The sequence below is a fragment of the Myotis nattereri genome (assembly GCF_964212035.1).
Source record: "Myotis nattereri genome assembly, chromosome: 6".
Lineage (NCBI taxonomy): Eukaryota > Metazoa > Chordata > Mammalia > Chiroptera > Vespertilionidae > Myotis > Myotis nattereri.
In genome coordinates this window covers 15,021,514-15,092,858 of record NC_138081.1, presented here as the reverse complement: position 1 = coordinate 15,092,858, position 71,345 = coordinate 15,021,514, and the positions used below count along the sequence as shown (strand labels likewise).

Genomic DNA, 71,345 nt, shown 5'->3' with positions numbered 1-71,345 from the left:
TGGTCCTCAGTCCCGAGAAGTTGATGATTTCATCACTGACTGCTCCCATTCTGGTCAGGCTGGCTAGTGGTCACCGCTGGCTCTGCCTCTGCCTGAGCTGCTGTGGCTTCAAGCGCACTCTGCTTGCCAGGCTCATGTTTAGAATAATCTCTCCACCCTGCTTCCCCAACCAAAACCCACTCAAAATTCAGAAAACATACCCCCTTTCTTCCACGGATTCATCTCTAGGCTTTTACTTTAGGATCTTTTCTAACCTATTCCTAATTCATCAATCCCACGTTCAACTCTATTTTTGTTGCATAATTGTCTTGACTAAGCTAGCTGCCCCATCTAGACCTAGAAGTCTGTTAACTTCTCACTAGAGCAGTGATGGTGAACCTATGACACGCGTGTCAGAGGTGACATGCGAACTCATTTTTTTTTGGTTGATTTCTCTTTGTTAAATGGCATTTAAATATATAAAATAAATATCAAAAATATGTCTTTGTTTTACTATGGTTGCAAATATCAAAAAATTTCTATATGTGACACGGCACCAGAGGTAAGTTAGGGTTTTTCAAAATGCTGACACGCCGAGCTCAAAAGGTTCGCCATCACTGCACTAGAATGAGACAGGCTTTTAAAAATGTACTGAGATTGTAAAGTCACAGGATACACCTAAGCCACCTTTCTGTAAGAAAACAGTTTTGACACTTTGATAAATGGCAGCTACAGGAGAAAAATAAAAATGAGAATGATGCAATAAACTGCTGAAACAGAATGATATGGACCAAGTCTCATGGTCCAATTACAAGAGCCAGCAGCACAGTGCAGTGCGGCTCTGCATGCGTGTCTGTGGCACCGGAGTCACCTGGAGAGCTTTGTCCTAACACTGACCGCGGCCTATTCAGATGCAGGAGGTACTGGGGGGCGGGGGGGCCCAGAATTTCAAAATCGGAGGGAGTTGGGGGTATCAAGAAGTTGGAAAACGAAGAATCAGCTTAAAACTCAGGTTATTTAACCCATTGGACCCTTGGGAAAGAAACCAATGGCCCTAACAAATGAAGGGGTGATGTTGCAAATCTCTTTCAAAACATCTCCCCAGTGGCTTCTATTCTCCACCGCCCCCCCCCCCCCCCAGTGGATTCTATTGCTCCGATGTGGACACCATAGGTGCAGAGCCAACAACACTGGCTTTTTGAATCCAATGTCAATTCTCCCTGGTAAACAGGGAATAAAACCATTATTGCTGGGCTGACAGGATAAACAGGAATTAAATACAGCACCGAGCACAGCTCGGAAGGCGAGACGGTATGGTGAAGGACACACTGGTTGCCACTGTTACTTTCACCCACTGGAAATTACCTGTCTGCCTTCCATCCCTGTGGGCTCCTCAAGAGAGCAAAGCTCAACACCTTCCTCCTCCTCCCACTCACCCTTCCCGCGCAGCAAGGCTCCCAGTCCCACCCTCCCCCCTCAGCGCGGGCTCCTTCCAAGGCAGCGGTTCTCAACCTTCCTCATGCCCGGCCCTTTAACACGGCTCCTCATGTGGTGGTGACCCCCGACCATAACATTATTTTCGTTGCTACTTCATAACTGTAATGTTGCTACTGCTATGAATCGTCATGTAAAGATCTGATATGCAGGATGTATTTTCATTGTTACAAATTGAACATAATTAAAGCATAGTGATTAATCACAAAAACAATATGCAGTTATAGATGTGTTTTCCGATGGCCTTAGGCGACCCGGTCGACCCCCAAAGGGTCGCGACCCACCGGCTGAGAACCGAGTCAGGGCATATTTAATATTCTATGGATTTGAGAGGAAGGGAGCGGAGGGAGGTCTAGGCGCTTCATTCCGGGCGGATGGGAAGAGCCAACAGCAAAGCCAGCAGAAGTTTCCATCGCGGACCCGCTGCGGCCCAGTGCGATGGCGGATAACCGTCCCTCCAGGCGGTTCTAACACCAGCAGCCACACACACACCGAACGGAGTCGCCGGAACCCGCACTGGGCCGGCCGACACGGCCCCGGGCTGCGCGGTAACCGGGCCGCCCCGCTCGCAGCCTTCACCGGCCCCGGAGGAGGAGGCGGCGGCGGCTCAGCGCCGGAGCCGGGCCGGGGGAGGCCGGGCCGGGGAGAGACCGGGCCTAGCCGGTGCCGGCCGCGGGGAGCGGGCCCGGGAGGGACCCAGCGGCCGCCGGGCGTCACCCGCGGCGGTGCGAGGCGGGCGGCCTCGGGGCCTCGGGCCCGGGGAGAGACAGCCACGCAGGCCCGGCCCCACGGCAGCTCCCGGGCCCCGGAGCGCGGCTGCCCCGAGCCCGCGGCAACGGGCCGGCCAGGTGCCCACCGAGGCCGCCGCCCGCGCCGCCGGGGAAGATGGCGCCCGCGGAGCAACTGCGCCACCAGCCCTGGCGACCGGCCAGGCCCAGCGCCATCTTAGCACCTCCAACCGCCGCCGCCGACCCGCGCCAGACCCCGCGCTCGGGGCGCCTCGGGAGCCGGCCCGCCCCCTCTCGGCCCACGGGGGCCGCCGGGCTCCCCGCTCCGGCCGCCGCGGTCCCCGCAGGAGGCGCCCGGCCCGGCCGCGGGCTGGTGGCCGGCGCGGGGCTGGCGGCGCTCGGGGCGGCGGGGAAAGGCCGGGAAACGGGCCGGGGAGCCGGGCAGCCCGGCGGCCCGAGCTCTCCCGGCGCCGCCGGCCCTTCCCCGCGGCCGCCCGCCCGCCGGGCGGCGAGAGGAAGCCGGGGCGCCACGCGACCCTCCCCGCCGCCGCCCTCGCCCTCCCCCGGCCGCGGCGCGGGGTCCATTTTGCCGAGAAGAAAGAAAATGCGGTCCACACCCCGGAGCTTCCGAGGGAGACGGGCGCTGAGGGGGGAGCTGAGGGGAGGAGATTGGGGCTGATTTTCCTCCCCGCCGCCCGGCCCGGCCCCGCGCCGCCCGCCCGCCTTCCTGCCCGCGCCCGGCGGCCCGGGGGGCGGACGGCACTCGCACCACTAATGTCAAACCGGCTCCATCAGTGAGTCATTAGGCGCCCTCCCCCCCCGCCCGCCCGCCCGCCCGCGCCCCTGCCCGGCTCTCCTCTCCCCGCTCCACAAATTTGCATCCGCGGGAGGAAGAAAAAAAAAAAAAGGCGCGGGGCCCCCTCCGCCGGCGCCCCCGGCCCGGCCCGGCCCCGCGCCCCCGCCCGCGACACTGAACTTGGTCCACTCGGGCCGGGCCGGGCCGGGCGGCGGGGGCGCGGCGGCCCCACTCGGCGCCCCGTCCTCCGTGTCCATTCACCATCCACCCACCACCCCCATCACCCACCCACAAACCCACCCCCCACCCCCCCCAGAAAAAACACAGCCGTAGCCAATAGCTCTCTGGGCTGAAACCTAATATCCTGGTTTTGGCAACTCGGTGTTTAATTTGCTCCTCTTTCTTTTCCGCCGGCGGGAGGGAGACCTCCGGGCCCCCTCCCGCGCCGGTCCCCTCCCCGGAGGGAAGAGGCAGAGGAAGGAGGTGGTGTGGTTTTTTTTTCCTCTCTCTCTCTCTCTCCTCTCTCTCTCCTTGAAATTTTTATCACAAAATTATAATACACTCAAAGGGAAACTCACCGTCATGAAAAAGCAGTGCCTTGTCAACGGGGTTTCTGCGCCATCGCACCAGGGGCGGCGGCGGCGGCGGCGGCGGCGGGCGCGGGGCGCGGGGCGCGGGCGCGGGAGCTCCCGGCCGAGCGGCGCCGGCCACACGCGCTCCGCTCTCTCTCTCTCGCTCACCCCCGCGCCGGGCGGCGGGCGCCCGCTCCCCGCGCCCGCCCGGCCTTCATGCTCTGCGCCCGGGCACAGCGCTCGCCTGCTCGTCTGCCTCCAAACTTCGGTTCTCGCCTATAGCAAAAAAAAAAAAAAAAAAAAAAAAAAAAATTAGGGAAGATTAGGGTTCTTTTTTAATTAAGAAAAAAAAAATTTTTTTAAATCGAGCTCCAAAGATGTTAATTCCTGTTTCCTTTGGGATTTTTTTTTTTTTTTTTGGCTAACTTCAGAAATGTACTGGTTTACTTAAGAAACAGGTTTATTTGGCTCTTTAAAAAAAAAAATTTAAAATCTACACGATAACGTGCTAGTCTCTGCTGGCGCCCAGCACACACACACACACGTTAACTCGTTTTAGCTGGGGGTAGGGTGGGAGGGGGGTAAACACAAAAAAACAATATTTGTTTAGAACTCCAATTAGAACAAGCCCAATAAATACTTTTTTGCATATGCTTTTTTTAAAAAACACACAACTAAAACGTCACTCTTAACAGTTATTTGGCAAATAACCCATTTATCCTAACTTTTAAATGTACGAAGCTTTCCTTTGCAACATCCTCTTTCCATTCCGAAATGTTGTCAGACCTCCTCTGTGAGGCCTGTATGTCAACATTAACCAGGAAAAAACAAAACAAAACAACTTTAGTGGCCAAGATGAAGGTGTAGGACTAAGTCGCCCTCAAAACATCCCATTCCCTTCTCTTTATATGTAGATATCCTTTATCACCACATTTGTGGAACTTTCCTTAAGGAACCCCCCCAACCTTTAAAAAGCTACCCAACCTTTTGAGTGTAATTAACACCCATTTTAAATGGCGGATCTCATTGTTGAGAGTCTCCATAAACCACCTAGCACACTGAGAGGGTTTAAGTAAATGTTAACTGGGACAGTGTGGATTGGGGAGCAAGCCTTTGTGGCCTAGATTAACTGCATCTATTTTTGCTGCAAATTCCCACGAAAATACAATGGGGGTTTTGTTGTTGTCTTTTAGTTTAAATAAACATCAAGGATAAAGGATGAGTTGCATAAGCATGTGATTAAGATTTTTTTAAAAATATATTTTATTGATTTTTTACAGAGAGGAAGGGAGAGAGATAGAGAGTTAGAAACATCGATGAGAGAGAAACATCGATCAGCTGCAACCCAGGTACATGCCCTTGACCGGAATCGAACCCCGGACCCTTCAGTCCGCAGGCCCGCAGGCCGACGCTCTATCCACTAAGCCAAACCGGTTTCGGCAAGATTTTTAAAAATACATAAGCCCCAGAAATGTTTTAAAATTATTTTAAATTACTTTGGAATACCTACAGCCATGAGGTCCTGCGATAAACAGAATGTTCAAAGCCATATTCCCCAAATATTTAGTGAGTTCTAAATAAAATTATCCCTAGATTTAAATTATTTGCATGAAATTATTGTTTGGTTTCTGTATTCGCTTAGCATCAAAAAGGTAATGGTAGCGCACCTTGCTTGCTTACATAAGGGTACTGTAACTATACTATTTTGTACAAAATAAATGTCAAGGTTAGCATACAATGTTGTCATATTCAAGACAGAAAATCTTAACAGAAAAACAAACCATATCTTGTTCTAGTAACTGCCACTCTATCCTTTACAATGTATGTGCTATATTTAAACTTTCCTTAAAAATACATTCAGTGATTTTGTATCACATAGTATCACTGAGGTGTTTTCTCAGTGTTTCACAGCCAGCCAAGGCCTTCCTGGAACAGTAGTCTTTGCATAAATTATCATATTTCTCTACACTTGACAGTTGGACCAACCAGTTTTCTAATTGGCTTGGGAAATTTTTAAACATATTTTAAAGTGCCTTTGGATTGGTTGGAATTTAATTGTAATACCCATTTTGAAGGATTACATTTCAAAAGAGTCTATTATTCATTGCAATTAGGACCCACCAAGCAAGTTTTACAGCTGTTGCTCCATAGCTCCAATGAAATATTAATGGATTTCGGAAAGCTATTCTCCTAAGTCAGCCAAAACCCCAAAGAAACACAAATCTGACTTTGAAAGATCACCAAACAAAACTGAATTCATAGACCCATAGAGTACGGATAGTGCAGGCTTTTTGAAGAATGACATTTTCTGAGAGCCTACTGCCTCCTATATACTTATACACATTATTGACTGAATCTCCATGAAAGCCTGTACTAGTAGAATAAGGCTTAGTTATCCTGATTTTGCAGATGAGGCTCCTGATGATTTTAGTAATTTGCCTGGAGTCATCAGTCTAGTTAGGGCTGGTGGGGGAAACCCAGGTCAGGTTGATTCTAAAACTCACCCTTCTCTTCAGTCCCTGAAAAGGACTTGGAAACAAGCAGTCCTTGCTGTTTGACTATAAACAGGGCTCAGTGCTGTGGCCTAGGCAGAGGGACAGCCCTCCACTTGGTGAAGGCCGACTTTGAGAATGCCTGTTGTAATTTTAAATTGGGGGGGGGGGGGGTTGCAAAATACTGGGACAGCAGTGGGGAGAATTTCAGGTTCACCAGGCACCACCAAAATTGAAATCATTTAATATTAAAAAGAATAAACAACCTTTTCATTTTCCCCATGTGATTAAAAAACATTTTAAACAAGGAATATGCCTGTGTATGTAAAATATAAGTTATGGTTTATATAGACAGGATTTGGGTGTCTAAATGTAAGATTAGGAAACTTTTTAAGAGGAAAGTTCTTTTTTGTTGTTAATCCTCACCCAAGTTTATTTTTCAGTTGATTTTTAGAGAAAGTGAAAGGGAGGGAGAGAGACAGAGAGAAACATGTAAGAGAGACACATTGACTGGTTGTCTCCTGCACACGCCCCGGGACAAGGCCAGGGGATCAGGGATGGAGCCTGCAACCAAGGTACATGCCCTTGACTGGAATCGAACCCAGGACCTGTCAGTCCACGGGCCAGTGCTCCAACCACTGAGCCATACTGGGTAGGGCAAGAGGAACGTTCTTAAAATGGCTTACCTATATGCAAATAACTTTAATTGTACTGACTACAATTTAATTATGTACAATTAAATGGTCACTCCTATGGTTCCTACCTGCGTAGGCGACCTAGAAAGAAGGGCAACTGGACACAGAAAAAAAAAAAAAAGAGGATGTAATTATAGTTGAAATATTCTAGCAGGCGTCTGGGCCTCCACATAAGCAGGTCCAATGTCCACGTAACAATTAAAAGTGAAAATGCTTCTGTTTTTTATGTTCTCCCTCCAAATGTTTCCCTCGTTGGCTGGCTATTCTCAGAGGGGGATGCATGCAAATGCCAGAGCTGAGGTGGCCACACACAGGACCAGGTGTGCCCCGACCACAGAGATACCGAAATACACCAGGTGAGCTAACAAGCGCTCCATGCCGTGTTTGTGAAATAAAAATGTAAGAGTTCTCCATGGGCAGAAATAAGGTGCCTACCTTCACCTGAGCCTCAAGAGGAACTTACATGCTGGGCTTTAGTGCCCTGTCTCTGTGCTCGGACTGCCCTGGGTTCAAATTCCACCTTTGTCACTCACCAGGTATGTGGCTACAGGCGTCACTTCGCCCCTCAGCACTTCAACTTCCTCATCTATAAAAAGGGGATAATTATAGTGCCCATGTCTGCAAGTTATTTTAAGGATTTAGGAGCTAGTGCTTGTGAAATGTTTATCCCGGCGTCTCGGTTTAGTTGTGTGTCAGGCTGAATCATGTGAAATCTTCCCATGTAGATTCCCAGTGGCAATCTCATGTGATTCAACCTTATAGGTCTCTCTCATGTCCCCTCCAGAGTTCTTTGTAGGTAGTGAGCTCACAGCCAGTACTCGTATGATAGAAGAGAAACAGCCCTGTCCACAGGGTGTATAAGAATACAAGAAATGAATGTGTCTCTACCTAGAGACCTATAGAGAGGGGTGGGCAAAAGAAGATGTACAATTATGAGTATGCAAAATACAGAGTTTATTCTTGTATTATTTATTAATTATTGTGCTATTTTCCATACAAACAATTGTAAACCGACTTTTGCCCACCCTGTATTAAGGGAGTACAGTAAGTCTCCTTGAACCGCATAAAACCATTATCCAGTTGATCACAGGCAGCACAGCCTTATGGTTTAGAGTGGTCCCCATCCCCCATCAGTTAGAGCTTCATCATTGCCACTTTCTAGCTTTGTGATCTTGGCCTCCTTTTTTCACTTCATTTACCTCAGTTTCCTCATCTGTAACGTGAAAGTAACAATACCTGTATCTCAGGTGGCAGGGGGACAGTTAAATGACATTAGATATACAAAACCCTGGCTTTGGTGCCTGGCATGTAGTAAATTACTCACTAACAGTTGGCATTATTGTTGTGGTTAACACTGGTATTAAGAAGCAACGTGGAAATGTTTTCAAAGCAGTGGTAAACAGTTCACTTGCAGTGGTCACAAATGTTTCAATATTTCGCCCACGTTAGCATTTTATTTGATACATGAATAAATCATCTTTGTAGAGACCGAGGCTATTCTAGTCATGACACATTTCAAGCTGGTCATTTTCCTTGACAGATTTAAAAATAAAAATCTGAACTCCTACAAGCCTCTGGAACAAGGATAAGGAGTCTAAGCAGAACTGTTGTTTAAAAAAAGAGGCATTCAGCACTCCCACTGGCCTTGCCGGGTCACACATCCAGCCAGTTTCCCTAGAGTGAGGGGGAGGGCGGCCATCAGGTTAGGAGGCCCAGCTGAGCCGCTGGAAGGCAGCGCTGGAGGCGGTGCTCACCAGCTCCCAGGCCCTGCGGCGCTCTGCCCCGACTCCTAACTCTCCCGGACAGAGCCTTCCTTCCACCCCACCGGGCCCCCCGGAGGGGGGCTTGCAGAGGCAGCAGAAGAGGACTCAGAGGCTGCTGGCTGCTTCTGTACAGCACCCTCGGGATTTGGTGAGAAAGTCAGCCTCTAAGACAGGGTCTCCGTGCAAAGGGACTTGCTCCATAAATGTCAGTGTCCTTTCCAAAAACGACACTGCCGGGAGGTGAGGCATCTGAAAGGGAACCACCCCTGAAAGATGACGTGAATACAAGTTGGAGCAAAGAAACAAGTAGGTACCCAATAGGCATCAAGATACAGCTTCAACATGAAGGAAAAAATGGCACCCAGACAGTATAACCTCCACTAGCATTCTGATAACTAAAGAGACACCTCCTTATTTATCTGAGCACAGGAAAGTGAATCCGGCATTTTAAGAGTCCACACGAAATACTCACCAGAGCATACAATTCTCTCTCCTAAACCTTTTAATTACTTTTAGTTCCATTTCCCAGGTACTCTGGTGCTGTAAAGGTGGCACCCTCAGCAAAGGTACAAGTACTCTTGTACCCAAAAAGGTTGATGCCTCTCCCTCACTGTAAATCACACCGACCAGCCAGCAGTTGGGGTACTGATCAGTACCTTGTGAGTTAGATTGACATGTGTCGGGTCTGAGACCATCAGGGGGTTGTTTAGAGATGGGCAATCTGAGCAAAGAACATGCACATTCTTTTTGTTGTTGTTGTCTATCCTCAACTGAGGACATTTTCCCATTGATTTTAGAGAGAGTGGAAGGAAAGGGGAGAGATACACAGAGAGAAATATCCATGTGAGAGACACATTGATTGGTTGCCTCCCGCATGCACCCCGACAGGGGCCAGAAATTGAGCCTGCAACCCAGGTACATGCCCTTGACCAGGAATTGAACCTGAGACCCTTTGGTCCATGGGCTGATGCTCTATCCACTGAGCCAAATCAATTATGGTGGGCATGTACATTCTTGAGGTATAGTTCACATGGGGCATGGCAAAAACTTGATGAATTATTCCGGCCCACCATGGGCACAAACCAAAGTCAAGTAATCATCTCCCCTTCCCTCTAGTTTCTGTGTCCACAGACCAGTCCCCTAGATATATTAGGATTGTCCATGCTTCCTTCTCATCCTCTCATCTGCCTCAAACCATGCAATCCACTCAAGAAACTCCCTTAAATCCAATCCCCCTTTCCCACCAACCACCTTCACCTAAATCCAGGTCCTCATCGCTTGCTGGTCTCCCAATTTTATTTCCAGTCAACCAATTTTCTATCTAAATCACCTTTTTAAGACCTGTAGCTGGTGTGTCACACCTGTCAGCACCTCACAGCCTGAGGAAGCTTATTAGAAATACAGATTCCTGCCCGGGCCGGTGTGGTTCAGTGTGTTGGAGCATCATCCCTACACATACCCAGGTTTAGGGTTCGACCCCCAGTTGGGGCACGTTTGGGAGGCAATTGATTCACGTTTCACTCTCACGTCAATGTTTCTCTCTCCCTCTCCCTCTTTTTCTAAATCAATAATAATAATATTGCCCTAGCTGGTTTGGCTCAGGGGATAGAGCGTCAGACTGAAGGGTCCTGGGTTCAATTCCAGTCAAGGGCACATGCCCGCGTTGCCGGCTCGATCCCCAGTAGGGGGTGTGCAGGAGGTAGCAAACCAATGATTCTCTCTCATTATTGATGTTTCGATCTCTCCCTCTCCATTCCTCTCTGAAATCAATAAAAAATACTTTAAATAAATAATAAAAAGCATGTTCTCAGGTGAGGATTAAAATAATAATAATAATAATAATAGTCTATATATATAAAAGCCTAAGCGACCGTATGACCAGACGACCAGCAGGTAGCTATGATGCACACTGACCACTAGGGGGCAGACCTCAATGCACCCCCTAGTGGTCAGTATGCTCCCACAGCCAACCTCCCGTGGTCTCTCTCCCCTGGCCAGCCGGCCCCAATCGCCGGCCAGGCCGAGAGACCCCCCACCCATGCACGAATTGGTGCACTGGGTTTCTAGTAATAATAATAATAATAGAAATAGATTCCCAAGGCCAAAGCCATCACCAGGGAAATGGAATTTCTGGGGAGAGTTGTGGTACAGACATAGGTACTTTTAAGGTGCATTAATTAGCTCCACCTGCCTCCCCAGGGGTTCTCCGCTGCTCCTCCCGATATGGGCATGCCCTTTGCCCTCTGCCCAGAATGCCCTTCTTCCTCTGGGGCAACTCCACTATTCTCCAAGGCCCGGCACAAACGCCACCTCCTCTGGGAAGCCTTCTGTCATCCCCTACAGTCGTGGCTTTCAAACATCTTTCCTGAGACTCACTCCCAAGACACAGGTTTCACACTGCTATGCAATAAACACACCACTGAAACAATGGCTTAGGAAAACACTCCCTAAACGTGCTGCAGAGAATGCAACTTGATATATTCCATTCTATCCTATTTCACTTTAAAAACACCTTGTAAATGGATTTCATGATCCAATCCTGGGGGCGGCCCTCATTTAAAAACACTGCTCGGCCTGAGTCAATGACTCCCTCTCTGTGCACGTGACACATAACCTGTTACAGTATTTATCACACTCTACAGTAATTATCTGCTTACAGCCTGTCTTCGCTTCCCTCCCACCTCTCCCCCAAACACACACACACCACAACCAAGTCAGCAAATCCTGTGGCAGTCACACAGCCACCGACAAATGCAGAAATGAGAATATTGGTGAAGGAATCATTTGAGTGCTTTGGCTCGTGTGGTTTTTTTTTTTTTTCTTTTCCGGTTACGGTTCACAGCATAATCTATCAGCGACTCCCAAGAGGCTGGGCCTGGGAATCACACTGGCTTCAACCCTTAACGGCGATTTTAAAAAAAAAACAGCCATTGCATTTCAGTACAATTTAACCGATTCTTTTTTTGCCCTAAAAAAATAAAAACCACAGACAGGCAAAACCAACCAGAAAATATTTTGTCGGCTTGTTCGCTTGGCAAGGGAGTGCACATGTGGGCAAACAAATCTCTTACTTAGATACTTAGAAGCAAATATTCAAAAACCTCAAAACCCTCCTTCCTACCACTTCAGAAAGGAAACCCCCTCCCGCAGGGCGGCGCAGATACACAGGCCTCTGCGCCGCCTGCGCCCCGCTTCTCACCGGGTTGTCCCCATCAACACAAACAAATGAAAAAGTAGAAAAACCCAAGAGAAGCCCGAGCAGCTAGAATGAACCGCGGCCATGCACCGAGGCTGCAGGTTCCGGTGCGAAAGGTACCTGTGATGGATGCGCGGGCGAGACAGCGGCCCGCAGGGGAGGGAGCCTCTTTCTGCAGCACGTGGCTCCCTTGACAGGAAACCTGCCCGCGACACCCGGCCCCCGCCCCCCCAACTGTGCACACCGCTCATCTGCAGCTTCGTCATTTGTGTGATGCTAATGTGCTCCGAGTCCTCGGAAGCGGACTAAGAGGGACTCAATGAAAATATATTGTGGGAGGGGGGCTGGGGGGTGGAGGGGGGTAGGGGGGCGGGGAGGGGGGTGGTCAGGAGGAAGCAGGCATTTCTGGCCAAGGAGAGAGGGAAGAGGAAACACTGTACAGCTGGGTTTTAAAGGCTGAGTAAGAGTTTTCCAAATAATGTGGGGCAAGAGGGGAGAGAGCTCCAGGCAGAGGAACTTGAAGGGGGGCTGGAGGGGGAGAGGGGGTCACAGGAGAAGGAGAGGTCAGTCAATATACGTGAGGGGGAGCGGCAGATGGCTGGATGGTGAGGGGCTGGTAGCTCATGGCAGGGAGTCTGGGTGACCCTTTAAGCTGCTTTGCACGCTGCAGGGCACAAGGCAACAGGCTGTGAGATTCATGGGCCTGTGACCAGCTTTCATAAAAGCCGAAATAGCCTAGGATAGCCAAAACCGGTTTGGCTCAGTGGATAGAGCATCGGCCTGCGGACTGAAGGGTCCCAGGTTCGATTCCGGTCAAGGGCATGTACCTGGGTTGTGGGCACATCCCCAGTAGGAGATGTGCAGGAGGCAGCTGATCGATGTTTCTCTCTCATTGATGTTTCTAACTCTCTATCTCTCTCCCTTCCTCTCTGTAAAAAATCAATAAAATATATTAAAAAAAAAAAAAAAAGAAATAGCCTAGGATAGAAAATACCAGCTCCACGGCAGGCAGTGAGGGTGTGAGCTCTTTTGTGGAATTTGTTTCTGTTATAAATGTGTGTATGCATGCATGTCCTGGTTTGTGATATGAAATGTAGTTCTTACTGAGGAAGGTTAAAGAAGAGATGGCTGAGAACAGATGTGAATTTCAAGAGGATGAGTGTGGTGGCGGGGTGAGTGATGCGTGGACGGAGGTGAGGCTCAGGGACATAATGGGGGGGGGGTGTCTGTAAGGCTTCCCCACACTAGTTAGTGTGGGGGGCTCCATAGCAGAAACCCATGCCACCCAGCTCTCAGTGCCTGCGCCTGGCACGCAGAACTGTGAGCTAATCAGTGCTTGCTGTTTCCAGCTGCGGAGTTTTGGGGGACTTGGTTATACAGCAATAGACAACCAACACCCCGAGTTATTCACCAAGTCTGGAAGGGTTGAACAATAATGCTAACATTTTAGAGTGATCCATTGTTTACTACCATTTTTTTTTTTTCCCAAAGAATCTGCTCTATCATATCTTCCGCCTGACTTGATTAAGGAAAGGCCCCAACCCAACCTGGACCAATCAGATTCTCTCTTCTGGCATGGGTACTTGGGAAGCTGGGTCGGCTGTGGGGAGCAGACTAGAAGGCTGGGAAGACTAGGGGCCAGGCCGTCCTTCTGGAGCACTTACCATGGGACCCTGCGGCTGATGGGAACGGGGAGGCCAGTGTGTCAGGGAGAAGAGGCTCTCGCTGGGTGAGGGAGGGGAGGGAAGAGGAGAGGGCAAGGCACCTGGTGCTCTTCCTCTGGAGATGGCTAACATGGGGGCTATGGAGTGAGGCTGGACGATGGAATGGCATTGATCAGAGGTGGAAGAAGCAGGGCAGGATGCAGAGATGTGGGGGACGGAACCCTGGGGCTAGGAACTTTCAAAGCCCAGAAACGTTTTAGGGTTCTGTAACCCCGCCCCTGTGAGGGACCTGAATCCTACTCGGGGACCAGCAGGGACAGGGCCCTGAGCAGTTTATGCTGCTGTAAGAAGGCACATGCTTAGGCCTCTTAGGAAACAAATTAAACAGTAAAAGGCACCTGTTTCTTAGATCAAGACTATGTTTTTTCACATTTGTAATACCTTAACTAATAATTAAAAAAAAAAAAGACACTGTTTTTTCCTGAAAAAGTAAGTTTGCTTTTCAAGTTCTCTGGCCCCCAGAAACTCATCTGCTTCACCACTGGCTAACCCTCCCCCCGCAGTCCTCCCACACAAAGTGAGGAAAATCTGAGAAATTATTTCCAGATTAATGACGTTTTCACAAAGGCCAAATCTAACATTTCATAAAGTTGACATATTATGTATAGAAGCATTTAATTAAACATTCATCTTTATTCTGCAGCCTTCCTCCTGTGAATTTTTCAGGACCTGCCCATTTGCACATGCCCTGGACTACGGGGGGGCTACTGACAGGGTGTTTGGGGAGTTTGGGGCTTCTGATTACGAATTCGGGACATTCTAGGGTGTCCTGTCTCCATGGGCCCAAGCACATGGACCCATGGGCCAGAGGGTGGAGTTGCCTTCCACTCCAAACATTCAGACAGAGGAGGTTGGAGAGGCCTTAATTTCACCCATCATTTTGGAGAGGGGTAAACTGAGGCCCAGAGAGGCAAAGGGCATCCAGGAGGTCACCTTTGGAAGTACCCTATGAGTTAGAGGCAGGCACTGGCCAGAAAACAAGTCTTGCCTTTCTGGAGTGGGGTCTCGCTTGCAGCCTCTACCCGGGCTGGGGCCATTAAGCCAGTAGGGGTTGGGAGTGATGGCAGGAGGTCCAGGTCCAGGACTTGCCCCAGACAGTCACCCCCAACCCCAGCCCACCCACCCACCCTAGCCTCCCTGTCAGGGGACAGCTTGGTACCTGGTACTTTTCCACAACGACTCCCATCCCCCCTCTCCCGCCACGGGGTGATGGGGTGTGCCCGTAGCAGGCGCCTACAGTGGGACCCTCAACTGAGCATCTTGGTGCGCACCCCATCCCCCACCCTGGGAAAGACCCTCGGCCCGGGTGTGCCTGTCCTGCCCAAACAGTACCCGCTGGGGCACCGTGTGTCCTCCTGGTGGCCCCGGTGATGTGCCGAGCACCATGTGAGGCCTGGCTGCCTTTCCCGTGTTTGGGTTGGAAGGTTCCCCTTCCTTAGAACTCATTCCCCATTTGACTTGCTCCTCTCTGAGGAGTTCCCTTTCTTGCAACCAAAAGATCCTCGAATACACCCAGGTGCCGCCAGCGAGCTCCTCCCGCGCTGGCCAGGGCAGCGGTTCCTCCTACGGGCAGGCCAAGTATCTCTCCAGAGAAGAACAGCAACTGCCGGAGGCTGAGCTTTACTGTTACTGCTGTGCAAGAACTGCTACCGACTAGGAAAAGGTCTTCAGCCATCCCACTCCTGCCTTAACTCACTTCCCTCGAGTAATCCTTTGGTTAGCCATGCACCTCCATTTAAAAACTGACCTCTGTATTTATACCAGTTAATTGAAACACACACACACACACACACACACACACACACACACACACACACAAACTGTGTTCTGGCCAGCCGACCTCATCACCCCGTGGCTGGGTAGTTCATGGCCATTATAACTTCACACGCTGGCTTTCCAGTACTTATCATTCTCTAGTGACCTCCACTTCATTTCCACGGCGCTCGGTCGAGCCCTGTCATCTGTCCAGGGAACCCCTGCCACAGCCTCCGACAGCGAGGCCCAGCTCCAATCCACTCTCTCTAACTGCTCCCCCCAAAACACCAAGCCCGAGGGCGTGTGGCTCCTGCTCAGAACCCTCTGCTGGGTCCGGGCTTTGAGAATGACTGCAGGCTGCAGCCCGCCTCCACCCTCCCCTCCGCCCCTCCTGACTCCCCTGTGCTCCTGCCAGGAGGCGTTACTCCAAGCTCCTCGAATAGACTGGTGCCTTCCAGCTCTGCTCCTGTCCCTCACCGCCTGGCGTTCCTTTCCTCTGGGACTGCCCTCACCTTTCCTTCCTGTTTGCCCCTCTTCGCCCTGTCCTTTGTGCTTCCACAGAACTTCCTCCCTCCTTTAAAGCTCACACACTCTGCCGGCGGCTTGACCTACAGTCTCCATGTCTATCCTGGGACCATGAGCCTCAAGAAAACAGGACTGTGCTTTGTTCATTTAGATGCCTCCCCTCACCCCAGGGCTGACTACAGCATCCTCATCAATACATTAAACTAGCCCTAGCCGGTTTGGCTCAGTGGGCAGAGGTTGGCCTTCGGACCGAAGGGTCCTGGGTTAGATTCCGGTCAAGGGCATCCAGGGCACATACCGCATTGCAGGCTCCTCCCTGGCCCAGGCCCTGGTCGGGGCGTGTGCTGAAGGCAACCAATGGGTGTGTTTCTCTCACATCGATGTTTCGCTCTGTCTTTCCCTCTCTCTTCCACTCTCTCTAAAAATCAATGGACAATATCCTCAGGTGAGGATTAAAAATCAACATTAAACTAGCATTTCTTGAGGCTGACTGTACCAAGGCGCCTGGCTGCTGTTGGAGGTAGAAGGCACTCAACACATGGCCACTGAGTCTGTGACAGTCGGATGGCTGGCACAGACAAGTTTCCTGTGGACGGACTGGTTCAGGTGAGTGTCCCCCTGGCCTCCACATGTGCAGAGCCGAGACAGCAGACTTATACTCCTGATGACACACGGTACCGCAACGAGTCTCAGCCTAACTTGCTTTTTAAATGAAAGGAAGGCCCTGGCCAGGTAGGTGGCTCAGCTGGTTAGAGCAGTGGTCGGTAAACTGCGGCCCCTTGAGTGTGGCTCTTCCACAAAATACCACGTGCGGGCGCACACGTACAGTGCAATTGAAACTTCGTGGCCACACTGAAGGGGCCAAGGAGCCACATGTGGCTCGCAAGCCACGGTTTGCCGACCATGGGGTTAGAGCATCGTCCATACACCAAAAGGTTTGGGGTTCAATTCCCAGCCAGGGCACATGTCTAGGTTTCGGCGCATATGGAAGGCAACCGACTGATGTTCCTCTCTGACACTGATATTTCTCCTGGTATTTCTTCCCTTTCCCCCACTTTCTACAGCTGAAGTCATGACTCACAGGCACTTTACAGAACGCTACTTCAGGTAAACAACTCTGGGAGAACGGGGGTGGGCTGAGCCCCTCTCCTTCCCAGTTATCCAGCGACTTTACTGTAAGTCTTTCAAAGAGTCAGCATCTACCCGTGAAGGTGGAAGCAGAATCTGGTCCTGGTTTGTCCGCCGGCAATCCCTCTTCTGTCCCCAGTCTTCCCCTCCCTCCCAGACGCGTGGAAAGGCCTCAGCTCTGGGCGAACCCGAGAAACACAGCACAGCATCCTTGAGAGCGTAACTACCCAGATAATATCAGAATATAGAGTAATTCCTAAAGCTTTGATCAAGAAGTATGGGAGCCCGGCCAGTGGTTGAGCATCGGCCCAGGCACCAGGAGGTCACCGGCTGATTCCCTGATTCCTAGTCAGGGCACATGCCCCACTGTGGGCTCGATCCCCAGTAGAGGATGTGCAGGAGGCAGCCTGTAGAAGTTTCTATCCCTCTCCCTTCCTCTCTCTCTAAAATCAATAAAAGCATATTTTAAAAAAGAAATATTAGAATAAGCAAAAACACAAACAGAAACCCACACACAAAGGTTTTCTCCTCTTTTTAAACAAACATGAAGATTTCCATTTTCCGGAGGCCATGCAGGGTGGGGCAAAGGTAAGTTTACAGTTATGAGTGCCTCACCCAAAGGTATTTTCCCATTGTTTTTAGAGAGAGTGGAAGAGAGAGGGAAAGACACAGAGAAATATCGATGTGAAACACATCAGTTGGTTGCCTCCTGCATGAGCCCCCACCAGGGCCTGGGCAGGGGAGGAGCCTGCAATCAAGGTACCCGCCTTTGATTGTAATCAAACTCGGGACCCTTCGGTCTGCAGGCCGATGCTCTATCCACTGAGCCAAACTGTCTAGGGCTGTTCTTATATTATTATTTATTAAGCTGGGAGCCTGGTGCACGAATTCGTGCATGGGTGGGGTCCAGCTGGCCTGCCTCAATGGGGGTGTGTGTGTGAGGAGTTGATCGGGGGCGGGGCCAGCCGGGGGAGGGGTCGTGAGTGGTTTGCAGGCTGGCCCCGCCCCCTGGTTGAATTCCCAGTCAAGGGAACAATTTTCATATTAGCCTTTTATTATATAGGATATTGTATTATTTTCCATACCAACAACTGTAAACCTGATTTTGCCCACCCAGTATAATAAATGAATGCTGCCTCAAATCAATGCTCACCCCAGGTCCTAAAAAGGCAGCAAAGCTGACTACACAGGCCCCTGACAGCCACCCACAGAGAGCTCCAGGGATGGCCGACTTGAAGAACCCAGGACACCTGCAGCAGCTCTGGCTTCCTGGGGAACCATCACACCTTTGTTCAGGGCCTGTCCTTTCAGCATACCCTCACATCCCAGGTTGCACTCAAGCTTCACCCTTCACTTCGTGGTCGTTCTTCCGACGGAAACAAGCTTTTCATTACTGTAAGGAGTTATGCTCTTAAGACAAAGAAGAGAAAAACTGCATGCAACGCTGTGATGCAGAAGGAGGTGTGGCTCACTCATGAGCTAAACGACTACCTGTCCCCACCCATGGGCCTCGCCTCCTAGGAGGCACTTACATCTGTGCCTCAGCAAATTTCAAATTACTACGTCATGGACCACCGATTCCCCCGGAGAGGAGAGCTCACAGCTGTTAGGGACGCCGGTGCCTCATACTGCAGCCCCCAAACTCACCCACATTCCTAAACCAGATGTGCCATTGTCCCCGCATCCAAGCCGGCATCTTTTACTTTTCATAAGCAGCCTTTCGTTATTCTTACAAAAGGAGGAGGAAGTATCTGCAACACAAATAGGCTTGACATTTTGCAAGGATGGGCTCAGCATCCATATTTCCTTATTGCGATCATGGATGAAACAAAAGACATCCCTTTACCCACGTCACTGAACACGTCTGAGAGCCATAATATGCAAGGCCTCACTCCCAAACCATTTTCCCAAACTCTTTTGACCATCACCTACAAGAAGAAATACATTTTATCTCACAAGTCATGTTTGTGTACATATAAAATACGTACATCTAACATAAACCTATTTAGGCCACACAACGTACTCTGACACCTTCTATTCTATTTATTTTAGCATTTTTTCTTTGATCATTTTTAAAATGCAGACTGCCATCCAGCAAATGGATTCCATGACCTTACTGGGTTGGAGCCTGTGGTTTGAAAACCTGTGCTTTGTAGTATTTCACAGAAAAGTGGCGTCGCGTCGCGCATAATGAAATCCGACCCAAGGAAGAAACCCTAAAACTAGGCAGAAGAGTGGGAGAGGAAGAATGTATTCCTTCTTATTTAACTTTCAACTGCCAGGATGCATTTCTACAAAAGCTTTTAAGAGTGATCTCAAAACCTGGGCATCATTATTCCCCTTCGCCTGGAGAAGGACCCTGAGGCAGGAAAGACCCGCCCGCTCCCCCCCATCTGTATTAAAAACTCGCATCTGCTTGGGAATTTTAATTTGGCTGTGTCTTTTAAAGAATCTTAACACTGCTGCTGCTTCAATCGCCCTCCTGGCAAGGTTACCGCCGAGATTCAATGAGATAATATAAGGGAGGTGCCCGGTGGCTCCTGCTGTCATTAGGTTCTTGGATTATCTTTTCCTGGACCTGCCTGATCTCTGTATGACCTGCAGACTCACTCAATCACTACGGGGCAATAGAGAACAGAGGGTCCCCTCAAGGAATTCACGGACTAAATATCATTACAAACTAGGATTCTGGAATGCCTGGGCTGAGAATTTCATTTATTCCCCCAACAGGTAATTACTGTGAGCCTTCTACACTGGGCGTGATGTCATATGCTGGGATTATCTATAACAATAAAAGCGTAATATGCTAATTAGACCAGATGTCCTTCCGGACGACCTTCCGGATGAAGCTGGGTCTGCGAGGGAAGCCCGGGTCCCTGCTGGTGGCTGAAGGGAAGGAAGCCCAGGACCTGGGTGCTGGAGGGAAGCCCAGGTCCCGGGTGCCAGAGGGAAGCCGGTGCTGGCAGCTGGGGGAAAGAAGGCCTACTCTTGCATGAATTTCATGCATCGGGCCTCTCCTGGGGTATAAAAAATAGTAGATACAACCAGAGCCCTCATGGAGCCTACAGTCAAATAAGAGCTTACTCTTTGTGACAATGCTGCACATTCCATTAATATTACATGACATTTGACTGTTTTACACTCCCTTATCTGTAAAGTGAGGCAAGGTTAGGTCAGTGGTTCCCAAAATGGAAGATCCCACAGATAGAAAGGCTTCTATAAAGAAACTAGAGGCCCGGTGCACGGATTCATGCGTGGGTGGGGTCCCTCAGCCTGGCCTGCACCCTCTCGCAGTCTGGGACCCCTCGGGGGAATGTGGGACTGATGGCCTGGCCTGCGGGGATGGGGCTGAAACCCATGAGTCCGACATCCCACCAAGGATGCAGGAGGTGGCCAGGGAGGAGCCCCAACAGGGGCTGGGCGCAGCTCCACAGCTGCTCATCCTGGCCCCGCTGCACCTGCCGCAGCCACTCGGTAGCGCCGCCAGGAAGGCGGGAGAGGCTCCCGCTGCAGCTGCACTCGCAAGCTGTGAGCCCGGCTTCTGGCTGAGCGGCGCTCCCGCTGTGGGAGCGCACTGACCACCAGGGGGCAACTCCTGTGCTGAGCACCTGCTCCCTGGTGGTCAGTGCATGTCATAGCAACCGGTCGTTCCAGCCGGTCGTAATGGTCACTTAGGCCTTTATACATATAGATACTTTAAAAAGAGAAAAAGAAAAGAGAGAAGAGGGATATGATTCACACACAATACAGTTCTCTAAACTGAATGAATCATGTCATTGAAAAAAAATCCCTCCACATGCTTAGTTTTTCCTTTTAGCAGAAGCCCCTTTTGTGCTGGTATTAAAGGGTCCCTCAGGGCTTGCCCAGCTCAGTCTTCCCAGGGTTCTTTGTGGGTTTTTGTTTGTTTGTTTTTTTTTTTCAGTACAATTTACCTTTCAGTTCTGCCCAATTACCCGCCAGAACTGCAGAAAGGCCAGAGCCCAGTTTCCAGAAGAATCATCGAAGGGCCCTTTCTGGGAAGGTCAGAATGACACTGCGAATCCTGGCTCCACCACTCACTCCGAGGGCTGGGAAGTGCAAAGGGATGCAGGCCCAGCGACTGGAAGGCAGGAGGAGACCTGGCGGTTGTTGAGGGTCTACTACAGGTCTGGCCCAGTACCTGGCACTGTCCACACATTATTTACCATCACAACTGTCCCAGGAGAAATACATATTACTTTATCCCCATTTCACTGTTGGTGGAAACTGAGCTCAGAAAGGTTAGGTATCACGTGCAATGCCACACGCTAGTCATCAGCATTTAAACTCAGATCTGTCCACTTATTACCACCAACACACCTCACCGGCAGGAAGAGACACAGAGAAAGAACAGGTGCAGAACAGCTGTAAGAGATTTATGTGCCTTTGACAGGAAAAGAATTTGAAACTACATTCAAAAGACAATTTAGATAGCTGGCTAGCTCTCACTCTTTTGCAGAGTCAACAGCGTAGGCACCTCTTTAACTTGGCTCTTTCCTGGTCGCTCTGCCGCGGTTACTCCCCTTTCCCCCAGACTCCTCTCTCCGGTTACTCCCCACCCCCCCAACTCCTCTCTCCTACGCTAGAAATGAGAGCAAGCTCCCAATTCACTTCTAATCACAGTCCTAGGAGAGGTCTTACTTCTGGCCCAAGTCTTCATCCACTAGCACAGCTATTTAATGAGCATTTATTATGCACCCCCTGTGGGCCAGGCCCTGTGCCAAGCATCCAGCTGGAGCTGCAGAGAGATGATCTGGAAATGGATACTGTCTTCACAAGCTGATAAACACTCACCCAGAGCTAGTGGAGGGAAGAATCCAGGTAGGCTTCCCAGAAGAGGAGATGCATAAAACAGGTTTTGTAGGAGGCAAGTGATGAGGACGAGATAAAGCACAGGCAAGAGAAAAAGGAGCAAGCAGTAGGTCCCAAACGGTCCCACAGCCGCTCTGCTCCTCCTGGCTCACTGTCTCAGGCATCAAGATCAGCTCCTCAAACCAGGACCTCCTGCATCCCTTCCTTCCCATGAATCACCGAGTGCTGTCTAGCCTCCTAAATCTCCCAGTCATCTCCTCCTTTATCCTCACTCCCATCCCCGAGCCCAACACCACCACTTCTCCTTGGCTCCTGCAACAGCTCCAAACTGGCATCCGTTTACTTTTGCTGCATTTGAGTCCATTCCACACAGCACATCCAGGCTGATCCTTTGGAAAGGGGGGAAGGGGGGAAGGATAACTGATTCTGTCATTATCCTGTTCAATCCTTCAGTAGTTCCCAGTGCCTTCAAGATTAGGCCAAAACCTCCGAAAGGGATTTATGAAACTCTTTGCGGTCTGGCCTCTGCCCACCTCTCTAACCTCATCTCTGAGCGCCACTCCCGGCCTCAATGTGCTTCAGTTCCTCTAACACGGTGGCTCAGCCCCTGGGTGCCCATTAGAACCACTTGGGAGCTTCAGCAAATACGAATGCTAAGGCCCCACTGGGAGAGATCCTGACTGAATTACCCAGGAAAGCCTGGGAAAGCACAGTCCCCCTCCCCCCGCACCCCGCCCCATATGAATGTGCAGTGAGGTTGAGGACATTGCTCGAGTTTCGCATGTATTTTTCTCATGTCCAGGTTTGCTGCATATGCTCTGTCTGTCACTTGCTGGCCATGAAGCCAGAGACTTTTTGTCTGTCTTGTTCACTGCTATAGTTCCAGTACCTAGAACAGTGCCTGGAACATAGTTGGTGTTTCATAAATATTTGTAGAAAGAAATGAATGAATGCCTAGCTGGTTTGCCTCAGTGGCTAGAGCATCAGCCCTCGGACTGAAGGGTCCCAGGTTCGATTCTGGTCAAGGGCACGTACCTCAATTGCAGGTCGATCCCTGGCCCTGGTCGGGATGCATGCGGGAGGCAACCAACCGATATGTCTCTCTCACATTAATGTTTCTCTCTCTGTCTCAATGTCCCTTTCACCCTCTCTAAAAATCAATGGAAAAATATCCTCAGGTGAGGATTAACAACAACAACAAAAATAAATGAATGAATGAGACTCTGCTTTCTCCCGTCATCGGGTTAGATCGCAGTTGCTCTTTATCCATCTTAGATTTCCTAAGACACCCGGCCACCAGCCAGCCCAGATGCCCCTGGCCTGGGTTGGGTAATCTTTTATGATCTTAGCACCTAGATCCCTCCCAATATAGCACCTATCACACCCCCTGTAACTGTGTCCCTCACTTAGCTGTGAGCTCTGCGGGAGCCCTGTGTGTTCATCAGTGTCCCTCCACCACCCGGCAAAGGCCGAGCATATGGTCGGCGCTGATTAAATAAGCGCATCATGAACAAATAGGAGTGAATGAGCCCGGTGTGCGGTGAGAGGGCAGAGCATGGACGGCTGGAGTAACAGTGAGGGCGGGAGAGGAGGCTGGAGAGGCACGCAGGTTGCCAAGGGCCTGGCATCCACACTGAGGAGTCTGAACAGTGTTAGACAACAGGGAGCCAGCACCAGTGTTAAGTGACACGATCAGCTCGAATTTTAAGGCAACAAGTTGCTGAAGCGTGCAGGCCTGGGGGACTCAGAGAAACACAAGGGTCATGAGTGTGTGGAGAAGATGAGGAGGGGCCGAGGCCTGAAGAGAGGGACTAGACCTGAGAGTCAGAGAGAGAACACTTCCTGCAGACCCCGTGGACCAGTGAGGGAGCACGAGGTGCTGGGATGACTGGTTTCCTGCTTGGGAGACTATGCGTGTGGTACTGGGAGCAGGATCAGATGTGGTATCATGGGCAGGTGGAGTTAAAAGCTTGGGCTCAGCACCCGACCGGAGTGGTTGAGCGTTGACCTATGAACCATGAGGTCACAGTTCAATTCCTGGTCAGGGCACATGCCCGGGTTGCAGGCATGCAGGAGGCAGCCGACCAATGATTCTCTCTCATCACTGATGTATGTTTCTTTCTCTCTCTCTCTCTCTCTCTCACCTCTCTCTCTCTTGTTTCCTCTCTGAAATCAATAAAAATAAGCCCTAGCCAGTTTGGCTCAGTGATATCAATAAAGATATAAATAAATAAATAAAATGAAAGCTTGGACTCAGCAACAAGACTGCCTCGATTCAAATCTTAGCTCCACCACTTACTAGCTCTCAGTCCTAAGGGAGTCACCTTCACCTCTTCAGTTCACCTGTCCAATAGGGATAGTGGTACCTGCATCGCAGAGATGTTGTGAAGACTGAATGAGGTAAAACTTGTAAATGCTCAGCCATTGCCTGGCACGTAGCAGACGGCATAAGAGTTAGCAAAACTCTGCATTCACAGCATGGTGCATTAGCTGCAGATGGCTGCCAGGGCTCTTTCCATCCCTTTAAGCGCCTGCTGAAGAGGTGGGGTCTGCTTCTTGAATCTGGGCTGGCTTTGGGATTTGCTTTGACCAAATGCATGCACCGCACGGTGACATTGCCCTGTGGAGCCAGCCCTCCCGTGGAGAAGCCTGAGCTTGGCTCCTGAATGTTGAGACCAAGGGCGCGAGAGGCCACACGGGGAGTGAGGGGCACCCGCTGACAGCCAGCACCAAGGCCCCAGACAGGTGAGTGAGGCCACAGCCTCACTGAGCCACAGAATTGTGAAAAATCATAAACTGTTGCTGTTTTAAGCTGGTAAGTTTGGGTTGGTTTTCTATTTTTATTTTCATTTTTTGTTGTTGTTGTTAATCCTCACCCGAGGATATTTTTCCATTGATTTTCAGGGAGAGTGGAAGAGAGCGGGAAAGACAGACAGAGAAACATCAGTGTGAGAGAAACACATCGATTGGCTGCCTCCTGCACGCGCCCTGACCAGGGCCCAGGCCAGGAAGGAGTTTGCAACCTAGGTACGTGCCCTTGACCGGAATCGAACTCAAGACTCTTTGGTCTGCAGGCTAACGCTCTATCCGCTGAGCCAAACCGGCTAGAGCTGGGTTGGTTTGCTACACAGCAGTAAACTTGTGTACAGAAGAAAAAGGACATCACTGGGGCAGTAAGGGCTTCGTTTTAGGCCATCTCAGCTAGGAGGCATTGTGGACAGGAGATCACTACATGGATAGTACGTAGTCATGTGCAAATATCAAGATCACTACATGGAAATGTCTAGGAAGGTGTTGGAAGTTCAAGTTTGGGCTCAGGAGACAGGTGGAGGGAGGAGACAGAGATTCAGGAGTCAGTCAGCATCGGACAAGACTTGGTGCCCCGGGAGAAGGTAAGCTTTTCAAAGGAGGTGACAGGACCAAGAAAAGAGGTACCAGGATAGAATTCTGGCCTCATGGATATTTAAGGGGTGGATGGAGAGACGTCTGTAACGGAGACAAGAGGGAATGATCAAGAATGGACAGAGAATAAGACAGAACAGGGAGCTGTGCGTTGAGAAGGGAGAAGAGCTTACAGCTACAAAGAGCAACGGGTTTGAAAGCTAGGAGGGAATGGCGATGACAGAGCAATCTGTTTCAAATAAAGTGGCAGACGTGGAAGTCAGATGATAAGGGGCTATGGAGGGAATACAACTGAGAAACTGGACACAGCAAATGTAGATTCATTTTTAAAAAGTCTGTTGTGGCCCTAGCTGGTTTGGCTCAGTGGATAGAGCGTCAGCCTGTGGACTGAAGGGTCCTGGGTTCGATTCCGGTCAAGGCATATGCCGGAGTTGTGGGCTTGATCCCCAGTAGGTGGTGTGCAGGAGGCAGCCAATCAGAGATTCTCTCTCATTATTGATGTTTCTATCTCTCTCTCTCCTTCTCCCTTCTTCTCTGAAATTAACTTAAAAAATATTTTTAAAAGTCTGTTGTTAAAATGGAACTCGTAGAAACAGAGAGCAGGTTAGTGGTTGCTGGGGGTTGGGGGATGTGGGAAATGGTAAAGGTAGTCAAAGAGTATAAACTTCCATCATAAGATGAGTAAGTTTTGGGATGTAATATACAGCATGATGACTATCCTATATAACAAAAGGCTAATATGCAAATTGACCGAATGGTGGAACAACTGGTCGCGATGACATGCACTGACCACCAGGGGGCAGACGCTCAATGCAGGAGCTGCCCCCTATTGGTCAGTGTGCTCCCACAAGGGGAGCACCATTCAGCCACAAGTCAGGCTCACAGCTGGCGAGCCCAGCGGCCCCGCCTCCAAGGGGAGCAGGCCTAAGCTTCAGTTGAACATCCCCCAAGGGCTCCCAGACTGCGAGAGGGCGCAGGCCAGGCTGAGGGACCCCCCACTCCCAAGTGCATGAATCTCGTGCACCAGGCCTCTAGTAGTGACACTTGAAAGTTGCTAAGAAGGTATATCTTAAAGGTCTCACCACATAAACAAAAAAAGTTACCTATGTGAGGTGATGAATATGTTAACTTTATCATGGTAATAATTTCACAATATATACATATATAAGATCATTTTGTACATTTTTTAAATTTAGTTTTTATTGATTTTAGAGAGAGGAAGAGAGAAAGAGAGAGAGAGAAATATTGATGTGTGAGAGAGAAACATTGATTGGCTGCCTCTTGTACACACCCTGACCAGAGATCGAACCTGCAACCTGGGTATGTGCCCTGATGGGGAATCAAACCCGCCACCTTCTGGTGTACAAGACGACACTCCGACCAACTGAGCCACAGTGTCAGGACTCATCATATTGTACATCTTAAACTCACACAATGTCATATGTCAATTATATCTCAATAAAGCTGGGAGTAAACAAACCGAATTACCTTCCCTCCAATATTAAAAAAATAGAATAAAACTAAAAGCCTGTTGTTAATTGAAGTAAGAAACTTAGAGCATTCACTTGGGTTGAGGGACCTTTCTTACTGAGAGGAGATGCCAAAGAAGACAGATTAAAGATCCCCCAAAAAAGAGAGGATGAGTGGCGGCTGGAGGGCCCAGGAAATGGGAGGGAAGGGACATGGAACTCGGTGGAAAGCTCTTCTTTGGGTGAGAAGAGAAAGAGAGAAAGGCAGAACTTCACAGACAAGTTGTAAGTGAGGTGGGAGGCAAGGTGAGGTTCACGTCTAGTGGCCTTTCTCCTCTGTGAAGAGCAGGCAAGGCCACCTGGCGACAGGCAGTGCGGGTCTTGGGGAGAGGGAGGTAAGTTTCTGAGGAGTTTTGCAGGGAATGCCTGAGGGGCTGCAGGAGTCAAGACTCCAGACTCTTAGGAGGACTTCCTGCCCCTGAGGGCCAGGAGCTCAATACGGCTTCCTCCTCGGCCTGCGCCTGCTCCATCCCCTCCCTGCGCTGTCCCCCCCCCCCCCACCCCCGCCCAGACTGCCCCTGGCAGGTTCTCCAAGCATTTGCTGAACAGCCACACCACTGAGCCCCATTTCTCGGCGCAACATACTCCCGCTCTCCCCGCCGGCTTTCAAACCTTCCCACACTTCTGACACCCCCAGTGCCTTCCCCCCACACCCGGTAGGGGACCTCACTGCCCACTTCATAAGGAACAAGGAAATCATAAACTCATCGGTCAAGTATCAAACACGCAAATGCACATGCAGCTGCACCCTCGCCTGCGGATACAGCGTTTTTAAACGGCAGCTTAATGTAGGGGGTCTCGATCAGCACTTTTTCTTTTTTTAATCCTCACGTGAGGATATTTTTCCATTGATTTTTAGGGAGAGTAGAAGACAGAGGGAAAGACAGAGAGAAACATTGATGTGAGAGAAACACTTCGGTTGGTTGCCTCCTGCACAAGCCCTGACCAGGACCCAGGCCTGGGAGGAGCCTGCAGCTGAGGTACGTGCCCTTGACCGGAATCAAACCCGGGACCCATTGGTCCAACGCTCTGTCCGCTGAGCAAACCGGATAGGACTTGACCAGGATTTTTAAAGCAATAAGTAAAACAGAAAATCGTCTCTTGCACAGAGTAATTTACTGTTTCTTAAAGCTTCTGTTTCAATTATGAGGCACCTGTTACTATGGGTTGAGGTAAAAACGTTTGTGCATGTTGGAAAACTTTCATAATAAAAAGTTAAAGCAACAACACTGCAAGAGAGAGGCGGTCCCTCCTCCTGCCTCAGCTAATGCTTGTTTTAGGTCCCCCCCCTACCCTTTTCAGGACCCTTATATTCTGGACTTTAAGCCGTCTCTTTCTGTAAAAATCAAAAACACCTCAGTGGCCTCCTCCTACCCCCAGGTTCCTCTCCCTTCCCCTTCTCAGTCAAATTTCTCCAAAGAGTTATTTATCTGCTTGCCATCGGCCCCCTTACCCCACTGCCACCCCTCCTGTCACCCCTGCAGTCTGTCTCCTGCCCACTGCACCCCCCTGACACAGCTCTCCCTAAAGTCCCAGTGACCCCAGGAGCCCATACATCTAGAAGACACTCTTCAGTGCTCACTCACTTCTTGTTAATTCCTTCTCATCCTTCCAGCTCCTGGGGAAGCCGGCACTGACCTCCCTACAAGGTCAAACCACCCACCAGCGGTGCTCTCTGTTCCTCTTTCCTTTGTAACCGTTGTCAGTTGTCACTGTTAAAATGTCACATGTCTGCCCTAACGGGTTTGGCTCAGTGGATAGAGCGTCGGCCTGCGGACTGAGGGGTCCCAGGTTCAATTCTGGTCAAGGGCATGTGTACCTTGGTTGCGGGCACATCCCCAGTAGGAGGTGTGCAGGAGGCAGCTGATCGATGTTTCTCTCTCATCGATGTTTCTAACTCTCTATTCCTCTCTCCTCCTCTCTGTAAAAAATCAATAAAATATATTAAGAAAAAAAATACGTTTAAAAAAAAAAGTTACGTTTGTGCCATGATTTGCCTAGATTAGGCGTCCTCAAAGACAGTGATTAAGTCTGTCTCTATTCACCATGGCAGCCGGAGGGCCTCCCTGGCCCAGCACAGGACACAGTAGGTGCTAAATAAACTGATGTTAGATAAATATTCGGTGCCAGTCTGTGCTAGGCCTTAGGTGTCTGACGATGAAAAAAGTTCCCAAAAGTGAAGGTGGCGGGGAGGAGGAGAGCCAGGGAAAGGCAGGAGGAAGGGCTGCTCCGGTCCTGCTTCCCAGACCAATTTGGAGATTTTCACAAAGAGCACATACCCCCACAGCTGTCACCTTTCACGTTCCTCGTGTCAGAAAAGCCAGCGACCAAGGTAGGAATATTTGCCTACCATTTGGTAGTGGCATATAGAGCTCTTTAGTGAATGCTTTATATCACTATGGGTGACACCTCTTTCTGGCATCAAGCTACTAGAATTGAGGTCTGGATCTGTTTCATTGTGCCTATGTGTGGCTGGCATCTTCCACAGCACCGGTCCCTGGCGAACTCCACAGAACAGCAAAAGACCTTATTCTTTGCTGTATTGCCATAGCCAAAGGCCGTTTTATTGCGCTTAAATGCTTTCACTACTTGGTTGCTGACTTCCTGTGGTATATCAGTACATAAACACTCACTTTTGACATTACAAGATCAAATACATATGACAAATATTTAATATCTAACAAACATAGTATGGAGATGCAGCCAGCAAAATACAGACTATCAGAAACTCTACTGAACAAGTGACCAGGTTTTTTCCAACAAAACAATTGGGGGAGAGAGAGAGAGAGAGGCGGGGGGTGGGGGGGGGGGGCGTGGAGAGGATTTTTAAAAAAAGTGATTTAAGGGTCATATTAACTAGACAATTGAATGGGATTGTTTGGATCTTTATTCAAATAAAATAACTTGAAAAGGAAATTACAGGATAATCAGAGAAATGTGAATATAGACCGGAACTCTGATGATAATAAGGATATATCACCACTTCTTCTGGAGTGTGGTGATAGTTGATAATATTGTGGTTAGGTTTTAAAAGGGTAGTCCTAATCTCTTTGAGATACATATTGAAACACTGATAGATTGTAAAACATAAAGTAATATAATGTATGGGATTTGCTATAAAATAATCAGAGTGAAGTGGGGTGGGGAAGAGGCCAGGGTTTTAGAAGGAAGGAAATTGTCAGTTGTTAATGGTTGAAAGCTAATGTAACGAACAGAACCCCAAAGTACCTCCCTTTTAAAGTAGCTTTTAAAGTCTGTAATAACTTAGAAGTTTTACACTTTTTAACATGTCGAAAGAGAGCAGTACTTTGATTCACAAGCCTCTTAAGGTATCTTTGAACAAAGGGCTCAGAGCTCCTGGCTGCTTGCCTTTGTCACGGTTCTGTTGTAGGGCTCCCCCTCTTTACCTCCGTCACCACGGGAGCTGGTCTGTTTCAAGGCTGCACCCTGAACTGCCTGCCCTCCAGTTCCGTCTGGCAGCGCCAGAGGTTTGCAGCCTTCCTGCTGCTTTCGAGCTCAGGCATGTAGCTGTCCACCCGTGTCTTCACCAGCAGTTTGCTGGGGGCTGGAAAACACGGCCACGCCAATGCTTCCAGGCCACAGCACGCACCCTGCCCGTTCCCACTCGGCTTTCCATCCGTCTCTGACACACCGGGTCACCGGGTCACCTGCCTGTTGTTGCCCTTGACTGCTTCTTTCTCAGAAAAGTTTGAACTAGCCAACTTAAAAATATTCAGAAACGTCTAAGGTCTACTGGACGCTGTGCCAAAATCGGAAGTCGGGTAGAAATGAAATTCCTGCAAGAGTTTAATGGCATTCAACTGCCTGCTGACACAGACAGCACGAAGCACCGCTCACAGACTCACTGTGGCTAACACGGAAAAGCTGCCTGGCCCGGCCGCTGTCACTCCCAAGTCCAATAAGCCTTGCTTGGCTACAAACTTTCTTAATTCATGCGAGACAGATGCAGTTGCTGAGAAACTGGAGACCGATCAGGGCTTCCCTCCCCCCAGTCCTCAGCAAAACAGATCTTCCCTAAACCTTCCTTGGTTAGATCACAACTAAAATAAAGCAGCTATTGCATTCCTCCGTGTGACTCAGACAAGATAAGCAGCTAGATTCCATTCACCAGCCTCAAAAACACACCGCACGAAACACCGAAAGCCTCGTCTATCTTGTCCATGAACAAAGCGAATGAAAACAAAGAGCAGTGTATACGAGCGTAAGCACAGGAATTTTCCAGCATTCTCATCTCCATCGGTGCACGGACACACAGACGCCCCCCCGACCCCCCACTCCCACCCCCCTCCGCCCCTACCCCCCTGCGCGGAATTGGCCAACGGGTCACCTGCACTGACATGCAGTAGAGAAATACAGAAATGTATGTGTTTTGTCTTTGGGTTTTTTGTCTGTTTTGTTTTAAATGGGAAGGAAAGGAGGAAAGTGGGGCGTTAAAAATTGGAGATGTCTTAATTCTCCCCTCTCCCCCCATCTTTCTCTGCATGACAATGCAGGCACATCGGTGAGATGTCCAGTGACAGTTTCCTGGGCAGTTAAATACCCCAATGAAAACCGGGAAGCCGGGAAGTGTGCGCGCCGGGAGGGAGATGAGGGTGAAACCCCAGACGGGGAGGGCGGGCCGGGGCAGAGCCCTGCGCTCCGCCGGCCGCCGCACGGAGCAGCCGAGGTCGCGCGCGCCCGCAGCCGGCACGTCCAGGGTCTCGGCCGCCCGCTGCCCCGGGTTTTGCTGGTGACGGCGCCGCCTCGGCTGCCCACTCACACCCCGGGCTGGTCGCGGCGGTAGGCTAGGCTCATCCGCTTCCGGCGACAAACCCCGCCCACCACCTCTAGAAATAATGTGACATTCCCCACAGCTTTCCCAAGACTGACAGCCCCAGGGAGAGCCGCGGAGCCGGGGGCTGGGGTCTCGCCCGTCACGCCCAGCAGCGCCCAGCTGCGCAGGGAGTGACAGCGAAGGGGGGGGGGGAAGGGCGTGGGAGGAAGAGGAAGGGGGTGTGGAATCTCACTCTCCCGCCCCCACCCCGCCGACTGCCGCAATTGGCCAAAAAAATAGTAATTCGTTTTTAGGCTCCCCCAGGGCCCCCTGAACCCCGTTGCAATGAGGAACCCAGTCTCTCCCATCCGGGTGGCCTTCGCCTTCTCCCGCCCCCGTAACTGCCTACGGGGACCCTGGAGCCCCAGGCCACGCCGAACTGCAGAGGCTGGGGCGGGGGGTGGGGGGAGGGGGGAGGATAAGGGTTTTGGGGCGGCAGGAATGGGTTGGGGGAAGGGGTGGTGGAAAAGGAAAAAAAACAGAGGCATGCAAGTGGCTCCCTAGCCAGCTGTTCCAGCTGCCGCTTCCTCCGACGCGGGCCGGGCGGTGCAATATTCCACCCCCCCCTCCATCTTTCTTACCACTACCTGTCCCCCCACCCACCGCACGCACACATTCCCCCCACCAGTAGCAGATCTCTGGCCTGTAAGAGGGAGGTAGGGAGGAGCCGGGGGGGAGGGGGAGGCCTGCGAGTTTCTAACCTTGTTCTTATAAACAAACCCACATGTGCAGCTGCCGCTGCTGCAACTCACCCCACAATCCCGGATATAAGTCCTGCCCCTTTAAGAAGAAAAAAAAGGCTTCCCCCTCCTGCCTCCCACCCCACCCATCCACAAGGACCTTTGTTTCTCCACCCCCTTTGTCAGTCGGCCCCGCCCCTCCGATGTAGAGGAACCAATGGGCTAAGAGAATAAGGCCGGTCTTCTGACGTCATCGTATCTGGCCAATCAAAGGACGCGTTGGTGGGACGCCTCACGGAGGGCGCGCCCAGAGGAAGGAAGGCAGGAGAAAGGAAGCTTGCAGTCAAGATGGAGACAGCTAATTGCTCCGCTGCCGTCGTAGGGAACGGGGACCTGGTGTCCCAGAGGGAGCGGAGCCTGCTGCCTGAGCGGCTTCAGAGGCGAGACCAAGAGAGGCAACTGGAGGCGGAAAGGCGGAAGCAAAAGCGGCAGAACCAGGAGGTGGTGGAGGAAAAGAGCGACTTCTTCACGGCCGCCTTCGCCCGGGAGCGAGCAGCGGTGGAAGAGCTCCTGCAGGGCGGGGAGTCGGTCGAGCGGCTGGAGGAGGCGGCCGCTCGGCTCCAGGGGCTCCAGAAACTCCTCAACGACTCGGTTTTGTTCCTGGCCGCGTACGAAGTGCGGCAGGCCCAGGAGGCGCTGGCGCAGCTGCAGGCGGCCCTGGCCGACCGGCGCCAGCAGCTGCAGCCCAAGAAGCGATTCGCTTTCAAGACCCGGAGGAAGGATGCTGTCTTGGCCCCCAAAGCAGTAGATGCGGCTCCCGGCGCCGCGGAGGCGGAAGGCACCCTGGCCTCCCCGCCCTCCCTGACCGAGGAGGGAGCCGTGGGCGCTAGCTGGCTCTGCGGCTTCTCCAACCTCAAGTCCCAAGTCTTGGAGAAGAGAGCGGAGGAGTTGCACCAGCGAGACGTCCTTTTGACCGAACTGAGCGATTGTACGATCAGACTGTACGGCAATCCCAACACCCTGCGGCTGAGCAAGGCGCGCCGCTGCACGCTGCTCTGCGGGCCGGTGTCCACGTCGGTGTTTCTGGATGACTGCAGTGAGTGCGTGCTGGCCGTGGCCTGCCAGCAGCTCCGGGTACACACCACGAGGGACACCCGCGTCTTCCTGCAGGTGACCTGCAGGGCCATCGTGGAGGACTGCCACGGCATCCGGTTCGCCCCTTACACCTGGAGCTACCCGGGGATCGACCGAGACTTTGAGAGCTCTGGCTTAGATCGGAGCAAAAATAACTGGAGCGACGTTGACGACTTCAACTGGTTGGCGCGGGATGTGGCCTCCCCCAACTGGAGTGTTCTTCCCGAAGAAGAGCGAACGATCCAGGGGGACTAAGAAGTGGTTACTCTTTTCTTCACTGACACCAAATTCTCCCCGTGTGGGACGGACTCCCAACCCACGGGACCCCACGGTTTACTTATCATTGTCACAGAGTGTGTGGTTTCAGCAATTAAGACTTAAAGTTGTGATAGGCGATTTGTGATTTCCATTAAATTCGCGACAGGTATAACACTTTTATTTTTGCTACTTGGATAACTATTGCTAGTATTTGCCTGTGACAGTTTGAAGCCGTAAGCGGGGAAAGAGTGTGGTTCTCTGTTTTTGTTTTTATTGGTGGTATTTATAACTTAACTGCATGATAAAGCAGGCCTTCAATAAATATTTAATAAATGAATGCCGCAGGGCGCTGGTAAGAGGCAGTGAATGTGGAATGATGGTACCGAACCCGTGCCAAGTACCATTAAGGAGAACCTTTTGGGCTGAGTGTTCTCAGCAGGGTGCTTCTCTTTGGTCTTCAGCTACACATTAGCTTGAGCTTCTGGAATCCAGCTGGTCATTGACTTATTTGGGTCCAAAAGTTCGGCTTGGACCTCCAGAGGCTCATGAGTTTTCCCAACTGTAAAGCCAAAACTATTGTAGCTACCAATTTTCTGTGCATTTAAAATGTCACAGACACTGTTCTAAGTACCTTACTCAAATACACTTACTAAGGCCTCAAATTCGTATGAGGTAGGTCCTCATACACTGCTTTTCAAGCGAGGAAACATAAGTGTGTTGCTTGAGGTCACGCGTGCTGGTGGACTGGAATCTAAACAGAGTTGGCCCCAGAGCCCATCTTCTTAACCCGCTACAAGACAGTGATTTTGAATTGTGTTGCGTTGACAAGAGGCGTGCACAATAATTAAAAAGGGCAAATTGCTTTTTAGAAAAATATATTTTTATTGATTTCAGAGAGGTAAGGAAGAGGGAAAGAGAGAAACATCAGTGATGAGAGAGAATCATTGATTGGCTGCCTCCTGCACGCCCCCCACTGGGGATCAAGCATGGAACTGGGCATGTGCCCTGACCATTGAGCCATGCCAGCCAGGCAAATTGCTTTTTTTTTTTTTTTTTTTTTTTTAACAGGCATAATTATGGTAGGTTTCCTCATACAAAGAAATGGAGACAGCCCTGGCAGGGTCGCTCATTTGGTTCAAGTGTTACCCTATATGCCAAGGTTGTGGGTTTGATCCTGGGTCAGGGCACATACAAGAACGAACCAGTGAATACGTAAATAAGTGGAACAACAAATCAATGTCTCTCCCTTCCTCTCTCTCTCAAAAAATAAAAAAAAATTGAGGCAAACATCTAGTTCAGTCTTTTTTATGGTGTTATCTATAACCATGTGATGTTATATGTAACATGACATTGACAGACATTAAATGGCTGTATAAAGAGAAGAGGGCATGGAGACAAGATCCAGCTCAGTTGTCATTTTTCCACTCATTTTGCTATGATTATGGTTACAAACTTGGCTTTTTGCTCTATACACTACCATTCGTTATTCTTAAATGGCTAGTTGAAAGATTTTTAAAAAGGTTTTTTGGGGTCTAATGGCCTGTAACTAATTGCTTTTTATTTGATAATTGCCACAGTTATTAATGTGCTTGAAGTACCTGAAAGTATCTGTATGTTTAATATTTATATGTTCTATCTTGTTCCAAAAAAGGATTTAAAGTGGTTTCTAGGCTATGTGAAATGTTATAACAACTAAGGAGGAGGAGGAACAGAATAGTCACAAAATGGAGGCAGAAAAGAGGCCAATGAAAGTGTAGCCTGCTGTCCTGGCTGAGTGGCTCGGTTGGTTGGAGCATCGTCCTGTACACCAAAATATTGTGGGTTCAATTCCTGGTCAGGGCACATACCTCGGTTTTGGGCTTAATCCCTGGTTGGGAAGGCAATCGATTGGTGTTTCTCTCTCACATTGATGTTTCTCTCTCCTCCTTCCTCTATCTTTAAAATCAATGAAAACATCCTCGAGTGAGGATTAAAAAAAGAAGAAAAACATAGCCTGCTGAGCCCTATTCCTTATTCTGACATTAATCCAGAGTTTTTCCCCTCTATTAGCTGACTTGAAAAAGGATCCTAGTCAGTTTCACAATTTACAACATGCACAAGGAAAGGGAGGGGGGAATTAATTGCTTAGGAGGAATAATCCTGATAATAAAAGTTAAATATTTTGTAATGAAATTCTCAACCATATCTTCACATTAATAACTATGATTGGTATCCCAAGACTATGCCCCTGAACACTGATAGTTTAACACCAAGTACTGCAGGAGAAACCCTGCTTGTGGTACTAATAGGCTTGCAAAAATGGGATGATCATTTTTATAAGAAAGTTAACTACATCTAAAAAATGAACCTTCTGCAAATCTGCAGTTCGTAATCCTATATAATAAAACCCTAATACACAAATCAATCGAACGACAGAATAACCAGTCGCTGTGATGCACACTGACCATTAAGGGGCAGACGCTAAATGCAGGAGCTGCCCCCTGGTGGTCAGTGCATTCCCACAGAGGAGTGCTGCTCAGCCAGAAGCCCGGCTCACAGCTTGAGAGCTGCAGGTGGTTGGTAAGGAGCGAGGGGTCCCGGACTAGGAGAGCCCCAGACTGTGAGAGGGATGTCTGACTGCCGGCTTAGACCCGATCCCCCCAGGGGGATCGGGTCTAAGCCGGCAGTCAGACATCCCTCAAGGGGTCCCAGACTGTGAGAGGGCACAGGCTAGGCTGAGGGCCCCCCCCCCCCCCCGCCACACACACACCAGTGCACTAATTTTGTGCACCGGGCCTCTAATAGATAATAAACTCACAGAATTATGGCAGTTTGAACCCTAGTTAATGCTTGCTAATCTCAGCTGAGCTTTCCTTGCTGCTTAGCAAGACTGTCCTGCCTTCCTGAATGGCCCACACCACATTACTTATGCCAACTATCCCAGACCTTTTTCTTCCTTCCTAGAATTCAGAATTGAATGGCTGTGACTGCTGACCTCACTTAACATATCATAGGCCATCCAACTAGCATCCCCTTAACATTCCTCAATATTTGAAAAAATTTCCAGAGCTACCTCTTCCACTCGTGCCCATCCCCTCCTACTTCCTATAGATCCTGCTCCCTTCCCATTGGCCTTTTTCTTTTTCAAAATACCAGATCCCGAGATCCTCCACCCTGCATATCACTGAATGGTGTTCCAGCTCCTTCCCTCTGTCGGCCATCTTTTTAAAAAATGCATATTTTTATTGAATTCAGAGAGGAAGAGGGAGAGAGAGAAACATCAATGATGAGAATCATTAATCGGCTGCTTCCTGCACGCCCCCTACCAGGGATCGAGCCTGCAACCTGGGCATGTGCCCTTGGCAGGAATTGAACCCAAGACCCTCCAGTCCACAGGCAGATGCTCTATCCACTGAGCCAAACCAGTTAGGGCTCTGTCAACCATCTCAAAGGAGCAGCTGTGTCTACCTACATCTGCATCTGCTCCCTCTTTATGTCTGTAATCTTACCTTGTTTTCTCGGCTGAACTGGCTCATTGATGGTATCAACAGCCTAAGCACCAAATCTAACAGCTCCCCACTCCCCTCCATCCTATCCTTTCTCTCTAGGTGCAGTTTACCACCTGACCCTTGAAGCTCTCTCTCCCCTGGCCCTCCATAGCCTTGCTCTACCCTGCTTCTCTTGTGGCAGCTTCTTTCCCTTCATTGGGGTTCTGGTGACTTACAGCCCTTACTGTAAGTGTGAGTGATACTCCAAGTTTTGTCTTTAGCTTCTTGTATTTGGTCTCTTCAGAATCTCAACTCTCAACCTTATGTGCACAGGCCTTGTCTGTATCCCCAGCCTCCACCCTCAGTGGGCTCACCTGCCTTTCAAATTCCATACATTCTTTAAAATCTCCATTTTCAACCTCTTTCCCTCCCAAGTTCCATGTTTCACTTAATGCTGTAACTGTTCTCCAGACACTTAACTGCTTACCGGGGCCAAGCAGGTAAACTCGGTGAGGAAGCTGCTGGAAATAGTCCAGAGGGAGGAGGGGACCAGGTGACTTGGCAGACAACGTCAAGCATTTTAAAAACACCGTAGGAGCCAAGCGAAGCTTTCTGCAGTCTGCATCTGTCCCTGCGCTGTCCGATTTGTAACATCAGGTTTCCAAATCATATCAGCTCCACCCTCAGTAGGTCCTGCCCACCCATCCTGTCCCTTCAAGTCTTTCTGCCATTTCAGAAAGTCAGACCTTACTGTGTTTTCCCGAAACTTAAACTGCCATGGATTTTTAAAACCAAGACAGCAACAATAAAAACCCCTCCAAACCTATGTTAAAGTCACATCCCTGAATTTAAGTGTTGAATAAAGTAATTTAGTTTTTATCAAGCAAAACTAATGATAATGTCAGTGCAATGAGGGCCTAGAGCACCCAAAGTGTAATGACCTTACAGTTTCATTAAAGTTAACTCTGGCCCTAGCCGGTTTGGCTCAGTGGATAGAGCATCAGCCCAGGACTGAAGGGTCCAGGTTCGATTCCAGTCAAGGGCACATACCTAGGTTGCAGGCTCAGTCCCCAGCCCTGCTCCGGGCTTGTGTGGGAGGCAACCAATTGATGTGTCTCTCTCACATCGATGTTTCTCTCTCTCTGTCACTCCCCCTCCCTTCCACTCTCTAAAAATCAATGGAAAAATATCCTCGGGTGAGGATTAGCAACAACAAAAATTAACTCTGGAAAAGCAATAAAATAGCACATTAGTCAAGCGATTAGTTTATTAAATTTCATTTATGAACAGATATTACTTATGGTATAGTATATGGTATTATATGAGTATTGTATAATTATAAAGGATCACTCCAGTGTCTCAACCCAATAAGAATAAGCAATATAGTCATTTTCCTTGTAAGTTCCAATGCTGAAATTCTGATTACAAGAGTCATTATTGAAAAAAAAAAGTTTTGTTTTTCTTAATCAGGCAGAAATGGACAAAAACAGCAAGATGTAAAGATTCAATACACTATGGCTAATGTTACATGATAAAACAATGTTTTATAAACATCATGCCAATTACTCTAGTACCATAGAAATTAGACAACTACATTGCATTTAATTCAAAATCTCATCACCAACTTAAAAACTTAGTCACACTATTTAATTCTTTTCTTTTTTAAAAAAAAAAATATTTTATTGATTTCTTACAGAGAGGAAGGGAGGGGAGTAGAGAGTTAGAAATATCGGTGAGAGAGAAACATCAATCAGCTGCCTCCTGCACACTCCCTACTGGGGATGTGCCCGCAACCAAGGTACATGCCCTTGACAGGAATCCAACCTGGGACCCTTGAGTCCGCAGGCCAATGCTGTGTCCATTGAGCCAAACCAGTTAGGGCTAATTCTTTTCTTATAAAGAAAGTAAAGTGGCCATGACAATTAAGATGAGGGTCAATTATTTACCCAGCTTTAAATTTCAAGAGGGGCAGGGACAATGTGACACAGAAAGCCACACTCAATTCAACTGACCAGATATTTTAGCCTCCACTATGCACCTGTTTAGTGCTGAATGCTTAGATCATAGTGATAAACAAAGCAAACCTGGCCTTCTCCTTCATGGAGGTTCCAGCCTAGTTGAAGGTCAAATGAGAGAAAGAACAATCATGATGGAAACATTCTGGGAACAGAGGGGAGTGCCGTTCTGGCCTCTCCGGTTAGAGGGACCATAAGTAAAGCATCGCTGGCACCACCACTCCAGGGCTTGGACTCCCTGGGAGACACCCTGCCCTCTGCCGACTCAGAGCAGCAGCGTCACAGGGGGAGGGAGTTATTCAACGGCCTTCCTTCCGACCTTTCAGATACCGTACTTGCCCTGAACGTTAAGCACTGACTAAACCAAGCAAGACGATTCAAGGCCTTTTACTCACCTGGTAACCAACCTCAACGTTCTGTTCAGCCTTTCGAGTACATTATTATAAACGAGGCCCCATCCGAAATTAGTACAAGGTGCTTGGCCCTTGCAGCACGGCGGCTGCCTCAGCCCTCACAGCCCCCGCTTTGTCCGGAAGGTCGTCCGGAAGGTCGGAAGGTCGTTTGGCTGTCCGGTCCAATTAGCATATTACACTCTTATTATTATAGATATTTTTTTTTAGTTTAATACCTTTCAGTTGTGTTTGTTTCACCAAGAAAGCTATCCATAACCTAATTTTTACAACTAATATCAAGGTACAGGTTTGATTCTAAGATGATTTTTAGAAATAGATAAGTCATGCACAGGTACAGAAAGATCAGAATAAAAAGTAATTCTCCCTCCTCCCTTTAATCCCAACCATTCAGTTCTCTTCTAAGAATAGCTGCCCTTTACCTGTTTCCTTTGTATTCTTCTGGCCTACGCATCTGCAAACGTATGTACAAAATATCCTTCTATCCTTATAGTAGGTACCTTGCCTTTGTCACTAACATTACAGTAAGTCCTCGCTTAATGTTGTCAATAGATGCGGCGACTTCAAACAAAATGACGGATAATGAAACCAATATTACCATAGGCTAATTGATACAAACAAGAGTTAAGTTCCTAAGGCATCCCATCAATGTTATAATGAAATGACATTGAACGAAACCACATAGAGTCCTCTCATTCTATTACCTGCTGAATAGTATTCTGGTATATGGAAGGAATGTGCCGTACTTACTTATCCAGTCTGTGATGAATATTTAGGTTGTTTCCAATCTTTAACCATTAGAAAAATCCTACAATGAATATCCACATACATAAGTTATTTAGCATGTGTGCGCTGTTATCTGTAGGCTAAGTATCTAGAAGTGGAATTGCTCAGTCCACAGGCTATAAACGTTCCTAATTGACAGATCTTATGTAATTGCCGTCCAAAGAATTTACACACTCTCTAGCCATGTCTGAGAGTGCTATTTCTCCACACCCTTATCCATATACTGTGCTATCAAATTTTTGGATCTTTGCCAATCTGATGGTTACAAAATGTTACCTTCCTAAACAGTAATTGCAATCATCTAACCTGTCACCCATCTCCAATTTCTAAACCATTCTGCATGTAGCTCCCAGACTAGTTTTCTTAACGCCTGTCACTCCTGGTCTAAACCCTCTCAGGTTCCACTGCCTGCTGGACTCCCCGGCCTGACAGACAAGCTCCTCCACCATCTGCTCTTCCCCAGCCTCCTGTTCCTACACGATGTTTCATCACACACACTTCATGCTCCAACTAGTCTGAACTAATACCCATTAATCAAACACTGTACCGTCAGGGACCTGGCAGGAAACAGATGGCACACTCAGAATGGGTAATTTGAGAAGAGCTTAATACAGAAGCTACTTACAAAGCTGTGGGCAGGGTTTGGGAGACGCATAAGGGATGGTGCAATAGCTGCCACATTAGCAGACCAACTCCAGAAGCACATAAAAAGATAATATATCCGAGTTTATTCTAGGAAGGCCAGAACAGTCTGACTTTAGGAAAATGACATTTAATGTATCACACTAAGAGATAAAGGGAATCCTTTATGATTATCGTAATGGAGATAGAACAAGCCTTCTACACATTTCAGCTTCTATTCATGAGAGCACACTTTTGGCAAGGAAGGGAACTAACTTCTTTAACTTGTTAAGGGTACAGCAACCATGATCCTTAATGGTGAATCATTAAGAAGTTAATTAATATCAAGACCAAAACAACAACAACAACAACAAAACCAGAAACAGTCCTGACCCTGAAGCAGTTGGTTGGAGCGTAGTCCCGATATGCCAAGGTTGTGGGTTCAATCTCTAGTCAGGGCACATACCAGAAGCAACCAATGAATGCATTGTTCATTGCATTCCCCCTTCTCTCTCTCTCTCTCTCTCTCTCTCTCTCTCTCTCTCTCTCTCTCTCTCTCATCAATAAATAAAAATTTTGCCCAGCTGGCGTGGATCCGTGGTTGAGCATTGACCTATGACTCAGGAGATCATGGTTCAATTCCTGGTCAGAGCACAAGCCTCAGTTGCAGGCTCGATCCCCAGTGTGGGGCCTGCAGGAGGCAGCCAATCAATGGTTCTCTCATCTTTGATACTTCTATCTCTCTCTCCCTCTCTGAAATCAATAAAAAATAATTTTTTAAAATAAAAAGATTGGAGGCCTAGCCAGTTTGGCTCAGTAGATAGAGCATTGGTCTTCGCACCAAAGAGTTCTTGGTTGCAGGCTCCTTTCCAGCCCGAGAGGAAGCAACCAATAGATGTGTTTCTCTCACATTGATGTTTCTCTCTGTCTTTCCCTCTCTCTTCCCTTCTCTCTAAAAATCAATGGAAAAATATCCCTGGTTGAGGACTAAAAAAAAAAAAAAAGACCGGAAAATTCTACTAAGAACTTATCACCCTGGCCAGTGTGGGTCAGTGGTTAGAGCATCGGCCTGCGCACCAAAGAGTCTCAGGATTGATTCCTGGTCAAGGGCACGTACCTGGGTAACAGGTTTGATTCCCTGAACCCAGTTAGGGTGCATGCAGGAAGCAACTGATCAATGTGTCCCTTTAACATCCACGTTTTTCTCTCTCTCCTTCCCTGCCTCCTTCTGCTCTCTCTCTAAAAAATAAAAATAAAAATAAAAATAAAAATAGGGGACTTAGCATGTTAAGTTCTACTACTAAGAATCTATGATCTTCAAAAGATGCCATGAAGAAAGTGAAAAGTCAAGTCACAAATTGGGAGAAAATAATTTTTAATACATGTAATGCCAAATAAATATTATATAGGAAATATAAGAAAGTTCCACAAATCAATCAGAAAAACACTAACAACCCAAATTAAAAATGGGCTAAAGACTAGCACATTCATTTTACAGGGGGAGCACAAATGCAAATAATTTATGAAAAGGTACAACAACTCATTAGTAACCAGGGAAATGCAAATTAAGGCCGCAATTAAAACCAAGGAGACAAACATTAAGAATGTCTGACTCAACAGTAAGAGCTGTGGATCATATATTCACTGCCAGTGGGAGTATAAATTGGGCTGATCACTTTATTTATTATTTTTTAATCCTCACCTGAGGATATTTTTCCATTGATTTTTAGAAAGAGTGGAAGTGAGAGGGAAAGACAGAGAGAAATTTTGATGTGAGAGAAACACATCCATTGGTTGCCTCCTGCATGAGCCCCAACCAGGGCCCAGGCTGGGGAGGAGCCTGCAACTGAGGTATTTGCTCTTGACCAGAATTGAACCCAGAACCCTTTGGTTCGCAGGCCGATGCTCTATCCACTGAGCCAAACTGGCTAGGGCTGGGCTGATCACGTTAGAAAACATTTGGCATTACCCCATAAAGGTGAGGATTTACATACCCCGCTTCTCAGCAGTTCCCCTCTTAGGGACCCCAGAGAAACTACTGCTCTGCAGGAGACATGACAAAATGTTGAGAGTGGCTCCCATACACCGAGAGGCTGCAGGCTGGATTCCTGGTCCCGGCACATTCCTAGGTTGCCCAGTCAGGGTGCATACAGGAGGCAACTAATGTTTCTTTCTCACATTAATGTTTCTCTCTCTCTCTCTCCTTCCCTTCCTCTCGCTCTAAAATCAATGAAAAGATATTCTCGGGTAAGGACTTAAAAAGAAAAAAGCAACACTAGAAATCATCTTTAAACACCCACTGGGAATCACCCATATACCTACCAACAGGAGGACAGATCACACGTGGTATGATCTGTAGGTGAAATGAACTGTAGCTACAGGAAGCAGCATGCATGAATCTTAAAACATAGTGTTCAGGCCCTGTCCGGGTAGCTCAGTTGGTTGGAGTGTTGTCCCAATATGCCACAGTTTTGGGTTCAATCCCTGGTCAGGGCACATACAAGAATCAACCAATGAGGGCATAAATAAGTGGAACAACAAAAATCAATATTCCTCTTTCCCTTCCTCTGTCTCTCTCTAATCAGTAAAAAACAATGTTATAAAAAAACACATGTTGAGTGAAAAAAAGAAGATCCTGAAGACTATGTATGGTATGATGTAATTTTGTGACTCTTGAAAACAAGCAAACATAGATGTGTAGGGAAATAAATACCACATGATTGTTATGTGAAAGAAAAGCTAAGGTATTCAGAATCATGGCTACATCAGGCTGCCACAGCAAAATACCACAGGCTGGGTGGCTTAACTCTAGAAATGTATTTTCTCACAGTTCTAGGGGCTGGAAGTCCGAGAGCAAGGTGCCCACTGATCCGGTTCCTGGTGAAAGCTCTCTTCCTGCTTTCCTGCTATGATCAAGCTGTACATTTACGATTTGTGGACTTTTCTGTATGTATAAATGTTTTAAAAGTAATGTGTGGGGCCCTGGCTGGTGTGGCTCAGTTGGTTGGCATCAACCCATGCACTGAAAGGTTGCCAGTTCCACCCCCAGTGCGGGGCGGGGGGGGGGGGGTGGTGGTGCAGGAGGCAGCAGATCGATCAATATTTCTCTCTCACATTGATGTTTCTCTCTCTCTAAAAATCAATAAAAATATTTTTTAAAAGAGTAATTGGGGGGGCAAAGCAAAAAGAACACTTAGATGATTCTATTCATGTCAAGTTCAAAGTCCTGCAAAACTAAACAGTGTATTGTTTAAGGGTATATGCATAGGTGGTAACATTAAAGAAAGTCAAGAGAAGGATAAATACCAAATTCAGATGACCTCTGGCTGTAAAGAAGGAGGGACATCCGGTACTGGGGACAGTCTATGTCTTATGCGGGGGAGGAAATATAGATGTTCACCTGAGCCTATTCTCTCTCTGTATGACATATTTATCAGGAAAAAAAGTGAAAAAAAAAGCAAGAAGGAAGGAGGGAGGAAAAGAACAGAGGGTAAAGGAAAGTCAGGGTGGCAATCAAGGGAGAGAGGTTAAGGAAACGAAACCAGTTAATTACTCAAAGATCCTGCCTGTGCCTCGTTCTTCCTCGGATGGGAGGTCCAGAGAGATGATCTTTTGGGTTTCTTTTTTTTAAGAATTTTTTTAATTATTATTTTTTTTAGAGAGAGAGGGAGAGAGAAAGAGATAGAGATAGAGAGAGAGACAGACAGACAGATTTGTTGTTCCCTTATTTGTGCATTAATTGGTTGCTTCTTGCATGTGCCCTGACCAGGGATCGAGCCTGCAACCTTTTGGTGTACAGAACGACACTCCAACCAACTGAGCCACCCAGCCGGGGCTTTTTTTTTTTAAATCCTCACCTGCCAAAGACATTTTTTCATTTTTTTTTTTTTTAGAGAGAATGGAAGGGAGAGAGAGAGAGAGAGAGAAACATTGATGTAAAAGAGACACATTGATTTTTTGTCTCCTGCACGCGCCCTGACCCTGGCCAGGGATCTTGCCTGCAACAGAAGTGCCCTTGAACGGGAATTGAACCTGAGACCCTTTGGTCCCCAGGGCCAACACTCCAACCACTGAGCCAAACCGGCCAGGGCTTGGGTTTCTTTATTTTTTTAAAAAATGTATAATTTCACTATTTTCATCCCATTATTATATTAGAATTAAAGGGATTTCTAAAGAAAACCACATCACCCCTAATTCCATGAACATATTTATCATTGATTTACAGCATCTGGACTCACCTCCATTGGCCCAGTGGGGGAGGGAGCCAGCTGTCCATCAGAGATTCCGTGGTCCTTCCTCTGCCACCACTTTCCTCTGCTTGTTCCTCACCACATCCTGCCTGTTCATAACCTTGAAGGGTTTGGCCAGGGACATATCTGATGTGTCTGTTCTCTTACCTGTCTAGATACTTCAAGGATTCTAGCCCAAGAGGCCCAGTCCCCCTTTTCTCTTCACGGAGGCCATTCTATTTCTGGCCACCAGGGGGACCCCACGGGCTTGCGAGGGGCTCAACTCTGCCCCTTAGGTCATTTGAGGAATATAAGGTCCTCGACTCATCTGGTTATCTTAGAGCAGCGGTTCTCAACCTGTGGGTCGCAACCCCTTTGGGGGTCGAACGACCCTTTCACAGGGGTCGCCTAAGACCATTGGAAAACACACCTATAATTACATATTGTTTACAGTAGCAAAATTACAGTTATGAAGTAGCAACGAAAATAATTTTATGGTTGGGGGTCACCACAACATGAAGAACAGTGTTAAAGGGTCGTGGCATTAGGAAGGTTGAGAACCACTGTCTTAGAGCTATTTTAGGATTTTTGTTTCTCATTTCTACATCGAATCTTTCTTCCTTTCCGTCCCTCGGATTTTCTGTTGTTTGCACGCATCTCCTAACAGGTTCTCTGAGAGCTTCTCAGCCTTTCCATCCCTTTTCTCCCAGGGCACTGGCTTCGGATTCTGTGCATGCGCGAGGAGTCGGTCATACTTGTGAACATCTTCTCCTGTGGGGAAAAAGGCTCCAGAAACCAAACCACATTTCCCCGCAATGTCTTTGATGGTGAAAGGTTGAGATCCTTTGAAGGTCCAAAGCCACTGGAAACCAAGTCTGTCGTCTGGGATCTGAAAATGTCATCTAACAATAAAATAACAAGACTGATTTTCCCATATGGCCCAGGCCTGGCCTTGGAGATCGATTCCAAATTGGAGTCCAAACTTAAAACGGAGGATGAGCAATGGAATTGTGTTCCTTTAACACGGCCCTTTTCCCTTTCTGTCCGTCCATTCCCCTCCTTAATCATGAAGCCCTTAGGACATCAGATTCCCGTCAGCATCACACTGCCCAAGGAAAAAGCCTCAGGCCCAGGCTGGTGTGGCCCAGTCCGTTGGAGTGTCATCCCATACAACAACGGGAGCGCACACAACAGGTTGGGGGTTCGATCCCTGGGGGGTGGGGGCGGGGGTGGGGTGCATACAGGATATCGATGTTTCTCTCTCCCTTCCTCTCTCTCTAAAATCAATTTAAAAAACAAAACAAAACATATCCTTGGGAAAGGATTTTATAAAAAAGCCTCAGGTCTGTTGAGTCCAGGAACAGAGTTTTGGTCAACTAAAGATAACGTCTTGACTTCAGCTGGGTTCCAGCCCCAGGGCCATGGAACCAGAATGACCTACAGACCACCCCTCAGGAAACCAGGCAGATCATCCCATGGGACGTCAGGACCTGAATCAACAATCAACGATGCTTTACCCTGGCCCCACCAAGCAGTAGAGCCTGGGACCCCAACTTCTTCAGCCACCATGAGGGGTAATTGTTCGCTATACAACCCCTTTCCTGGAGGCCACTGAGAAGACAGGTCTTTAAGCACCAGCTTGCCTGCGACTCTGGCTTGGCACCATTTCCTCAACTAACAAACCTGTACTTTCTTGGCTGCCAATTCCTGTTCTTTTTTTTATTTTTTATTTTTTTGCGGAGAGGAAGGGAGAGGGATAGAGAGTTAGAAGCATCGATGAGAGAGAAACATCCATCAGCTGCCTCCTGCACACTCCCTACTGGGGATGTGCCCACAACCAAGGTACATGCCTTTGACTGGAATCCAACCTGAGACCCTTGAGTCCACAGGCCGATGCTCTCCACTGAGCCAAACCGGTTAGGGCTTCCTGTTCACTTTTGATTGGCTTTGACGCACACAGGCAAATGGATCCCTTTGGCCAGGCAGCTCGCTGGAGGGAAAAACCCCTCATGTCTCATTGCTTTGTTCTCACCCTCCGTCTGTGGAGAAATACTCTTTGCTTTTACTTAGGGACTTGGAGATCTTAAAGGGGGTGTGCAGGCACTGAATCTAGTGGAACTAATGTGCATAAGGGAAGAAAGGTTCCAGGTTGGAGATCTGACCCATTTGCTGCCTGAGCCTCTTATTCTAATTATGAAGATTATTTGGTATTAAGTGCACATGAATTTGAAGACAACATCGGTTTGTTATTGAAACTTCTTGTGCTGCCCTGGCCGGTATGGCTCAGCTGTTGAGCGTCATCCCGGACACTGAAAGATCACTAGATTGATTTCTGATCAGGGCACATGCCCAGGTTTTGGGTTTGATACTTGGTTGGGGTACATGCGGGAGGCAGGTGATCCATGTTTCTCATATCAGCCTCTCTCTCTCTCTCTCTCTCTCTCTCTCTCTCTCTCTCTCTCTCTCTCTTTCTCTCTCCCTCTCCCTCTCCCTCTCCCTTTCTCTCTCCCTCTCCCTTTCTCTCAAAAATCAATAAAAACATATTTAAAAATTTTAATAGAGATAAATTATTTTCCCAAAAGGCTATAAAAAGTGCAGCCTAAAGAAAACTAACAACCTAATTAAAAAGTGGGCAAAAGTGCTGGACAGACACCTCATCAAGGGAGATATACAGACAGCAAATAAGCATATGAAGAGATGCTCCACATCATATGTCCTCAGGGAAATGCAAGTTAAAACAACAACGAGGCCCTAGCTGGATAGAGCTTTGGCCTGCGTACCGAAGGGTCCTGGGTTCAATTCCGGTCAAGGGCACATGCCCGGGTTGCGGGCTCGATCCCTGGTGGGGGGGCGTGCAGGAGGCAGCTGATTGATGATTCTCTGTCATTGATGTTTCTCTCCCTCTCCCTTCCTCTCTGAAATCAACAAAAATATATATTAAAAACCACAATAAGAACAATGAGATACTACTACACACATCAAAATGGCTGAAATATTGAACACTGACAACACTGCTGGCAGGGTGCAGAACAGCAGGAACGCGCATTCACTGCCTGTGGGACTGCAAAATAGCAGTCACTTTGGAAAACTGGCAGTTTCTTACGAAGCTAAACACAGTCTTACCATATAATCCCGCAATTACGTTCTTAGGTAATTCACACAAAACCTGCAGGCAAATGTTCAAATGTTCAATTTATAATTGCCAAAAACTAGAAGCACACCTCAATGCCCTTGAGTAAGTGAATGGTTAAGCTAACAGTGGCACATCCATATAGTGCGGGGGTGGGGGACGTCCGGCCAGAGGGCCGTATAAGGACCATGAAATCACTTGGCCTGGTCCTGCCGAGGCATAGGGGTGAGTTAATTAAATGCCTGACCAAACAGAACAGGCTAATTTTCAAGTTGATAATTTTGTATGGCCCGTGAATGGCGTTAAAAATATCCACATGGCCCCTGGCAGAAAAAGGTTCCCCTCCCCTGAGTGGAATACTATTCAGCGAAAAATGGAAATGAGCAAAGAAGCCACAGAAAGACATGGAAAACCAGCAAGTGCGTGTAGCTAAGGAAAAGAAACAAGTCTGAAACGGCTGCATACTTTATGATTTTAACTACAGGACATTCTGGAAAAGGCAAATTTATAGGGACAGTGGATGCCTGGGGTGGGGCAGGGAGAGGAGGAGCAATGAGCAGGTGGAATGCAGGGGCTACTGTTAGATCAGCGAGACCATTCCGCCTGAGACGGGGGGATGTGGGCGATACATGCAATCGCGCATTTGGTAAAAACCATAGCGCCCTACCACACAAGGAGTTAACCCTAATGTAAGCCATGGGCTTTAGCTGGTAATAATGATGCTGTATCAATATTGGTTCACCAATGTTTCAAATGTAGCACGCCACCACAAGATAGGGGAAGGGGTTTGAGAAAGGTGTGTATTGGAACTCTGTCCTTGCTGTTTAGTTTTGGAGGGTTTTTTTTTTTTTTTGTAAGTCTAAAGGTGTTTTAAGAAATAAAGTTTAGCCCTGGCCGGTTTGGCTCAGCATTGGCCTTCAGACCGAAGGGTCACAGGTTCCATTCATGGTCAAGGGCACGGCCTCGGTTACAGGTTCCCCGGGCCCATTGGGGGTGAGTGCAGGAGGCAACCAATTGAGGTGTCTCTCTCATGGGGATATTCCCGCCCCCCCTCCCAGACTGCTCTCTCCCTTCCACTCTCCCTTGAAATCAATGGGAAAAATATCCTCGGGTGAGGATATTAAAAAAAGAAAGTTTATTAATTAAAATAATAATAACAATTTACAGACTCAGCAAAAGTATCTAGCTCCCTTTAGACGATCTTCATTTTCACTGTTTGGTGACAGGTGCTCAATCTGATGAATCCAGTTTGGTATTTTATTAGTTTTAAATTGCATTTCCCTGTGTTCTCCTCGGCTTGAACATCTTTTCCAGATTGTTGGACATTTCAGGTTCCCTTATTATAACTGTTACTACTGACTGATTTTTAGAGAGAGAGGAAGGGAGAGGGAGAGGGAGATAGGTAGGTATCGGGATGACGCTCTAACCAACTGAGCTACTCAGTCAAAGCCTCAATTGCCCTTATACAAGTCGCTTGTTCCTGTCCTTGGCCTATTTATCCAGTTGGCTGTTGATCTTTTGATTGTGGAATTATGGGAGTTTTAAAAATTTGCTTATTCATTCTTTTTTTGTTTGTTTATGTGTTGCAAATATTTTCTCATAATCTGTTGTTTTTCAACTTGGATAATGATGTCTTTTATCCATAGAAAGTTGTTTTTTGTTTTGGTTAATCCTCACCCGAGGATATTTTTTCCATTGATTTTTATTTTTTTAATATATTTTTATTGATTTTAGAGAGGAAGGGAGAGGGAGAGAGAATAGAAACATCAATGATGAGAGAGAATCATTGATCAGCTACTTCCTGCGCGCCCCCTACTGGGGATCGAGCCCGAAACCTGGGCATGTGCCCTTGACCGGATTTGAACCGGGGACCTTTTAGTCTGCAGGCTGACGCTCTATCCACTGAGCCAAACAGGCTAGGGCTCCATTGATTTTTAGAGAGAGTGGAAGGGTGGGAAGTGAGACACATCAATTGGTTGCCTTCTGCACATGCCCTGACAGGGGCAGGGGATCAAACCTGCAACCCAGGTAAGTGCCCATGACTGGGAATTGAACCTGAGACCCTTCAGTGTGCAGGCCAATGCTCTAACCAGCGGTTCTCAACCTTCCTCAGGCCGCGACCCTTTACTACAGTTCCTCATGTGGTGGTGACCCCCAACCATAAAATTATTTTCGTTGCTACTTCATAACTGTAATTTTGCTACTGTTATGAATCGTAATGTAAACATCTGATATGCTATATGTGTTTTCCAATGGTCGCAACCCACAGGTTGAGAACTGCTGCAACCACTAAGGCAAACCAGCCAGGGCATGGCCATAGAAAGTTTTACATTTTGAAGGCGTTTGGCCTGGAAATGTGCTCCGTGATCCGAGCCTGACCTCAGCTGGAGCCCATCGCTCTGGCCAGCCTTGTCCTTTTGCTCCTGACTCTCCAAGCTGAGCCCAGGGTTCTGCTCCAGGCTGTCCATGGAGGCGCCTTCTGGGCAGGTTTTGAAGCGGGCATGGCTTTATCTAATGGGATGAACCTGGCTAAAGAGATTAGCAAGGTGTCTTGCGGCTCCCACTTCTAATCTGCACCTTCAGGCTGTCCCTTCCTGGCTGGGAAGGAGCTGCAGAAACGGCCGGAGGACTGGCCCCCTCAGGAGCCCGGACTGAGCTGAGGGGTCCCGGGCGAGGGGGCGTCACCATGGGCAGCCCCCAGAGCAGCGCCCTTCCCGTGGCCCTGAGTCTTCGGCCCCGGGCGCGCTAAGGTCACGGGTGGGAGCTGCGCGCGGGAGGCTGCCCGGACCGCACCCTGCACCATGGCGCTGCTGAAAGTCAGCTTTGACCAGAAGAGGCGGGTCAAGTTGGCCCAGGGGCTCTGGCTCCTGAACTGGCTCGTGGTGCTGGCCGGCACCGTGGTCTTCGGCCTGGGGCTCTTCCTGAAGGTCGAGCTCCGGAAGAGGAGTGATGTGATGGGCAACTCGGAGAGCCACCTGGTGCCCAACTCCCTGATCGGGGTGGGGGTGCTGTCCTGTGCCGTCCACGCTCTGGCCGGCAAGGTCTGCTACGACGCCCTGGACCCGGCCAAGTACGCCAAGTGGAAGCCCTGGCTGAGGCCGTACCTGGCCGCCTGCGTCCTCCTCCAGGCGGCCCTCCTGCTGGCGGCGCTCTGCTGCCTCCTCCTGCGCGGCTCCCTGGAGGGCGCGCTGGCCCTGGGGCTCAGGCAGGGCCTGCGGTTCTACCGCGACACGGACACGCCCGGCCGCTGCTACATGAAGAAGACCATCGACCTGCTGCAGATCGAGTTCAGATGCTGCGGCAACAACGGCTTCCGGGACTGGTTTGAGATTCAGTGGATCAGCAACCGCTACCTGGACTTTTCCTCCAAAGAAGTCAAAGAGTGAGTGGCCCCCGCCCCGGGTCGGCGCCGAAGGGGCCTGGAAGCCGGTGTCCTGTCCCCCCGGGGGTGGTCGCTGTGCGGCACTTCTCGCTGTGCCTGCCAGGCTGTGCTGGGGGCACCTATGGAATTGCTGATGTCCTGACAGGTTGTCTATAAAGGCGGCAACTTCCTCTGGTCCAACCTAACGTTTGGCTATGGTAGGAGGAGGGTGTCGGCTATAAAGGGTGTCCCAAAATTCACGCAAGAAGTAATCTCGATAGAAAACACAGGTTTATAATTAAAAATTGTAAGTTTTTTTGTTGATTCATAAAGTATACAGTATAGGGTTATGTATGGAATAGCATATCAGGTAAATGGCCTCCGCGGCTTTGCTGGTACATACGCACTCTTTTGTTATTGCCTGAGCAGCCGCATTTTCGAAGAAGAATGGTCCGATGATGCCTCCAGCCCAAAATCCGCACCAAACAGTGACACGTTGTAGATGCATTTGTTTCTCAACAATCACTCGTGGATTTTCTGAACCCCACATGCGACAATTTTGTCGATTAACCAAGCCATCAAGATGAACATGAGCCTCATCGAAATTCAGCCACATTTATGCAAAAACCGTCGTGGAAAATTTCAACAAAAGAGTGCGTATGTGCCAGCAAAGCCGTGGAGGCCATTTACCCGATATGCTACTCCATACATAACCCTATACTGTGTACTTTATGAATCAATAAAAAATTTACAATTTTTAATTATAAACCTCTGTTTTCTATCAAAACGACTTCTTGCGTGAATTTCGGGACACCCTTTATAAGCTGTGGGACAGGCGTGCGGGGGCTGTGGCATTCGTAGAGCACATGTGCTGAGATGCTGGCCAGCTCGTCCCCTTCACTCCAAGTACCTGGATTCAGGCCCGGAAGCTCACATTTCCTGGTTGGTTCCCTTTCTCCAGCCTTTGGGTCCTGAGCACCTACCTCAAGGTGTGTCCTTGGGCGTGGAGGGAAGAGCGGGAGACGGGCTGTCAGGGAGTCGAGGCCGTGGCTTTGGCTCTGCTGTTAGCTGGCTGGTGACTGTGGGTAAGTCACTTGCCCTGGGCCCTTGCTTGCCCAACGGTAGATAAAGACACTGGAATAATCTTGGAGGTCGCCTCCTGGCTCTGTCTAGAGCAGCGGTTCTCAACCTGTGGGTCGCGACCCCTTTGGGGGTCGAACGACCCTTTCACGGGTCGCCTAAGACCATCAGAAAACACATCTATAATTACATATTGTTTTTGTGATGAATCACTATGCTTTAATTGTGTTCAATTTGTAACAATGAAAATACATCCTGCATATCAGATATTTACATTATGATTCATAACAGTAGCAACATTACAGTTATGAAGTAGCAACGAAAATAATTTTATGGTTGGGGGTCACCACAGCATGAGGAACTGTATTAAAGGGCCGCGGCATGAGGAAGGTTGAGAACCACTGGTCTAGAGCCTGGCATACAGCAGGTGCTCATTAAATGTTTCCTTCTTAAATCATAGCAGTGCCACCCGGTGAAGTGTGTCTGAAGTGTTGTCTGTGCAAATAATAAAAGCCTGGGTGGGGAGTCGGGAGGTGCTGGTGGGAGAGAATCTCGCCTGGAGCTGCAGTCCCCACACGTGTGACGCCAGCACACGGCTCTGCCCGTGTACCCCCCCCCCCCCACCGCCGCAGGGAGAGGGCAGCCTGCTCGAGCCTCTCCCCGTGTCCTGGCTGAGCGAGAGGTCCGTTATCATCCAGGCGAGTTTCCTGTAAGGCTGGCGAGTCCAAGGGACTTGCACAGAGGGTGTGGGGCACATGGGCAGCGGGGAATGGTTGGCGCCCAGACCGCAGCACCCACAAACCCCGAAGGCTGCCCCTCGGATGGAAGGGAAGGCAGACTGAAGGTCACTGCTGGGATGCTGTTTTCTCTGCGGCTGGGGATTACTGCTACAAATCCTAGTCAAGGAGACTTGCAAACTGCTCTGCCCTCCCTCGGTGACAGGTCTGCAGGGACAGCACGGGAGGCGTGGTCTAGGGAAGGTGCCCTGGGAGGGCATGAAGCCAGAGGGACAAGCAGCATTCCTGGGATGGGGTGGGGGGTAGGGGGATGGGGGGAGAATGTTGTAGAACCAGCCCTTGTGAGCTTTGCAACCCTGCCTTTTCCTGTCATTTCCCTTGACTGCCTTCTGCACAGGGTCAGTCCTTGGAGACTTCAACACCTCTCTGTAATCCCCAAATCCCCTTCTGTCCCAAAGCGGAGAAATTCTCCAGGCTGTTCCACTCTCGTGGTCAGCATGGCCACGTCTCCAGGCACACATTAAGCTCAGTGCTCCACACCAACTTGTTCAGATTGTTAAAAGGTGTCGCTGTTACGCAAAAAAACAGGTGACAACATTAAGAGAAACAAAAACAGGAAAAGAAATTCAGGTCAGGTTCTCAGTCACAACTAAGCATCACTCGCTTTAGTTTTTCACGTTTCATTCTGGTCTCGTTAACATCCACATAACGACACAGCGTAACCAGGCGTAATGCAACCGAGCGCCCATTTTACAATTTGATAGTATAACTTTCGCATAATGTTCCAAGTGGCCATTTCCTCTCAGCATCACTGCGATATAGTTAACAAATAACATGATGGAAGGTTACGGTGCACATTGTGTTGATGTGATACATTTATATGTTGTAAAGTGATTACCACCATGGCCTCAGCCGGCTCCTTCGTTATGTGACATAATTAGAATCTCCCGGCTGTAGTGAGGACATTTAAGATCTACTCTCTTGAGCAACTTTTTTTTTGCAATTTTCAAGCATGTGACACAGTATTGTTAACTGTAGTCACTATGATGAGCATTAGATCCCCAGAACTTGTTCGTCTTATAATTGGACTAGAGGCCCAGTGCACAAAATTTGTGCAGGGGAGGTAAGGGGGGCCCACAGCCCAGCCTGCACCCTCTCCAATCCGGGACCCCTGTGGGATCAGGCCTAAGTCAGCAGTCAGACATCCCTCTTGCATTCTAACCACTCACCTGCCTGCCTGCCTGATTGCCCCTAACCCCTCTGCCTGCCTGCCTGATTGCCCCTAATTGCTCCCCTGATGGCCTGATCGCCCCTAACTGCTCCACTGTCTACCTGATCGCCCCAACCGCCTCTGCCTTGGCCTCTGCCACTGTGGCTTTGTCTGGAAGGACGTCCAGAATGACGTCCAGAAGGTCGTTTGGCTGTCCAGTCTAATTAGCATATTATGCTTTTATTAGTATAAATGTTTGTGCACTTTGACCAGTATCGTCCCTGTCCCCAAAGCCCCTGGCAACCATCAATCTAGTGTCTGTTCTATGCATTTGGGTTTTCCGATTCCACATATATGTGATATGAAACAGTATTTGTCTAAAACGATTATGATCACCAATTGTGTAATATTCCACTGGACAAATGGACACACTTAAGTGGTCATTTAGGATGTCTTTCCCCTGCCTTTCTCTCTCTCCCCCCCCCCCCCCCCCTTCCCTTCGGCTACATTTCTAGAACTGGAACTGCAGAACTGAAATCCTTTCTCCTTTCCACCCCGCCCCCCACAGTGACGTCACACCCGTGTTGCCAAGGGAACAGCCTGATAGGTTCCCTTGACAGAGAGGCGACATCATCGTTTCCCACAAACTTAAATTAATGATCAGTGGGTGAAACCGTGAGGAGGTGAGCTCCTTGGGGCTGTGACCGGAAAGCTTGGTGGGGCTGCATTTGCCTGAGGGCCAGCGCCAGCCGCCCGTGCCTGTTGGTGGAAAGAACAAAGGCATGAACGAGAGAACTTGAGTGGCACCCCCCCCCCCCACACACACACACTAACATTTCTTTCTGTTCGAATTTTGACTGCTCACTTAGAAAGATTACTAAGTTTACCTGGCAAAGCTGGATCCCCAACACAGAAAGTGCGTTTATGTGTTTGAGATGACAAAGCACGGAGATGTGGTGAGCATTCGCCTTTTCCTTCTTTCTTTCTTTCTTTTTTTAATATATTTTATTGATTTTTTACAGAGAGGAAGGGAGAAGGAGAGGGATAGAGAGTTAGAAACATCGATGAGAGAGAAACGTCGATCAGCTGCCTCCTGCACACCCACCACTGGGGATGTGCCTGCAACCCAGGTACATGCCCTTGACCGGAATGGAACCTGGGACCCTTCAGTCCGCAGGCCGATGCTCTAGCCACTGAGCCACACCGGTCAGGGCAGCACTCGCCTTGTCCTGGCTTTTCTCAGCAGCATCCTCGGGGCTGGACTTCTGAGGCCACAGAGGCGAAGAGAAGCCAGGTCTCTGGAGGGGGAGTTGTGGTTCTCCGCCAGTGCCTTTATGTTTTGCGTTTTCAACTTTCCTTACAGAAAACTCAGCAGCCACAAAAGCAGAGAGATTAACGAACTCCCGTGTACACATCACCCAGCTGTAACAAACATTTTGCCCTTCTGGTTTCATTAACGCAAATCCTGGGCATGGTTTCCCTTTACTTGTAAATACGTTAGGAGGCATTTCATAAGGAGGGTGGTGGTGTGTTTTTCTTTTTGTTTAACGTAAGTACAATTAATCATCTCAACAAAATTAGCATTAGTATTATCTAATACCCAGACTGTTCAATATTCTGATCGTCTCAAAATGTCTTTTCCGGCTGGTTTGTTCAGATCAGGATCCCAACCGAGCCCACACTCTGCACTTGGTTGCTTCTCTGAGTCTCTCTCCTCTATGTCAGTTATCTTTTTCTGAAAAACAAACAAACAAACAAAAAACGTTTGTATTGATTTCAGAGAGACAGGAAGGGAGAAACATCCATGTGAGAGAGAAAATGGGCTGGTTGCCTCCCGCAGGCACCCCAACCTGGGATTGAACCCACAACCTGGGCATGTGCCCCGGCCGGGAATTGAACCAGTGACCTTTTGGTGCACGGGCGACGCTCAGCCGAACGAGCCACTCGGGCCAGGGCAGCGGTTGCCTTTTTATGCCACGAGGGTCTTGGAGAAAGGGCCGCTTGTCCTGCAGAATTCCCCTCGCTCTCGAGTTAGGCAACGGCAGCCACGCTGTCTTCTTGTCCTGCCCGCTCTCCCGGGAGCCAGCTCAGGGCTGAGGGGCCATCGAACTGAGGTTTGGTTTCGGCCAGAGGTTCAGAGGGTGCTGCGCTGGGCCCCTGACCGCATCGCACCAGGAGGGCATGGGGTCCCCGCCTGCGTAGAGCAATTCCTTCGCTATTTCCTGTTTCAGGATGAGCAGAGCTTCGGGGTCTTGGGGGGAGGCAGACGGAGAGGAGCTCAGGGGTGCGGAACCAGGAGCGCTTACCCAGGAGGCCGGGCCGGGCTCCAGACAAGGGGAGAGGTTGGCACCAAACTCTCACTTTACTGTCCCGCAAGGGGACCCGCTGGCTATAGGCATCGTTCCTCTTCCTGAACAATTTATAAACATCTCAAGCAGTTCTACACGTTGGCTAGACGCTCCCTGAGGACAGGGCCGTGTCTCCCCCAGACTGGGGCTCCCTGAGGACAGGGCCGTGTCCCCCTCAGACTGGGGCTCCCTGAGGACAGGGCCGTGTCTCCCCCAGACTGGGCTCCCTGAGGACAGGGCCGTGTCCCCCTCAGACTGGGGCTCCCTGAGGACAGGGCCGTGTCCCCCTCAGACTGGGGCTCCCTGAGGACAGGGCCGTGTCTCGCCCAGACTGGGCTCCCTGAGGACAGGGCTGTGTCCCCCTCAGACTGGGGCTCCCTGAGGACAGGGCCGTGTCCCCCTCAGACTGGGGCTCCCAGAGGACAGGGCCGTGTCCCCCTCAGACTGGGGCTCCCTGAGGACAGGGCCGTGTCCCCCTCAGACTGGGGCTCCCTGAGGACAGGGCCGTGTCCCCCTCAGACTGGGGCTCCCTGAGGACAGGGCCGTGTCTCCCCCAGACTGGGCTCCCTGAGGACAGGGCTGTGTCCCCCTCAGACTGGGGCTCCCTGAGGACAGGCCGTGTCCCCTCAGACTGGGGCTCCCTGAGGACAGGGCCGTGTCCCCTCAGACTGGGGCTCCCTGAGGACAGGGCTGTGTCCCCTCAGACTGGGGCTCCCTGAGGACAGGGCCGTGTCCCCTCAGACTGGGGCTCCCTGAGGACAGGGCTGTGTCCCCTCAGACTGGGGCTTCCTGAGGACAGGGCCGTGTCCCCCTCAGACTGGGGCTCCCTGAGGACAGGGCTGTGTCCCCCTCAGACTGGGCTCCCTGAGGACAGGGCTGTGTCCCCTCAGACTGGGGCTCCCTGAGGACAGGGCCGTGTCCCCTCAGACTGGGGCTCCCTGAGGACAGGGCTGTGTCCCCTCAGACTGGGGCTTCCTGAGGACAGGGCCGTGTCCCCCTCAGACTGGGGCTCCCTGAGGACAGGGCCGTGTCCCCCTCAGACTGGGGCTCCCTGAGGACAGGGCCGTGTCTCCCCCAGACTGGGCTCCCTGAGGACAGGGCTGTGTCCCCCTCAGACTGGGGCTCCCTGAGGACAGGGCTGTGTCCCCTCAGACTGGGGCTCCCTGAGGACAGGGCCGTGTCCCCTCAGACTGGGGCTCCCTGAGGACAGGGCCGTGTCCCCTCAGACTGGGGCTTCCTGAGGACAGGGCCGTGTCCCCCTCAGACTGGGGCTCCCTGAGGACAGGGCTGTGTCCCCCTCAGACTGGGCTCCCTGAGGACAGGGCTGTGTCCCCCTCAGACTGGGCTCCCTGAGGACAGGGCTGTGTCCCCTCAGACTGGGGCTCCCTGAGGACAGGGCCGTGTCCCCTCAGACTGGGCTCCCTGAGGACAGGGCTGTGTCCCCCTCAGACTGGGCTCCCTGAGGACAGGGCTGTGTCCCCTCAGACTGGGGCTCCCTGAGGACAGGGCTGTGTCCCCCTCAGACTGGGCTCCCTGAGGACAGGGCTGTGTCCCCCTCAGACTGGGCTCCCTGAGGACAGGGCTGTGTCCCCTCAGACTGGGGCTCCCTGAGGACAGGGCTGTGTCCCCCTCAGACTGGGCTCCCTGAGGACAGGGCTGTGTCCCCCTCAGACTGGGCTCCCTGAGGACAGGGCTGTGTCCCCTCAGACTGGGGCTCCCTGAGGACAGGGCCGTGTCCCCCTCAGACTGGGCTCCCTGAGGACAGGGCTGTGTCCCCTCAGACTGGGGCTCCCTGAGGACAGGGCTGTGTCCCCTCAGACTGGGGCTTCCTGAGGACAGGGCCGTGTCCCCCTCAGACTGGGGCTCCCTGAGGACAGGGCTGTGTCCCCCTCAGACTGGGCTCCCTGAGGACAGGGCTGTGTCCCCTCAGACTGGGGCTCCCTGAGGACAGGGCCGTGTCCCCTCAGACTGGGGCTCCCTGAGGACAGGGCTGTGTCCCCTCAGACTGGGGCTTCCTGAGGACAGGGCCGTGTCCCCCTCAGACTGGGGCTCCCTGAGGACAGGGCCGTGTCCCCCTCAGACTGGGGCTCCCTGAGGACAGGGCCGTGTCTCCCCCAGACTGGGCTCCCTGAGGACAGGGCTGTGTCCCCCTCAGACTGGGGCTCCCTGAGGACAGGGCTGTGTCCCCTCAGACTGGGGCTCCCTGAGGACAGGGCCGTGTCCCCTCAGACTGGGGCTCCCTGAGGACAGGGCTGTGTCCCCTCAGACTGGGGCTTCCTGAGGACAGGGCCGTGTCCCCCTCAGACTGGGGCTCCCTGAGGACAGGGCTGTGTCCCCCTCAGACTGGGCTCCCTGAGGACAGGGCGGTGTCCCCCTCAGACTGGGCTCCCTGAGGGCAGGGCCGTGTCCCCCTCAGACTGGGGCTCCCTGAGGACAGGGCGGTGTCCCCCTCAGACTGGGCTCCCTGAGGGCAGGGCCGTGTCCCCCTCAGACTGGGGCTTCCTGAGGACAGGGCCGTGTCCCCCTCAGACTGGGCTCCCTGAGGACAGGGCCGTGTCCCCCTCAGACTGGGGCTCCCTGAGGACAGGGCTGTGTCCCCCTCAGACTGGGCTCCCTGAGGACAGGGCCGTGTCCCCTCAGACTGGGGCTCCCTGAGGACAGGGCTGTGTCCCCTCAGACTGGGGCTTCCTGAGGACAGGGCCGTGTCCCCCTCAGACTGGGGCTCCCTGAGGACAGGGCCGTGTCCCCCCCAGACGAGGGCTCCCTGAGGACAGGGCCATGTCCCCTCAGAATGGGGCGCCCTGAGGACAGGGCTGTGTCCCCTCAGACTGGGCCCCCTGAGGACAGGCCGTGTCCCCTCAGACTGGGGCTCCCTGAGGACAGGGCTGTGTCCCCTCAGACTGGGGCTCCCTGAGGACAGGGCTGTGTCCCCTCAGACTGGGGCTCCCTGAGGGCAGGGCTGTGTCCCCTCAGACTGGGGCTCCCTGAGGGCAGGGCTGTGTCCCCTCAGACTGGGGCTCCCTGAGGACAGGGCTGTGTCCCCTCAGACTGGGGCTCCCTGAGGACAGGGCTGTGTCCCCTCAGACTGGGGCTCCCTGAGGACAGGGCTGTGTCCCCTCAGACTGGGGCTCCCTGAGGACAGGGCTGTGTCCCCTCAGACTGGGGCTCCCTGAGGACAGGGCCGTGTCCCCCTCAGACTGGGGCCCCCTGAGGACCGGGCCGTGTCCCCTCAGACTGGGCTCCCTGAGGACAGGGCTGTGTCCCCTCAGACTGGGGCTCCCTGAGGACAGGGCTGTGTCCCCTCAGACTGGGGCTCCCTGAGGACAGGGCCGTGTCCCCCTCAGACTGGGGCCCCCTGAGGACCGGGCCGTGTCCCCTCAGACTGGGCCCCCTGAGGACAGGCCGTGTCCCCTCAGACTGGGGCTCCCTGAGGACAGGGCTGTGTCCCCTCAGACTGGGGCTCCCTGAGGACAGGGCCGTGTCCCCCTCAGACTGGGGCCCCCTGAGGACAGGGCTGTGTCCCCTCAGACTGGGGCTCCCTGAGGACAGGGCCGTGTCCCCCGACCAGACTGGGGCTCCCTGAGGACAGGGCTGTGTCCCCCTCAGATTGGGGCTCCCTGAGGACAGGGCTGTGTCCCCTCAGACTGGCGCTCCCTGAGGACAGGGCCGTGTCCCCCTCAGACTGGGGCTCCCTGAGGACAGGGTTGTGTCCCCTCAGACTGGGGCTCCCTGAGGACAGGGCCGTGTCCCCCGACCAGACTGGGGCTCCCTGAGGACATGGCTGTGTCCCCTCAGACTGGGGCTCCCTGAGGACAGGGCTGTGTCCCCTCAGACTGGGGCTCCCTGAGGACAGGGCTGTGTCCCCTCAGACTGGGGCTCCCTGAGGACAGGGCCATGTCCCCCTCAGACTGGGGCTCCCTGAGGACAGGGCTGTGTCTCCCCTTCTTATGACCCCCTCACCACCTGCAGGACTTTATACTCTGCGGCGACCCAGAAAGGAAATGCGAACCCTGCACTGGCTGTACACCAGGTGCTCTGTGTGTACCCCAACCCGTCTCCGCCACAGGCCCGTCAGGAACTATATCGCCATTTCTCAGATGAGGAAATGAGGCTCACAGAGGCCGTTGCCAAGGCTCGATGGGGTCAGGCGGGGACTGACTCATTAGCAGCTACACTCCTGCCTCCCTCCTGCCCTGGGGTGCTGGTTTCCGTTCGGCTTTCCTCACCGACTTATGGACTCACTGACTGAATTATGTGGGTTTCCCCAGGGAAACTCTGACGCGATGATTTTCCCGTCAGAGGAGGCTGGGTCATGGGACAGTGGGCTAGCACAGCGGTCGGCAACCGGTGGTCTGCGGACCCTGGTGGTCCGTGAGGTCCAAAGATTGGCGACCGCTGGGCACAGGCTCATCAATTAAACCTCAGGAGCCAGGAGCCCTGAGCAGAGCGCGGGTCGCAGCCGGGGCCCCGATATAAACAAGCCCCCCCCCCCTCTGCCGGCTTCGTCTTAAGAGGGTGAGTGGGGCCGTCACCTGTGGTTGCACCAGGGCCAGCGCCGAGCAGACAGACGTGCTTCTGGGGAGGGAGGGTTCCAGAGCTGTGGCCCCAAGGGGTCCCCGGCTGGGGACACACAGCCCTGCCCTCAGGGAGCTCCAGTCTGAGGGGGACACGGCCCTGTCCTCAGGGAGCTCCAGTCTGAGGGGACACGGCCCTGTCCTCAGGGAGCCCCAGTCTGAGGGGGACACGGCCCTGTCCTCAGGGAGCTCCAGTATGAGGGGGACACGGCCTGTCCTCAGGGAGCCCCAGTCTGAGGGGGACACGGCCCTGTCCTCAGGGAGCCCCAGTCTGAGGGGGACACGGCCCTGTCCTCAGGGAGCCCCAGTCTGGGGGGGAACACGGCCCTGTCCTCAGGGAGCCCCAGTCTGAGGGGACACGGCCCTGTCCTCAGGGAGCCCCAGTCTGAGGGGACACGGCCTGTCCTCAGGGAGCCCCAGTCTGAGGGGACACGGCCCTGTCCTCAGGGAGCCCCAGTCTGAGGGGACACGGCCCTGTCCTCAGGGAGCTCCAGTATGAGGGGGACACGGCCCTGTCCTCAGGGAGCCCCAGTCTGAGGGGGACACGGCCCTGTCCTCAGGGAGCCCCAGTCTGAGGGGGACACAGCCCTGTCCTCAGGGAGCCCCAGTCTGAGGGGGACACAGCCCTGTCCTCAGGGAGCTCCAGTATGAGGGGGACACAGCCCTGTCCTCAGGGAGCCCCAGTCTGAGGGGACACGGCCCTGTCCTCAGGGAGCCCAGTCTGGGGGGGAACACGGCCTGTTCTCAGGTAAACCCCAGTCTGGTCGGGGGGGACACGGCCCTGTCCTCAGGGAGCTCCAGTATGAGGGGGACACGGCCTGTCCTCAGGGAGTCCCAGTCTCGGGCGGGGGGACACGGCCCTGCCCTGTAGGGACCAGCAAGGTGGCTTCCCCACTGGGGTCAGCGAGGTGAGGGAAGGCGCCGCCCAGAAGGCCAGTGCAGGCTGCAGGCGGCTCCGACCCGGGGCCTCAGCCGCAGAAGCGCAGGCCGGGCCCTCAGGCAGGGCCACTCCGCTGGGTGACTGGGTGAGGCCGGCCCTGCCTTGGCCCTTCCCCTGCTGCAGAACCACCTGGTGGCGGGCCAGGTCCCAGGGAGCAGGCCCTGCGTGGGGGGAGCCCCCTTCTCCCCGGCTGCACCCCGTGCAGGTCTCAGCTAACCCACAGCCGCTGAGGGGGCAGGGTCCCCCACCCCCAGCTCCGGAGAGAGGAGTCAGTGCCGCTCACAGAGGCAGGCGGGGCTGGCGCGGGCTCTCTCCGGGAGGCGCTGGGCCGGCCCAGGGGACACTGTGCTGCTGGACGGGTCGCCAGGGCCCCCAGGCAGGGAGGGGCGGCAGCAGCGGAGCGGAGCGGAGCCCCTCTGGGTGAGGAGACGAGGAGGAGGCCGGGCGGGGCTGGTCTTGGGGTGGGAGACACTGTCTGCTCCGCCCGCTGGGCTGCGCGCCCGCAGTCGGTGGGGGTTGGAGCGAGAACTTCTCCAGCAGCCGCTGCTTCGGCCTCCTGCTCACAGCAGCGCTCACAGCCTCCGCACAGTGGGCAGGGCCCACGCACCCTCTCGTCTGTCCCCGGCAGTGTGTCCCCTTGTCACAGAGGCTCCCTGGGAGCGAGGAGCCTGGCTCACGGCTCTTCGAAGCCTTTCCCGTGGATCCCTTCGTGTGACCCTTGTGTCGACCCCACTTCACAGATGAGGGGGCTGAGGCCCAGGGAGGTGAGGGGTTCCCCCGGGGGACGGACGGGGCAGACACCCAGGCGTCCTGCTCTTCTCCGCGGGACCACCTGTGCACCCAGGGCCGCCCCCTCCTCGGGCAGTGGGTCCTGTCCATGCAGGAAAGGTCGGTGTAGAAATATGGTCGCCGTTACCCAGGCATGGATTGTTCTGGAGCCAAGGAGGCCATGTTGTACAGAGTTTTCTTTCTTTCTTTTTTTAAGATATACTTTATTGATTTTTTACAGAGAGGAAGGGAGAAGGATAGAGAGCAAAAACACCGATGAGAGAGAAACATCGACCAGCCGCCTCCCGCATACCCCCCACCAGGGATGTTCCTGCAACCAAGGTACACGCCCTTGACCGGAATCGAACCCAGGACCCTTGAGTCCGCAGGCCGACGCCCTATCCACTGAGCCAAACCAGCTAGGGCTGTACAGAGCTTTCTTAGTCTTACTCAGACGGACAGCAAAGGACAGTTCACTGAAAAGGAATCACAAATGGATCTTTCCATATATATATATACACATTTTATGGCTTTCAGAGAGGAAGGGAGAGGGAGAGAGACGGGAACATCAATGATGAGAATCACTGATGGGCTGCCTCCTGCACACCCCCTACTGGGGATCGAGCCCGCAACCCAGCATGTGCTCTGACCGGGAATTGAACCGTGACCTCCTGGTTCATAGGTCAATGCTCACTCACACCAGCTGGGCTGGATCTGGTTTTCAGTCTCAAGTTTTATTAAGTGAAAATATGAACGCTTCAGGACTTCGTGTGTCATCCTCGCGCAGGCGCCCCGCAAATCTCCGTACGTTCCCGTTTAGTGTATGTGCTGCAGAGGGAGCACCACAGATGGCCCTTCAACATGTGAGACACCAAACTCCGCTCATGAGAGGAGTGGAAATTAAAACAACCGCGAGATACTATTTTTTTAGTCCTCACCCAAGGGTATGTTCTCTCTCTCTCTTTTTTTTTTTTTTTTTTTTTTTGAGAGAAACATCGATGTGAGAGAGAAACATGGGTCAGTTGCCTCCCGTACTCGCCCTGACCAGGAATTGAACCCACAATCTTCTGGTGTACGGACGACACTCCAACCAACCAAGCCACGGAGACGGGGCCCAAGATACTCACTCTTTCCATGGGTCAGCTTTCACTATCATCTATCAGACCCGTGTGGGCTTGGCTGTGGGGAGGGGCTCTCGCAGGTGTGGCTGGTGGGTGTGCCTGCCCAGCCGCGAGGAGAGAGGCAGAAGGCATCTGGTGTGGTCACAGACGGAACTGCCTCTGGCGCAGGAATGCGTCTTCCAGGAACTTACCCTCTGGATAAATTTACACATGCAGGACGACATGTGCATGTTTGTATTAGCAGGAGACTGGGAAACCCCAAGCGCCCCCCACGGGAACTGCACGGTACCCCTGGAACCATCTGCACAGTGGGGACACCATACAGCTCACCCAACACCTGAGCACACTCTCCACTGGCAGATATAAAACATCTTCAAGACATTGTTCAGGCCAAAACCGGTTTGGCTCAGTGGATAGAGCGTTGGCCTGTGGACTGAAAGGTCCCAGGTTCGATTCCGGTCAAGGGCATGTACCTGGGTTGCGGGCATATCCCCAGTAGGAGATGTGCAGGAGGCAGCTGGTCGATGTTTCTCTCTCATCGATGTTTCTGACTATCTCTCTCCCTTCCTCTCTGTAAAAAATCAATAAAATATATTAAAAAAAAAAAAAGACATTGTTCAGGGTAAAAAGACAGTAGGATAGTTGTAGCTGGTTTGGCTCAGTGGATAGAACATCGGCCTGTGGAGTGAAGGATCCTGGGTTCAATTCCAGCCAAAGGCACATACCTCGGTTGCAGACTGGGTCCCTGGCCACTGGTCAGGCTGTATGTGGAAGGCAACTCATCGCTGTGTCTCTCTCACATCGATGTTTCTCCCTCTCTCCCTCCCTCCTTTCACTCTTTAGGGAAAAAAAAGACAGTAGAATATAATGCTGCCACTTAGGTTAAAAAAATAAAAGCAAACCAGGAAGAGTAACATTTATGGAACCCGTGTTTGCTTGTCCCTGCTGAAGCCTCCCCAAAGGGTCAGACACGTTGGCCAAGGGGGGACTGGAGGGACGAGAATGAGGGGGAGTTTTATTGCACGAAGGAGATTTTACTTAGAAGCTAAATATGAAAATCTACTTATGTTGTCTTTATTTTTAATATATATATATTTTTAGTTATTAACTTTAGAGAGGGAGAGGAAGGGGAGAAACACTGATTCGTTGTTCCACTTATTTATGCATTCATTGGCCGATTCTTGTAAGAGCTCTGGCTGGGGATCGAACACAACCTTGGCGTCCTGGGATGATGCTCTAACAAACTGAGCTCCCCGGCCAGGGCGAAGGTCCTTTTTTAGAGTGCAATGATCATTTCAGTGAATATTGTTGAACACGATTTCTATTTTAAACAATTACAGGCTTTCTATTCTTGTGTTGTAAAAGTCTGCTATTATATGAAATGCACTGTTCATGTGCAACTTAAACAATTTTTTTTAAACTCAAGATAACATGTATACAGTCAGGTGTGCAAATCTCAATGGCATTTGACACATACAGACCTGGTCAGGTAGGGCATAGCCAGCCCGCCTGATGGGGAGGGGAGACCCGTCACTATAGAGACGTCTCCTCCTTTTGAATCTGAACCCACACGAACGTATGGTGTGCTCCAACCCAATCCATACACAAATATAGAAATGTGGAGTTAAGTGGGTGCATCCGTCAGGTGAGTAGGGAGTGCCCACCCAGCTGGACAGAGTTCATGTGGACGGTGAGCAAACGGTGAGCAAAGCGAGGGGCAAGTCTCATCCCCTGCACGGGCCCTGACACATCTGTTGGGAAGAACTGATGGCCAGAGGGGGTCTTGGTCCCAAAGGGGGAGATGAAGTTGGAGAGAGGCCGGGGGCTGAAGTCTGATGGTCACGAATACAAGGCAGAGCCCCGCCCTCCTGTCGCTCTGACCGGCCTGCCGTGGTTCTAAGAGATCATCGCCTGCCAGGGACGATGGATGGCCTCTCCCCTTCCCAAGCTCAACCCCCTTGAGCGGGGGCGGGGAGCGTCCGGCTGTGGGCCGAGGCCCGGGAAATCGTTTGGTCTGGCCCTGCCCAGGCATTAGGGGTGAGTTAATTCAATGTTTGACCAAATAGAACAGGCTAATTTTTAAAAATAACTTTCTTTTTTAAAAAAGTATGTTTTTATTGATTTCAGAGAAGGAGAGGGAGAGAGAGATGAAAACATCAATGATGAGTGAGAATCACTGATCGGCTGCTTCCTGCACATCCCACGCTGGGAACTGAGCCCACAACCTGGGCATGTGGCCTTGATCAGAATCAAACTCGGGACCGCTCAGTGCCCAGTCCGACACTCTATCCACGGAGTCAAACCGGCTAGGCTAATTTTTAAGTTGATAATTTTGTATGGCTCGCAAATGATGTTATAAATACCCAAATGGCCCTTGGCCAAAAAAAAGGTTCCCCACCCCTGCTCCAGAACATAAGTTCCAGCAAGGCAGGGGCACTGGCTCCCGGGGGTCACTGCTCCATCTTCAGTGCCTAGAACACTGGCTGGCACATAGTCTGTGCACAGCAAATATGACCGAGAGAGCACATGCATGAATGAATGGGACTGCGGCGGGCCGGGAGGAACTGGCACCGGGTGAAAAGTCCGCGAAGCCCTCTCACGCTGTTTATTTTCCCTCCAGCCGCATCAAGAGCAACGTGGATGGGAGGTACCTGGTGGACGGTGTCCCCTTTAGCTGCTGCAACCCCAACTCGCCACGGCCCTGCATCCAGTACCAGCTCACCAACAACTCGGCGCACTACAGCTACGACCACCAGACGGAGGAGCTCAACCTGTGGGTGCGAGGCTGCAGGGCCGCCCTGCTGAGCTACTATAGCAGCCTCATGAACTCCATGGGCGCCGTCACGCTCCTCGTCTGGCTCTTTGACGTAGGCTCCTGGCCCGGGGTGGGGGGCAGGGGAAAAGGGAGCCATCTGCCCATTTGGATTTACTGTATTTTATTTTCATTTTTTTAATCTTCACCTGAGGATATTTTTCCCATTGATTTTCAGACAGAGTGGAAGGGGCGGGGGGAGAGAGAGAGAAACATCAACGTGAGAGACACATTGATTGGCTGCCTCCCGCACCTGCCCTGACCAGGTCAGGAATCGAACCCAAACTGAAGTACGTGCTCTTGACCAGGAATTGAACCCACAACCCTTTGGTCCATGGGCTGACGCTCTGAGCAACCAGCCAGGGCCTATTGGATTTAAAGGGAAGAAACTGGGCCTGGAGCACATGCTTCCCTCCCTCCCTCCCTCCCTCCTTGGAACCAGCCCTCTGCCTGGCTGTGGGTCAGGAAGGCTAACACCTCCACTTTCCATTTGTTTGTTTCTGTCCTGTTGCTTAAAAAATAATTTATTGAGGTGAAATTCATAGGACATAAAAGCAACCATTTTAAGTGAATACAGGGGCATTTAGAACATTCACAATGTTACGCCGCCACCACCTCTACCCAGTCCCCAAACGCGTCCATCACCCCCAAAGAAAGCTGCATACCCGTTAAGCAGTCATTCTCCAATCCCCCAGCCCACGCCCCAGGCAGCCCCCAATCTGTGGTCTGTCCTTGTGGATTTACCTATTCTGGGCACTTCATATGGATGGAATCATGTATTAGGCGGCCTTTGGTTTGGCTGCTTCCACTTTGCATGTGTTAGAGGTCCAGCCTGTGCCTCCACTTTTTGGTCTGAGGTCTTGGAAAGTACCTCACCTCTCTGTTATATGGAGCTGCCAGCACTTAGCTCGGGGACCACTGACCAGGTATGGGTGAACATTCAGCAAACGCGAGCTCTTTGGATTCATGCTTCTTTTGAGATGTCGATCACTGTTTACCTGATATTCTAATGATTTGTGGCTTCATCTAATCTTGGCTGTAAGGCTGAATTCCTCTCTGTAGCCACAGGGCTTGGCATGTAGTAAGCCCTCAGTGAATTCCTTTATTGAAGAGATTTCACAAACCTACCATGGGCGCTGTCCTGGGTGCTGAATGGGGTGTGCATTAACCCTTTGCGCTCCAATTTTATTTTTGGAATTCAAACAGTCTGGTCTGAATTGGAAGTCCTTCCTCTCTTGGTTGCAGTAGTTCCCTGGCGTAAATTGCTAATTAGCTCGATCACCAACTCAGCTTGACGTTGGACCTGCTACTAGCGCCTGGTCTGTCGAGTCAGCCTCGATGTTGGAGCGCAAAAGGTTAATGAGTGGCAGACCACGGTGGCACAGAGAAAATCCGGACTCCAAATTCCAAGTGTACAAAATCAGAAACATTGGGTGGGGAACTTCCTGTCAGAGAAGATTCACCGAACGGTTTAGTCTCTCTCTGTGGGAATTCTCATGCAGCGGTGCCCTTGGCTGACACCCCACTAGCCAGTTACCGAGAGGGGCTGTGCTCCCTGAGGTGGGTGGGGAGGGGGGGCTTCCTGTAACGTTGAGGCAGAGTCCTGGGAACAGTGGGTGGAATTAGGAGAGAAGCTTACTGCTGGAAGGCTGGGCTCACTGGCTGCCTCTCAGTGCAGCACCTTTTCAGGAACCAGCTCCCTGTGGACAGGGGCTCGAATGCCCCTGACGTTTACTGGAGGTCTTCAGTGGGCAGAGCTTTGTGATGGGCACAGGGTGGCTGGGTTAAGATAGGATGCTGCCCTGAGCCTTGCCCTCCCGGACTTCACAACCCAGTTAGCAGATGACATCTGAGCCGTGAACCTAAGGGAACCATTGCCAAGTGCAAAACTCAGTGCAGCGTGGGCCACCTTCAGGAAAGGAGGAGGGGTCACAGTGGGTTACAGGCAGGAAGAGGACTTCCAGGAAGAGGTGTCCCCTCTGCTAAAACTATTAAACTTTCAGTGGACCGTAACGATAACTTAAACTCTATTAGCTACTGTTATCATCTACCTTAATTATAAAATGCTCCCAGAGTAGCCATTTTCAATCTTTTTCATCTCATGGCATACATAAACTAATTATTAAAATTCTGTGGCACACCCCCCCCCCCCAAATTTTTCTGATCGGACAAAAAAAAAGTGTAATTTTGATTCACTCACACCAGACGATGGTTGTGTAGATGTTGCCATTTTTTTATTTGATAATCTAAGGGAAAAGAGGTCAGTGCCCCTGATCGAATAGTCAGATGTCACAGCATGTTTTACACATTCTTGCCACACGTGGGTTGAAAATTGCTGCCCCATAGCATTCATTCAGCAGATGTTTACCGAGGCCCTCCACCAGCCAGTGCGGGTCCAGGGCAATTCACTGGGTGACGAGATGGAACAGGGTCACCCCTGCCTCGGGGGGCGGACGCTCTCCATTAGCGAGCCTAGTCCCCTCACAGAGTTTGCTGTACCCTAAAAGGAGAAGTATGTGAGAGCAAACCAGGATTGTGTAGAAACGGGTGGCTAACACAATGCAACAGACAGCTGGAAACAACACTCACCACACTAATAACCGATTACAGCCGACACCTCTGTTCACCCTCTCTGTGCACCAGGTGCCACGGCCTACCCATACTGAAGTGTCCCAGCACACACATGGGGCAGGCGATACTGATCTGAAAACCTGCAAACCAGATGAGTAAACGGGTTTCCTCACCACATGGCTAAGTGCCAGAGCTGGGCTCGGACCCTAGACGTTGGGCACCAGTGTCTGCCCCAGTGACGACTAGTGAACAAATGCAAACAAACCACCCACTCACCCCCACACTACTGAAGATAAGAGAAGTAGAGAAAAACACATAGCATATTGTTTGCAGAAAAGGAAAATTTAAAATTCCTTCCAGCAAATAGCTACTGAATACCCAATGTGTGCCAAACAATGTGCTAGGAACTGGGGGGCACAGGGCGGGGTGGGGGGGGGCACAGGGAGAAGGAGCCCAGGCCTAATGCCCCCAGGACAGGAGAGACCTGAGAGGATGGGGGAGGAGGAGGAGGAGGAGGAGGAGGAGGAGGAGGAGGAGGAGGAGGAGGAGGAAGAGGAGGAGGAGGAAGAGGAGGAGGGGAAGGGGGAGGAGGAGGAGGGACAGGCACCACGGAGGGCTGAAGCTGAATTAACAGGTGAGTGTGGAGAGGAACATCATTCGAGGCAGAGAAAGTAGCAAATGGTACAGACTGGGGAAGAGAAAGGCTGGGGTGTGGAGGATCCCAAAGAAGCACAGGGTGGCTGGAGAGAGGAGAGGTGATGAGGTTGGATAGGGGCCAGTATCTTGGGTGCCCCAGCAAGACTCATCAGAGCCCGCCTCGTTGAAGGGCCCCGGTCATGAACAGGGCTCCCCTGGTTTCCTGACAGCCCCAATCCCCCGCTACTCCTCCCAGACCTCCACTGAGTCTCCTCTCCCCCAACCAGGTGACCGCCACGACTGGGCTGCGCTACCTGCACACGGCACTGGAAAGCGTGTCCAATCCCGAAGACCCCGAGTGCGAGAGCGAGGGCTGGCTGCTGGAAAAGAGCGTGCCGGAGACCTGGAAGGCCTTTCTGGAGAGCTTGAAAAAGCTGGGCAAGAGCAACCAGGTGGAAGCCGAGGGCGCAGATGCAGGCCAGGCCCCCGAGGCTGGCTGATGGCCCCAGGTCCCCTCCCTCCAGAACACTGACAAGTAATGGACTCCAAGAAATGCGGACACACACCCTTGTTCAATCTGAAGCTCCCAAGGAGGACGGCCACCTCACAGACTCCCCCGATGGTGGGATGGAAAGTTTAGGGTCCCTAAAAGCATCTATGAAACATTTGTTGAATGAATGACTCAAAATGTGAGTGAATGAGCCCCTTCAGGCCCACTGCTCTAGCACATGGTCTCACGGTGGCCTCAGGGGTCTCCGGGGATGACCAGCCCACAACCTGTCTCTCTCACGGCACCCATCTCAGTTCCACCCTGAGACTACTGGCCACACCCGAGGGCTGCTTCCCTTTGCTGCGTTTGCCATTATAAGCTCCAAGAGGCTTCATTCTACATCCAAATGTCACCAGGTGCATAAGCACAGGAGTCTGAACAAAAGTACTGGCCATGTTATCTTTTTAAAAAATGCCAAGATTGACAGGTCAGCCATTGTATTTGCTTAATGGCAGAAAGTGGGGG

At 50.9% G+C, this 71,345-nt stretch overlaps 2 protein-coding genes across 2 annotated transcripts; both read left to right on the top strand.

Annotated features, from left to right (window-relative positions):
* The first annotated feature begins 32,451 nt into the window (after positions 1-32,451).
* TBCC (tubulin folding cofactor C) lies at positions 32,452-44,248 on the top strand. Its single transcript, XM_081095062.1, has 2 exons — positions 32,452-33,680; positions 43,644-44,248. The coding sequence occupies exon 1, from the start codon at positions 32,471-32,473 to the stop codon at positions 33,509-33,511; it is 1,041 nt and encodes a 346-aa protein (XP_080951188.1). The 5' UTR covers positions 32,452-32,470; the 3' UTR covers positions 33,512-33,680; positions 43,644-44,248.
* A 6,725-nt stretch (positions 44,249-50,973) lies between these two features.
* On the top strand, positions 50,974-70,830 carry PRPH2 (peripherin 2; the record flags this gene model as incomplete). Its single annotated transcript, XM_081094796.1, has 3 exons — positions 50,974-51,554; positions 66,932-67,178; positions 70,618-70,830. 3 exons carry the CDS (start codon positions 50,974-50,976, stop codon positions 70,828-70,830), a joined length of 1,041 nt encoding a protein of 346 aa, XP_080950922.1.
* Positions 70,831-71,345: the final 515 nt, after the last annotated feature.

What these genes read in the sequence shown, in the direction of transcription:
- TBCC (XM_081095062.1), top strand. Translation starts at nt 32,471, where the DNA reads ATGGAGACAGCTAATTGCTCCGCTGCCGTCGTAGGGAACGGGGACCTG.